The 72,089-nt window shown below is 41.5% G+C and overlaps 1 protein-coding gene across 2 annotated transcripts; it reads right to left on the reverse strand.

The window, feature by feature from the left end:
- Positions 1–20,150: 20,150 nt before the first annotated feature.
- On the reverse strand, positions 20,151–26,968 carry LOC131730533 (5,6-dihydroxyindole-2-carboxylic acid oxidase-like). 2 transcript variants are annotated; one of them, XM_059020628.1, is made up of 8 exons: positions 26,860–26,968; positions 26,193–26,630; positions 24,997–25,319; positions 24,316–24,520; positions 23,041–23,208; positions 22,456–22,635; positions 21,769–21,912; positions 20,151–21,472 (listed from the first exon to the last, which is right to left on the reverse strand). In XM_059020628.1, exons 2-8 carry the CDS (start codon positions 26,551–26,553, stop codon positions 21,258–21,260), a joined length of 1,596 nt encoding a protein of 531 aa, XP_058876611.1. In that variant the 5' UTR covers positions 26,554–26,630; positions 26,860–26,968; the 3' UTR covers positions 20,151–21,257. The 2 variants fall into 2 exon arrangements, with proteins under 2 accessions (XP_058876611.1, XP_058876612.1); XM_059020629.1 differs by lacking the exon at positions 26,860–26,968 and adding an exon at positions 26,821–26,840.
- Positions 26,969–72,089: the final 45,121 nt, after the last annotated feature.

Genomic DNA, 72,089 nt, shown 5'->3' on the forward strand with positions numbered 1-72,089 from the left:
TACTTACCATCTCTTGTTTTAAAACTTGCATCTTGATTTCCAGCCTTTTCAATGCACTCGACTCAGACACGTTAACTAAGTTAGTTGATAAAGCAGGTATTTCGTCCCTTGTCTCCTGACGCTCTTCTTTGAATGATCTGACAAGACTTTCAGGAACTTTGCGACCCAGCTTTGTCTCGATGTCCTTAAAATCTGGTAAAACGGTATCTTCCATTGTTGAAAAAAACACCAACTCTTTCAAAAATAATTTAAAAAATGTTGCGTTGTGCCTCCAATAAATGCAATTGTTGCAATACCATCCTTCAAAAATTGTACAGAGCAGCTTAAATTATAATAAGTACTTGTTCAAAATCAATACTTCATTCCAATAGTAAAAATAAAACATTTAACGATTACATAAAGGAAGATACCATGTTTTGTATCCAGCTGGATTTAAAATAGAAAAACAAAACAAAAACATACAATTTCAAATCTGGCTGCTACACCTTGCTGGAGACCCTGAGAGCTCCAGGTGTTTGTCCCTCGAATTAGCTCTTTCTTGTTGGTTTTACAGCTGTGACTGTTGCTGCTGGTGGTGGTAAGAAATCACCTTTGTTTGGGTACAGAGGTTAGTTGCTTCATTATGTAGCAGCAGACAATTCATTGCGCTTCCTGATCTGTTGAAACTTTAAACCCGACAGGCAGGTGGACCAGCAGGACACGCCCATTTACCGTAATTCAACTAAGAGTAAACCCAAAATTTCCATCATGTTTTCATGCTGCAAAAAAAGAGAACGAAAAAAAGAAAACAAACAGTTAATGTAATTTATAAAATCGTATTGTAATCAATATTCCAAACAACACTGATACAGTATAGTTTTATTTGTATTACCCAAAATATGTATGTATTTATATGTTACAATAGGGGGTCCTTAAACTATACTGTATAACTTAAACAAGGGGAGATTTTCAACACAACTTATTTAATATGGGAAAGTGAAAAATCCTGATGGTCAAAATGACTGTAAAGTATAGGCCAGTTGTCATTCAGTGAGCACAACAGGACAAGTGCAGTGCCACCTGTTGGAAAAGGAGATATTGCACGCAAAAGAAGAGAGAAAATGTACTAAAATTTAAGATACACATCCATTATTAATAAGGCTACAATTTTGGCAGTATAAAAAATATTTAAAAAATAATAGTGTGGAGTAGTGGTTAGGGCTCTGGACACTTGACTGGAGGGTTGTGGGTTCAATCCCAGTGGGGGACACTGCTGTTGTACCCTTGAGCAAGGTACTTTACCCCTGGATAAGGGCGTCTGATAATAAATAAATAAATAAATTATATAATATATATATATATATATATATATATATATATATACACACTACCGGTTTTAGAACACCTCCATTTTTCCAGTTTTTATTGAAATTTACGCAGTTTAATGTCTCAATGTACTCTGAAATTAAAGCATAGAACAAATAAACAATTGGAGATAAAAAAAAGAAATCATGGAATCGTTTTGTTTAACAAAATTTAATCTAAATTTTTGACTCATCAAAGTAGCCACCTTTTGCAGATATGACAGCCGAACACACTCGTGGCATTCTTTCTACAATGGAAATCAAATATTGTTCGGAAAGTTCTTCCCAACACTGTTGCAGAAGTTCCCACAAATGTGTTGCACTTGTAGGTTGCTTTGCTTTCACCCTTCTGTCCAGTTCATCCCAAACCATCTTGATGGGGTTTAAGTCAGGAGTGTGCTGGCCATTCCATGATTTGAAGCCTACCATCTTGTTCTTTTCTTCTAAAGTAGTTCTGACATAGCCTGGAGGTATGTTTTGGGTCATTATCTTGCTGTAGGATGAACCCCTGACCAACTAGGTGTATACCAGAGGGTATTGCATGGCGCTGCAAAATGCTGTGGTAGCAGTTTTGGTTCAGGGTGCCACTCACTCTGTGCAAGTCACCGACTCTGGATCCAGCAAAAGAGCCCAGACCATCACGCTTCCTCCTCCATGTTTGACAGTTGGTGTCACACACGAGGAACCATCCTTTCGCCTACTCAATGGCGTACAAAAACCCTGCGTGTGAACCGAAGATTTCAAATTTTGATTCATCGGTCCATAAGACCTTCTTCCAGTCTTCAGTAGTCCACTGGCGGTGCTTCATGGCCCAGGCAAGCCTCTTTTTCTTATTTTGCCATCTCAGCAATGGATTTCTTACTGCCACTCGACCTGTCAAACCTGCAGCTCGAAGTCTTCTCTTCAAAGTTGAAACTTGCTTACTTCGACCAGTGTTAAGCTGTGCTTGAAGCTGTTGTTCTGTGAGCCGCCTATCACGCAACCTGTTGACTCTCAGAAACTTGTCTTCTGATTCTTTTGTGGCTTTGGGTCTGCCAGACCTCTTCCTGTCAGAGTTTCCTCCAGTTTCCAAGTGCCTTTTGATGATGTAGGAAACTGTACTCACTGACACCTTGGCTTTCTTTGCAATTTCTCTAAAGGAAAGACCTACACTTTTAAGGGTTATAATGGTCTGTCTGTCTTCCTTTGTTAATTGCCTTTTTCTCAACATTATGAGAGCAATATACTACTTCCTGCAGTAACACAGTCTGTTCCAACACTGCTTTTATACAGACAGAGGGTTTGTAAGTAATCAGCAAAAGTTGGGACACCTGTAGGAATTGTTAGCATCAACTTTCAAGGCTCAATTTACTTCCATTGCTGCAGAACAGCTGTAAGTTGTTAACCCATTACTTGTTCCCTGAAAAAGGCCTTTTTGTATAACTCTGAAATGTACATTATTTTTCAGTTTTTGGTAACCTAAACTTTTTTTATAACCTCTGGCAGTTTACCACTTACCTTTGTACCATTTCAGGTTATTCACTGGACTTGAACTGCTTACATTTCAATAAAAACTGGAAAAATTGGGGTGTTCTAAAACTTTTGACCGGTAGTGTGTATATATATTGTGAACAATCTGTTCTGTATTTTTGTGTGGTAGCCAACTGGCAGCATGAGAGGTGACACCGAGGTAGGGTTGAAGAATAGGCATTTTTATTATTTTCTTAAACAAAAGTTCAAAGTCTCAACAGAACGTTTATGAAAATAAACAAAACAAAAGAAACCCTGCCCACTAATCTCACTTCTTCAACCCTCTCTACTGCTTGCACGAGCTGTCCTCGTTGCAAGGAAAAACATGTTGCTTTAGCATAGAGACCAGTCCAAGTTCCATCCAGACGCTGCTGGCAACAGTAGACCTGGTCTCGGAACAAAAGTCTTGCCAGGTAAGTGTCAATGGTTCACTTTCTTTATAATCCACAAGGGCTGTTGGGAAATGTAGTTTGTAATCCTTTTCCAGGGGAACAGGTAAGTCTTCCAAGTAATCGGACCCTTGGTCGCCCTCTGCTGGTGAACACTGACATTGACAGCCTGCTGCTTGGCCGGATCCTGACGAACTAAAACAAACAAATAAAACACAACTACCACCGTCCGTGTGGTTTGTTTCCTTCCTGGGATTAAGCAACCAGCCTCACTCAAATAAAACACAGTCCATGAAAAGAATGTAGTTGCTTAAAAGAACACGTAAACTAACAGTCCACAAAGCACAGGCTTTTATTAACTCAGCGCGTGCACACTATAGCGCTGGTATAAAACTTTGCCTGTTTAAACTTATCCAGTTTGGCAACAATTAATACAGCTGTAGAAAACGGTTTGAACGCTGCATACAGCAGGCAAGTAAGCAGGTGAGTAACAGTCCATTTCATACGGTGACTTTCTTTTAAAACAGGTACACACAGAACGCTGTCTTTCTTTTCAAAGAAACCAAGCACAAATGAATCCCGCAAGTCTGCGGTCTCGGTTACTCACTGGAGAGATCTGTCTGGCGAGTGCACCAGCTTCACTTCATTCCAGGCTGCAGACGCGTTGCAGCTTCCTCCGGCCAGACCAAAATATAAGCCCTACTCGCTTTTTTATTTTGCAGTCACTAAACACAGGTACCTTCGGTTCTGGAATAAAGTAATCCTTTCTGGTCACCAACACTGTCGCCCTTTTTAATCTCTGTTCCCGTACTTCTGCACAACGAAGCACGCTGCTCTTGTCTCTGTTCCACACCACTTAAACAGTTGCTGTACAATCTGTACCCAGCTAATGAAAAGGACCGACAACACCACTCGGTCTTTCAAAGTTGCTGCTATACAAAAAGTACCTTTCACAATTACCTTCCCCCTTTCTAATTGCTGACCTGCCTTTTAAACCCCCTGGATTCCCGCGGACATGTCACCTGACTACTGACCTTCGGAATCATGGGAGTTGAAGTTTCTTTATTTATTATTCCGTTCTGCCAACGTAACGCCGTCTTTCTAGTTTTGAGCTTTGGGGAAAGATATCAGCATCCCCACGTTTCTGATACCTTCCTCGTGCGCTCAACACTGACGGTCTGTTACAATATATATATATATATATATTAAGTTTTACTATTGATGCAAAAAACCCTACTCGCCCTACTACTTGCATCAGCCTATTGATACCATGAATTTACCTGTCTGGAGTCATGCCAGGGAAAAGGAGTCCTGGCAGGGTCAATTCACAGAAATAGGTATTACGAGGCTTATGGCACCTTCAGAGTTTGTTCACTGCCTGTGCAAGTTACCTATACACAATAGAATATATTTGCTATACATCACTACAATTTCCCCCGGAAACTGTTTTGGGGTCACTGTACTGCACTACCTGCGCACAGTAACTGAATAATCGTTAAAATGAAAAGAGGATTTATTTTTCGAAAGTTTCTCTAGGCTGCAAAGATTGTCATGATGCAAAGCATTTAAACGTACTGTTTAGTAAGGGTGTTACATTAGCCCCTCAGTGGGTGATTTGTAGTATAAGCCCGTTAGGAAACAACACAAGACTTCAACAGCAATCATGACCATAAATCAAGTTTAGCCCATCTGAAAGCTCAGAAAATTATGAAAGATGTTGTCACAAAGACGGCCAGAGTGGGTGGCGTCAGACCAGAAAAGGAATACACAGACCCGTTTATATCCCGTGTACCAATGACTATACACCAACATTAACATACGCACCCATACATACATACACAGAACACACAAATGCACACAGGGGCGGGGCACTTTGCCACATATACCCCCCCTTGTGCGCAGCACACATGGCCTCAACGGCCACCTCCCCCCTTAAATACCCAGCAGTCCAGGCCAAAGTCTCGGGCTGGGAAGGGAGGCTTCAGTGGGCCCATGGCTGGAAATGCTGTCAGCTCCCCTGCCGGTAGTGGCACGGCTGACAGCATGCTGGTCCCGTCCTGCAGCGAAAAAGCTGCGGGGGCAGGTGGTCCCCCGACCTCCCCCTTCTTCGTAGCCGGCAGCTCCCTCCTGTGGGGCTCCGGCCACAAGAACTCCTGCAGCGAAACTGCTGCTGGGGAAAGTGGTCTCCAGACCTCCTCCCCCTTCTTCGTGGCCGGCAGCTCCCCTTTCTGGGGCTCCGGCCACCGTACTCCCTGCGGAGGTACGGGCAGCAGAGGCAGCTCCTGCTCCTCTGCTCCGGGCGGTGGCGGAGGCAGAGGCAGCTCCAGCTCCTCTGCTCCTGGCGGTGGTGGAGGCAGAGGCAGCTCCAGCTCCTCTGCTCCTGGCGGTGGTGGAGGCAGAGGCAGCTCCAGCTCCTCTGCTCCTGGCGGTGGTGGAGGCAGAGGCAGCTCCAGCTCCTCTGCTCCTGGCGGTGGTGGAGGCAGAGGCAGCTCCAGCTCCTCTGCTCCTGGCGGTGGTGGAGGCAGAGGCAGCTCCAGCTCCTCTGCTCCTGGTGGTGGTGGAGGCAGAGGCAGCTCCAGCTCCTCTGCTCCTGGCGGTGCTGGCTCCCTCTGCTGTGGCGGCTGGGCATGTGTGCGCCGTGCTGCCTTCAGCAGCATAGCGAGAGGCTGCTGGGGGACACCAGCATCCTGCCCTTCTCCCCCCAAAAAATTTTCAGGGGGTTGAGCCTGTAACTCCTCCCCTTCTGGCTCTTGGGGCTGAACCAGCAGGCATTTTCCCTCTGCTGGTGGCTTGGGTCCCAGGGCTGTGGAAGCCCCGACTTGCCTCCCTTTGGGCTGTGGACGCACCGACTCCTCCCTTTTGGGCTGTGGACGCCCCGACTCCTCCCTGTTGGGCTGTGGACGCCCCGACTCCTCCCTGTTGGGCTGTGGACGCCCCGACTCCTCCCTGTTGGGCTGTGGACGCCCCGACTCCTCCCTGTTGGGCTGTGGACGCTCGGGCTCCCCCCACTCAGGCGTAGGACGTTCGGGCTCCTCCCACTCAGGCGTAGGACGTTCGGGCTCCTCCCACTCAGGCGTAGGACGTTCGGGCTCCTCCCACTTAGGCGTAGGACGTTCAGGCTCCTCCCACTCAGGCGTAGGACATTCGGGCTCCTCCCACTCAGGCGTAGGACATTCGGGCTCCTTCCGCTTGGGCTCCTCCCATTTGGGCTGTGGATGCTCAGGCTCCTCCCATTTGGGCTGTGGAGGCAAAACCAGCAGGCATTCACCCTCTGCTGGTGGAGATGGGGACAGCAGGTACTCACCCTCTGCTGGTGGAGATGGGGACAGCAGGTACTCACCCTCTGCTGGTGGAGATGGGGACAGCAGGTACTCCTCTGCTGGTGGTCCTGCTACCTGGGCTGCTGTTCCATTTATGGTTGCCTCCAGGTAGTTGAGGACAAACTCCACACCCTCCTCCAAGGTGTTTGGGGTGTGTTCCTGCTGATATGCCTCCCATCTCTCACTGTCCATCATCCACAGGACCCGGACGACTATGGGCAGAGACTGGGCCTCCAGCCCAGCATTCTCCAGGAACCAGTCCCGCCATTTTGTGGCGTCTTCTGCCATTATATATATATATATATATATATATATATTTTTTTTTTTTTTTTTAAACAAAACCCCTCCTGGTCTGACGCTTGGAGGCGCGGCTATCCCACGATGACAACACGTGTCACAAAGACGGCCAGAGTGGGTGGCGTCAGACCAGAAAAGGAATACACAGACCCGTTTATATCCCGTGTACCAATGACTATACACCAACATTAACATACGCACCCATACATACATACACAGAACACACAAATGCACACAGGGGCGGGGCACTTTGCCACAGATGTGCAATCAAAAACATTAGAAAATCTACTTTCTGATCAAAGTACCAACAATGTTGACGTCACCTCAAGAATTTTGCGTAAGGCATATTACATTGCAAAGAATGATCTGCCATTTTTAGATCATATAGATTTAGTAGACTTGCAGTCTGCAAATTGACTAAAAATGGGTAACGTCTTTCATAGTAATGTGACATGTGCTGACATTATTGAGCATGTTTCTCTGGAAATGAAATCCAAATTACTTGAACATCTGAAGAAATGTCAATCTAAATTATCTATATTGATTGACGAATCTACATCAGTAAGCAATGAGTCTGCATTGATAGTTTATCTATGTGTACATATACCAACCAATGACAACCAAGATGATGATGACCCCTTAGAGGAAATATTTACTTTCTTTCTTGAGCTTGTGGAATTAGCGGATCAAAAGTCTGAAACTATTTTCAATGCTTTAATTGCATGTATGGAAAGTAATGGCTATAGCAAAAATGATCTAAAATTGGTCCTAATTGGATTAGGATCGGACAGAGCATGTTGGGCAGGCACTCTGGCGTTGCTGCTCTTTTAAAAGAAGAATTTCCGAACATTACAATTTGGCACTGTTAAATCACTGGCTTGAGCTGTCTATCAACGATGTCCTTGCCAGTGTTGGTGGAGGAGTGAATCATTTTGAGTGCTTCATGACCACACTGCATGCTTTGTACAGCCAGTCACCAAAAAATGTGAATCAGCTGGAGCAATGTGCAAATTTGTTATCGACAGAGGTAAAGAAGATGGGCAGAATATTAGGGGTTCGTTAGGTCGCTTACCGATGTGTTTCTGCAGTTTGGACATCATATACTGCTCTCAATCACCACTTCACTACAGAAGCCAAAAACGCTGCAATGAAGTCTGTTGAGCGAAATAAATTCAAGGGACTTGCTGACAAGTTAACTAGCAAAATCGTTGTTCTTATGTTGGCTTTAATGTGTGATTTATTGTTTGAACTCAAGAATCTGTCAGAAGCTTTACAAGCACAAAAAGTGTCACGTAGCAAAAGGCCAAGAATACTTAAAAATGTTCATCAAGAGAGTAGAAAGTTACAAAACAAGTCCTGGGGAACACGAAGAAGAGGCGAAGACTGGACTGAACAAAGGCTTGTTTAAATGACTGGAGTTAAAGGAAGGTGGCAAATTTCAGTCTGTGATCAGGTGATTCAGTCAGTTGTCGTCAACATGAAACAACGACTAATGCCCAGGATGACTTAAACAAATGACTGCTGCAGGACATGGATTGTGTCATGGGAACCACTGGCAGTGAGCATGATATGCACCATGGTGAGAAAAACATAAAATATCTGGCAATACAATTCAATCTGGATTGAAATGAAACTCATCAAGTGTTTGTGGAATACAAATCAACTGGAAAAAGAAACATTTCTGCAAAACTGAAAAAACTTTTCAGGGTGGTTTACACGCTACCTGTAAGTAATGCAGACTGTGAGAGAGGATTCCGTAAAATGAACATTATAATGTCAGAATCGAGGAACAGACTACACATCAGAACAGTGTCTCATCTTATATTTTGTCACTGCTTGGCCCTCCTGCTCATAATTGGAATCCAGAACCACATGTGGAAACGTGGTTAAGAAAAGGCAGACGTAGTGCAACCTCCCACCATTGCATGAGCCGTAAAGAAAAAAAAAAAAGAACCGAAGCCTACGAACCCCTTTGGAGTTTATTCTGAGTCGTTAAGTCACACTTTTTTGTATAGATTTTACTTTGATCTTTTGTGTAAATTATTGGGTGTTATATAATTCAAAGTTTGCGATTGGTGTTCAAAAAAACAACTATTCACATTGGTGCATGTCCTGGAGAAAATATTGACACAATTCAGATTGAAGGGCATTGTGGGTGAGCAGGAGAGTTTTGAAAGTAATCCTGAAATTTACAAGTAGCCAGTTAAGCTGGGCAAGACGGGGGTGGTGTGTTCACATTTTGTACATCTGGTAAGGATCCTGGCAGTGACATTCTATGATCCGTTTCTCAGTCTAGCGTTTCAGGTTTCATTCTCTAAGGCAGTACTGTTACTGTGGAATGTGTAATGAAAGTTGGGGGAGTGTCAGGTGGCATTTGTATCCAATTGCGTGTCATGTAGCGACTCCAATCTACCTGTGGGCGTTTAGAAGACTGAGATATAGTGCAGGAAGCCATTCAACTTTTACAAGTATATATATAGTGTTTAAATTATTTTTTGTTTTATTATTAGTTTTACTTGTTTAGTTGTAGTTTATATAACTTTTTAGCGAAAGCTAAACCTGGCAACGTACATGGTCTTTCCATAATGAGCAACGGGAGTGAAGTTGGTTCGGAGGGTTTCGATACCAGCAACAGTGATGTTGACTTATACGTCAGCGAAGATGATGAAGAGGATGTGGAGCCAAGAACAGTACAAACTGTACCAACAAAAGAGCATGCAGCTATACAGGTAAGCCAGCTGCAAACAGGAAGCTGTTTGGTTTGAAATGGCAGTGCTGTGACGAAATACTATCAAAACACATTACTGGGTACAAGGCAATAAAGCAGGCGTCTGCGGCAGCCAGATCCATCACAGTGCCTGTGCAAAGTAGCCCTGTACACGCATTTGTGACTATCCCTCCAACACAAGGGAAGCAGAGACTGCAAAAAAGATGCAGGGTCTGCTACGAAAATGAAAATAAAAAGACACAAGAAAAATGTACAGTGGTTGCGAAGGCAACCCCAGGTTCTGTTGTATTGAACATTTCAATAAATGGCATAGAGCAAGTAGATAATGGCACACGTTTTGATGTTTGATTTTTATTTGATAATTACTGTTTACTGATTGTTATTGTTATTAGCATTATTAGCAGCATTTTTGTTTTCATTGTTAAAAAAAATGTGTTTATATCTCTATACTGAACATGGGTATGTAGTACACAGGAGCATAACGGGTTAATGAAAAACACAGTTTAGGTCATTTATTTGTGTTTTATTCATCATATGTTAACATTTTATAGCAATTACAGGTTTGAAAACATTATTATTATTTTTTTCAAAATCTGGTACCTGGAGTTGAAGTGGTTAATTATTAATAATATAACATTTAATAATATAACAATACGCTTCTTGCTGACTGTGACAGAAATATGATGAATCTTGGTTGTAAATCTCCCTCCTGACCTGTGAGGGCGCTAACCAGCGAGGACAGAGTTCTTTGGACGGGCTGGCCTGACAGTTCTTTCCCCGGGTTGGGAAGTCAGTCAGTCTGGAAAATGGCGAGACTCCGTTGCAAGAATGTATTGACCTGGAAGGGAAACAATGTAGCAGCCGCAGATTGTAAAGGCAGCTGCATTCGTTTACCAAGGGTCATGCGTGACAGCATATAAGGGGGATGGAGAATTGTAATCTGTTCCTTTGTTATGGTTTTGAAACTGAACCGAAGGGACAGGTATTTCTGTGTTTAAAGAGAATGTGAGTGTTTTGCTTGTTTTTTGTCAGTCTGTCTATATCGTCTTATTTGTCTTGTGTACTAATAGAATAGATGGCTAAACACGATCCGGACCTGTCGCCCACGGCCAGCACAAAACCCGGACAACAACACACGACTGTTCACTAAAATAACATTGTAAATTCACGACCAGCACTACAGCACTCACTGGGAGAGGTGACTATGTTTGTGTTTGGGTATTTGCATTGGGATTATTGTTCTTGTGGGATCATTGTTTATTGTAAACGGGACTGCAACCATTAACTGTGCGATACACATCGTTGTGTTTTGCCAGCTATCATTGTTTGTCTCTGTTTGGTCATCAGACCCCTGGATTAAAATAAACAGAAAACTTTTCACAACCTTTTTTTGTCTGTCGTTTCTTGTTGGATTACTGCACTGCTCCTGTACGTTCCACTTACCACTTTGCCACACTGACATATACTGATGAGTTCACCTGTTTACTGTTGTTAGTCGTTACATTTTGTAGCAAAAATCCATATCTTGTAATACCAGCAGAACTCCCGAATCTGTCAGGTCCTAATGCACCTTAATGGAGAAAAGTCTGGGTTTGAAAACTTTTGCCACTTTGCTAGTGACCAGGATAAAAAGAGCTTGAATTTTCTCACTGGTTACCGTCCTGATTTATAAAGTGTATTTATTTATATAGTGCCTTTCACACAGTGTCCCAAAGTGCTTTACAATACAATAAAATCAACAACAAGAATACAGTCAAATTAAACATGCAGAGTACAAAAAAAATTGTAAGATTGAGAGTAAAATGAGTTATTAAGGAACAATTCAATACGGTAATTAAAAGCAACAAAAATACAGTGAAAGAAAAACATACAATTAATAAAGAGAGGAGTAAAATTAGAATATTAATAGACTGACACATAAAATCAGGATCAAAAATTATAAAAAGCTGTCATTCAAAACGTCCACATACAAAATGTTCAACAAATGTTTTTTTGATCATACCTTTTAATAAGGATCAGCTGAATATATGTATATGTGTAAAGTTCTGTATTTGTGTTTTTTTATTTTTATTTTATTGTCCTTCAGTTTCCATTGTGTATTTTACATTTTCAACTAACAGTTATCACCAAAAAAAACAACGTTTTGTTCAAAATAAAAATGAGTAAAATTGTTTGACAATTTGTACAAAATGATATAGCTTTAAGTATTACTTTTACTCTAGGTTTGGGATTCAGATGGGCAATGTAAGTTTAGGGTGGCATTTGTACAATTATCAGATCAACACACATAACAAAGTTGCAGCCGGTACCACTAATGTGCATAACTTTTGGAAGCACTTAAGATACTTGTTGAAAGATGACATTTAATTTCATGCCAAAATTCTGTCACTGTACAAAAGATGTGTAAATTCACTAAGAATGTGGTCTGTGTTAGTGCATGTGCTCAAATTGTTGAGACCAGGTTGTAGCTCCTAATTATTTGATAGATTTGTTAATATTTGCAATGTATTGTACAGTACACTATGCATTCTGAACGGTTGTACTATATTTGCCATGACTGTTGTACTATATTTGCATTAAAAATGCAGGAAAATGCGATTATAACTGTATTTGTATTGTAACCATTGGGTGTTGTTCGGGGAGCAGGTGCAGGGGCTTCTCCCTAGTTAATCAAGCCAATCTATCAATTGAGCCAATCCATCCATCAATTGAGCCAAGCCCCGGGTCGACCACTCATTCTCTGTCTGATTTTTTCCCGTTTGCGTACGCCACACAGCTCTGCAGACTCATACTTAATTGCTAAATATAAATTTAAGCATAAAATGAATACTCACCCATCGCAGTTTTCTCTCTCTTTGGATTCTAGCAGCGACTGCATTTATGCACTGCTGGTCATTCCTCACATAAAATTCCTTTCAGAGGAAAAAACATTGGTCCAGTCCACCCCCTTGAATTCCTTGGAAAACCTTGGACACTCAATTTCGAAGCCTGTCTTCCTCCCAGCAGACTGGAACGTATCCATGCACTCATTCAATCATTCCAAATCAACCACACTATTTCAAAATGGGACCTTCTTTCACTCTTGGGTCAATTCGCATCATTCTTCAAGGCAGGATTTTCATATCCCCTCTCCATGCTCTCTCCACGACAGTTCAAAATCTCAACGCCCACATCAATATATTATCTGAAGCTCAGAAAGGCATCAGGATGTGGTCCTCCCTCCTGCAGCACTGGAACGGCCTTTCCCTCTTTTACGATGATTTCATTTCTGCCCACCATGACCTCTCACTTCATATGGACGCTTCCTCCATCGGCTTTGGGAGCATTGCTCTCCAGTGCATGGCTGGAAATCTAGTCTCTATCCCCTGAGAAGAAATCCACAGCCCTCCTCAAAACTATGCCCTATAGTCATTCAGCCTATCTATGGGGAAAAAATCCATCTTTTTCTTCTGTGATAATCAAACTACCGTACATATTATTAATAAAGGCCATTTTTCTTCCCCCCCCTCATTATGCAACTCCTGCGCCGCCTCATCTGCATTTCAGTTACCAATAATTTCATCTTGCAAGCCCGCCAGCTTCCAGGAATAACTAATAATGCTGCCGATGCTCTTTTTCGCCTACAGATTCCCTGGTTCAGATGTCTGGTTCCCTCGGCTCATCCTTTCGCCCTGACTGTTCCTCCATTCAGTGATCGGATACCAAACTAAAGTTTTCTTTGTAATCTCCTCGCTTCCGCACAAAACTATATGGCCGCCACCCTCGCTCCATCAACCCACTCCTCCAACGTAACTGGCTGGTCTGCCTTCACGGCATTCTGCAAGCAAAATCGAATATCCCCTTCACCCTTCAACCAACTGTAGCTAGTCATGAAAAGAAAATACTGTCTGCTTTTGCTCCTTTTGTGGAGAAAATAAAATAAATAAAACAAAGAAATAGTCTGGGTACACCACACCCTAAACTGTTAATGTTTATATGTGATCTGGTTTAATATGTAAATCATTCAAAAAGAATACATCTACACATATTTCTTTGTAAATACTGAGAAAATTAGTTTAATATATATTTTTTATTGATTTTCAGTTTTAATACGATCTTCAGTTAGTGTGTGAATGTGATTATTATTATTATTGGTCAACATTGTTAAAACAAAGAAGTGTCATTTTACAGAAATACAAAACCAGTGTGTGGTGCTCCCCATCACTTTGACCAAAATTAAGGTGAAATAAAGAGATAGACATACCATCAATTTCCAATTATACTGTTATTTCTTACCATATGGCGTATTTCTTTGTATTGTCTTTATAACCACTGACACTGGCATCACAAAGAACATTTTATTTTTCAACTTTAATAATTACATTCCCATTGATGTCCATTTCTCTTTTATTTATATGGTCATTTTTGCATGAACGAGACAGAGGCAGTCTGACAGCCTCTCATTTGACTCTGACCGAGTAATGACGTGTTGTATACAGAAACATAGAAGGCTTGCGCAGACAAACCGTCAGTTTGCGACAACAAGGCAATTCTATCTTTGGAGTAAGGGGGGAGTTTGCGTAGCAGCTACAGGAATATACAATGGCAATGTACACCTCTTCATGGTGACCCCCCCCCCCCCCCCCCCAAATAAAAGAAATAATATGCTTGGACAGTTGTATTGGATTTACCGCTGTGACAAGGAATGACCGAGGTTGAGGCTCAGAGACAGTTTAAAGTTCAAAATAAAGTTTTTAATAAACAAAAATACAAAATAAATCGGCACAAGGGCCAGACAAAAAGGTTTTAAACACAAAATAATAAACACAAAACAAAACTTAAGGCTTCCAGGCTGGGCGTTGCCTTCACTGGTTTACAAACACTAACAACACAGCACACACAAAAACACTCTACTCCTTCTAGAACTCTCTCTCTAGAACTGGGAGGCTGAGGCCTCCTTTTATGCCAGGTGGCTGAGTAATAATTGAATAATTAATTGGTGGATTGCTCCCACCTGAAGCAATCAACCTGGGCAGGGAGGAGAATTTAACTCCTTCCCTGCCAGTATTTCTAAGGGCAGAGCCCTGCTCTGCCACAACCGCTGTACCATGTATAAAGGGTTTTGCAACCTCGCAAACAATAACAAACTTATGCACAAACGTGAGAATCCATTGCATGGCCGTGAGACTCAAAATTGTGAAAAAAACATTTCATTGGTAAACCTTGAGACTTGACATCCATGCTTCTTGATATTTATTCGGCCCAACAGAATATTGCTAGTATGCCCGGAGTGGGGGCTATCGCTCTGCTGAACCACCAGAGGTTTCCTCCCAATCAAAGGGGAGGTCCTATCCATTGAACGGGTGAGATTAGTCATTAATATTTTTTTGGCAAATTGCCACTAATTATCCTATGTTTCTTTACTAACCCTTATTTTTATTTTTATATTTTGCATTGTTGGTGCAGATGCAGGGAGCTGGGGATCCTCTTTTGGGGGCAAGTGACGATCACTTCCCAACCTTAGGCCCAGCCGAGCTGGCCTCGACCTCCGAGAGCCAGGGGTAACCCTGCATTTTCTCAAATCTCCATTTTCTGTCACTTGTTCCCCTTGGGGCCAGCATACTTGCTCTCCCTGAGACAGGGGGAACCCTGCATTCTTTACTAATAACTTACTTTCACTTATGCCAGTGTTCCTCTCTGGCCCCTTTGCAGGAGGCTGTGTGGTCCAGCGGTTAAAGAAAAGCGCTTGTAACTAGAGAGTCCTCAAATCCCAGCTCTGCCACTGACTCATTGTGTGACCCTGAGTAAGTCACTTAACCTCCTTTTGGGTGAGACGTTGTTGTAAGTGACTCTGCAACTGATGCATAGTTCACACACCCTAGTCTCTGTACGTCGCCTTGGATAAAGGCGTCTGCTAAATAAACTAAGAATAATAATATCACATTATTTTTACATGCAATTACCCATTTATACAGTTGGGTTTTTACTAGAGCAATCTAGGTAAAGTACCTTGCTCAAGGGTACAGCAGCAGTGTCCCCCACCTGGGATCGAACCCACGACCCTCCGGTCAAGAGTCCAGAGCCCTAACCACTACTCCATACTGCTGCCCTATGTTAATTTCATTCTCTCTTTTAGAATTCTTAGTCGACTTCTAGTCCTCTCAAATGTATCCTCTATCCTCCTCTTTATTTTTCTCTTGTGGGACGTAACGCTTGCTTTCCCAGCCTTGGAGGCTGATCATTTTGTTCTCGCATCCATAAGGGCGGCTCTCCCCGAGCCAAGGGGAAAGCATGTAGTCTTCTTAAAATCACAAGCACATAATTCCTATTTCAAGTCCCAGGGCTTACTCCTCGCAGATCTTGCTCCAGTTTGGTGAATTAGCAATTATTACCTCAGAGTTATTAATGTTTAAACATGCCTTCACATAGTTTTAAATGTTACTCAGACTTTGTTAGACCGTCTTACTTCATATTTGTTGAAATACTCCAAACCTGTATCAAGCCTATTTGGTAGTGTGTGATGCCCAAACTGTAAATTGTAAATGATTGTTTATGCAATGTGAAGATGTTTTAATTGCAAGTACATGCTTGCATAGTCTGACATACTAATTAGAGGTTATACTTGTGAAATGTACAACAACCTGTGCAAATGGACCTCTGAATATTGTTATGTCTAGGAAATACCTGCTGGTTAACTGGTTTTGTAAAATCATGTAAAAAAAATATTTTGATCTCTAATATATTGCTTTTAATTGCAGAATGATTCAGATGTTTTGTCTCAAAATCAAAATCAAAATCAACAAACTTAAACCTGTTCTTTGTCGAAATAAAAGGGGTAATTATTTTCCAAATTATTTAATATTCTAATATTTTCTTTCATGGCATTGCTTGTTTTAAAGTATTTTCTTAAGCAATTTAAATACACAAATTTACATGAAGTAACACATATTAAAAATGTTCATTCAACAAAAATGGGTTTTCCTAGCGATAAATGTGCTTAACTAAATTAAAGTTGTTGGCCCTTCTATCTCACCTTTATTCCAACCTGGCCTGGATAAAAACAAAATTATGTCGGTATAAACTTTGATTTAAGTCAAGCCCCTGTTCTAAATTGTTAATGAAACCAATTAGAATACCATCCAGACTCTTCTTTTATTTTACCGATTAAACCTGAAGTGGAATTGTACTGTTTTATTAGGGATACATCTGCCACTTCTGAAAAGCATGTTTATGGTGCGATTTGTGGCTGCAAAACACCAATATTTTTTTGCATGCACAAACCGTGTTTTGGTGCCGTAAAGTGGAATTTTAGCAGCCACTAAAAGTGTAGCATATGTAAAGAATGTTTTTCACCTGCCGTTCTGCACCCGCTATCAAATTAGCACTTTGCCATCATTAATCCATTTCAATTATATTTAAATGTATTCAAAAGAAGAAAAGATCATGGAATTGGGCAGGGATTATAATGAGATTTTGCCTTACACTTGAGCAATTGTTGACCCTCCAAAAACTTTGTACCTCCTCTTACAAAGTGCAAACCATTGTAGAAGCGAGTAATGAAGAGCTGTATAAAACCACACACCTTTAGAGACCTGTCATTGGCCTCAGGATGGCTGCTGTGGTACACTTTCTGATGCAGCGATGCTTGGCTCTTGTTGAGGACAGGCAGTAAAACATTCGGAGAAGAAGGGAGAGACAGAGAAGACCCCGCATATTCAAACCCAGGGTCACTTTGTTTGGGAAGGTAAGGTGTTATCATCTCACTTTGCAGGTCATGCTAGACCTAATAGCTGAATTTCACCTTTTTATCACCAGGTTCACTGTCCTCCTGGTAACACAGACAGCATTGCATTTCTCCACTATAGAGGACCATATGGCCTCTTTGGTAGCATAACTTTTGCTGGCTGAGTCTTTTCCAAATAAATGTCATGCTGAGTGACCTCAGCCGTAAGTCCTCAGACTACTTTTATTTTATTTTCTGTGCACCAAGAGGACTTTGCTGCCATTCCTCTGACATATTTTTTTGTTTGGTTTGATTTCTGTGCTCCACGAATCTCATACAGCTCCTACTGCTCTCTGTACTCCTAACTCACCTCACCTCTGGGCTGTGGTCACTAAATAGCCTGATGCACAGGTGGCGCTCAATGTGACCCTCATTAACATGATTGCAGATCATTATTTGTGTGTGTGTTGAGTAATTTGCATTGCTATTAAGCTTACATTGGTCGCAGTGCAAAATAATTGCCTGGTCGCTAGGCAATTTGGATTTTGCAGCCGCAATTATTTGCACTTTGCCTATCCTTACGTCAGCCCCCATATGTTCTAATTCCATAAATACGGGACCAGAAATGCAATTATATTTTTTCCTGTTGGCAGTTTGCATAATATAATTTTGACCCAAATTGGTTATTGGTTAAACTTAAAATATGTGATTGGAAGAGCTTTCAGTTCCAGCTTTAATTAGGTGACTGATTCTGAAACATTATTTTTAATACTTACAGTCCCCTGCCATATTAAAATGAGCAGTCTTGAAACAGAGGTGACATTTATCAAACTGCAACACAACATAAGTACAAAACTGAGCAGAAACAAACACATCAGTATTTGATAGCTTGGCCTGTTTCATCATGCAGGGCCTGAAACCCTGCAGGCATGGAATCAATGAGATTCTGTATTACACTCTGGTCCAGATTTTGCCATAGTTTGATGAGTTTGGACTGCAGTTCATTTACATTGGCAGGTAGTGGTCGAGTTTCCCGATGTATGGCATGTGGTGCCATCGTCCTGCAGAAGGTGCAATGTAAGCTGCAAAGCCCCTTGATGGAACAATGGCTTGAGATGGTTCTGAAGAATAACATGCTGAATTGAGACGTCCTTCAATTGAACACCAACTCGGTCTTTCCACTGAACCAAATCAGACTCCAGAACATGAAGCTGCAGCCATCATGCTTTACCGTTGCCTTTAACCCCAAATGCATCTGTTCGAATTGAATTGTTGGAAGTGGGACTGATCTGAGATCAGAATGGTCTGTCTAACATCTGCCAGGCCCAGTGCTTCCCATGTTATACATTTACATGGGTGAGCAGGGCTTTCCGTGGGGTCACTCGCCTGTTGTAGCCCAGCCTTTGCAGAGCATGTGCTGTATGTTGGCTCATGTTTGCAGAGCTGCCAATGTCCACAAGACTTTGTCATGGGTTGGTGTGACAGAAATACAATGATTCTTGGTAGTAAATCTCCCTCCTGACCTGTGAGGGTGCGAAGCAGCGAGAACAGAGTTACCTGGACGAGCTGGCCTGACAGTTCTTACCCAGGGTTCAAGGGAAGTCACCAGCTAGAAAGGGGGCGGGACTCTGTTGCATTAACGCATTGAAACGACATGGCAGTCGCAGATTGGAGGGGCGGTTGCACTCATTTGCCAAGCGGTCATGTGTGATGGCATAAAAGGGGGCGGAAAAACGCAATCTGTTCCTTCGCTTTGGTTTGAGTTTTGAACCTGTAAGGACTCCATGTGAGAGACCCCATGAGAAATAACGTATTGTGAGTGTTTTGTTTGTTTCTCTGTAATTGTCGTTTTGTAAATTACTAGACGGCTAACATGATTCCAGAGCTGTCGCCAAGGGCCAGCACAAAGCCGGAACAGCACTGCACTACTGTCACTAATAAACTGTATCATCCACCATGAGCACTACTGCACGCACCCAGGACTGGTGACAGTGTTGGTATTATTGTGGGGTGGATATTTGTGTTTATTGTTTGAGACTGCAACCTGTTGTTATTTACTCCATGCAATATACATTGTTATGTATTGCCAGGGTCTTATTATTTGGTCACCAGACCTGGATACAATAAAACCCCTTTCCAACTGGATTCTAACTCTCTCTGTCTGTTTAATCACGCACTGCATCACTCCTGCACCTGTATCCACTTAACCACTTTGCCACAGTTGGATATGTCACAATAATGTTATGCACACACCCATTAGAAAGTCCAAGATCTCTGACAATCTGCCTCGCACTTAATTAACAGTCAGAATGCCCATTTACACAATGTTGTATAAAATGTGTAATATCACATGCTCCATAATGCAGATGGTTGATATCTGTATTGTGGGTATTTCAGATGATACCACTATTTTTGTGGGTGCTTATTTGAATATGACAGGGTACTGTCACAGCCAAGAGCTGGATTGAGCTGGATTGAGCATAAAGAGATCCATCTTTATGGGGAGATACCACTGAAATAATTGCTTATGGCCAGCTCAAATATGAACTAAAGGTTATTCACAATCACAGAGAAACATTCCTATGAGAAACAAGTGACAAATTAACATAGTTTAATGATTACAGCACTTGGCCCGTACTAGAAGACACACACCACAATAAAGAAACTTTGCTTGGACTTGAAGGTTGAGTCTGTTATTACTGATAGCCTTGAATCAAACATAATAAACTCAGCTGTGGAACTGAGGAAACTGGAATATGAATAGACACATTGCCACCATACAGATAAAGGTGAATGGTGTTGTGCTGTCATTCTTTTCCTAAAGCTGGAAAGGAGAAAAGGCAAAATGTAATACTCAGAATACATTATTGTCATCATTCAGTTTTATTAAGACACTTATTTTGTTTCTTTCACAGTATATTAATTTTGCTATACCAATATCAGGTTGCTTTATTTGTCAATATTATATTTCTGCAGAGACTACAGCATTTTGTGAGCGCATTTGGGCACAGGTATTAATTATTCCAAACTATTAATGAGTTATCATTAATCATATTGCTTATTACATGAGCGCACATATGCTGTTTGCTGGGAAACATTCCATATTTAAAGTATTTTGGATGGAGTGTAGTTATTTGTGTTTTGCCCAAAACAGGAGACTATTTAGAAGAAAAAGGAGGTTCTAACATGATTCTCTTGCAGGCAGTATGGGCTTCACATGCTCAGCTATGACACTACTGACATTTTGATACCTGTGTTTATAAATAGTGGTTTAAAACCACATGAATTTAACTTGTGTATGTATGTTTTACCATTCATTAGATATGCTTTACTATTGTAATACACTGTACCACATTAAAGGTAAAGGATTACATGTTTCAAAAACAGATGACCATTTGTAAGATATGTAGCAAACTTCAGGACTACCTGGTTCTAGAATGCGATTTAGATGGGCTTCACACACTACTGTAATTCAGAAACTTCAGAGAGGAAGGCTACTTACAGGAGTTCCACTTAAAGATTACATTTGTTTTTAATTTACAAGTTTAGCCAACACACTTGCTTATCTGAGTAATTGATACATTATGTTCTTCTCTCAGTTAATTGCATAATGTGCATGAAAAGGTAAACACCTTCTGGCTGATCATTTGTTTTTAAGGAAATAGCTCTCTTTCACACATAGGCACTCCTTTAGGAGCAAAAACCAATGTTAGAAGTACTTAAGAAGCCACCCAAATCCATTTAAAAGTGAAAAGAACTATTGTGACTATACTGTGTAAATGCACCTGAAACAAAAACACATTGGAAATGTGAAAAAAACAGCAAGTTAGTTATCAAAAGTGCCCAGCCATTTAAAGTATATTATATATATATATATATATATTATATATATATATATATATATATATATATATATATAATATTTAGAAGTGAAAAACAACTATCCTTTCACAGTGTTTTGCCCCTCATTTACACAACAGACTGTGTTTTTTCTTGAATTCTTTCATGATCCTCAGAGTAGCGTCGATAGTGTTCTGCCAGTAGGGGTTGTCGAGCTTCATTTTTACCATGGCTGTACGATCTTGCACGCACAGCACATGTGGTAGCAGCAAAAATGATTGCAACCAAAATCAGCGCTGCTACAATTGCGATGGTTATTATCTCAGTCATGGTATAAGGACGACCTGTAGACAAAGGGTTAAAGAAGTCAACCAGTAGCCTCTCAAAACTGTTACATGGAGAATGTATACTTATTCAGACAGTTTGGGTTAAGGACAATGTTTCTAACTATGGGCTAAAATGGGAGGGGCAGCATACAATGTAAAAAGGATGAAAGATAATAAAAATATATAATAATAATAATAAAATTATTGTTGAAAATGGGTATCATTTAAATTTGCACATATTAATAACATACTTCACACACTTTTAAAGTAATTCAATTGAAGTAAGTTATTGCCAGTCTCTCCAAAAGACTTACCTGGCCACTGAACCTCATACGAGTACCCGAGGTTATCAGAAGTTACAAACATCTCAACATTGGTTACTGGAGGCCAAAACGGAACCATGTTATACTGCCTGTTGTGACCAATTGGAGCATTTTCCAAAGGGTAAGCAGTCACATCTGAAACCAAGCCAGCATTTAGTTACTGAAATATTTGGGTTAGTGCGACAGAAGACAAATTATCTTTAAGACTGAGCATATTCCTGGCTAACACAAAAGAGTGGGGGCTCAGTTTCAAAAAAGTTCCAAGAAAAGAAAAGACATCAATATTGGGCCCCCCATCTCTCTTTTGCGTGTGAAAATCCATGCAAATCTAATTAGCACCAAAACTGCATATGATAATTCACTTTTTCAAATGCTGTGCTCATCTGATTTAATATAGTAGTATAGTATTGTAGTAACCAGCTACAATGCTTCACCCTAGCACATCTTTTCTTGAGAGCTGGTTGTGTAGGCAGGGGTAGAAAAGGAAATGGCATCCAAACTGAGCTCTGCATCACTTATTACAGGAAATTGTATTGTGAGATTAATACAAGGAAAGACTGCAGCGAATGCAGTTAAACACCACAACATGTTTCAGATAAACTGCTTGCTGATTATTTTAATTAAAGTGTTTCACAAGATAATTTGCTTAATATAGATTTTAAAAGGAGATTACAATACCGGGATTATGCCTTCTCAACCACTCATCGAAAATTGCATCAGTAAAAGTATGCAACAAGACAAAGATGGGATCATTGGGTGACACATGGGTTTGTCCTCCAGTTCCATTCAGAAACAGGTGAGCCAGGTTATGCAAGCTGCGGACCAGTGGATCATAATTCCCTGAAGGTGTACTGTATCCTAAAAAAAAAAAAAAAAAAAAAAAAAAGAATATCACACAAAGATTCATCCATCAAAAAGCATTCTCTATATGATAGGTTGGTATTAAAGCTGAATATATCAATACTACAGCACAGAATGGCAGTAAAAGCCTTTTAAGATTATTTTTATATACACTAAAAGATGTAGGTGTTTCACAATCCTGTTTGCACAAAAAACATACCATTTAATATTGTGCTATAAACACAAATATTCCTGACCACATACTTAACATGGACACTAGGCAGTGTACAGATCAGGTGTTGTTAAAATAGTTTTTTAACTGCATGCAGAAAGAAAATTGCGTTCACAGTAACTTGTGTAGGAAACATAAAAAGACAAACAAAATAAAAGTCTCAATTGTGTGGTATTGCACAATTCACTCACCCTCTACAGTATTTCGGAAGCTCTCTGATGAAGTGGAATAGAAAGGCGATGTGTCAAACAGGCCCACTTCTAAAGATGCAGAGACATCTTGTGGTTCAGGGAGGCGCTGCACCATGGGCCTGGCAACATTCCCACCTGGATTTCTTTGAATAGGTCCTCCCTCTGTGTCTGTTGGAGCAAAAATGTGTTATTGTACTCCCAGACAACTGCCTTAAAAGAAACAAAAACTAAAAACAAACATGTGCCATTATAGTTACATGCTTAAAATAGATAACATAGGCGGTCAAAATGTACACTTGACAGTTCTGTTCAATGTGTATTTAATGACACTAGCAGTATTGGATATGGATCCATGGAAAGCGGGTTTAAATTGACTACACTGTGGACTAAAAGCAGAATATGCCGTTATAAAGTGTAATCATATATTCTACAGAATTAGTGTCAGTATAATTTTGCACAAACAGAAATTCTTCCTATAGAATATATATTAAAAGGAAACATTCCTAGTGATTTTTTTTGTGAAAAATGGGTATTCATAATTACTTAGGCAATTTTAATATATATATATATATATATATATATATATATATATATATATATATATATATATATATTATAAAGGATGGGACGAATACAGTGGTTCTGAATATATTTCCTTCAGCAGATAGGTAATAATGGAGTATCATTCTTTTCTCTGCACTAATGCGAGTGTGATTCCACTGTCCAACAATAATTTCAATTCCAATTGATCAATGTACCCAGCAGGATTACAGCTGCGGCAAACGCTTGTACCAATAGGACTGCACATGAATATTTCTACCAGAAACACTTATTATAGCATACCATAAGAGGATTAACTGGGTAAAAAAACAAAAAAACAAGAGGATTAGTCAAATCTTGTGTGCAACGTGTTTAAATATCCAAAAGGTCACACTGACTTGACCAAGAAAGAGAGGAATGAGTTAAAGTAACCATCCCGATTCCTAAGCTATAACCAGAGCTTGAATAGATCATTTATAAAAACAGGTTTCAAAAAGGGGTGAAACTTAGACAATCTTTGTAGAATCTTTCAAGAGAAAAGGCAGCTTAGCTATGGAAGTACACAATCATTCATGTTTTATTACAAGACACTAATACATTAAAAAAAACTTGAAAACCGACAGTACCAATGTAGACCAGACATCATATCAAGTGACAGTCCACTCCTAATAGGGCTTTTCACATACAATTTAGTCTTCCAACATTCAAGGCAAAGACATCACTAAAAGTACTCACTGTTACATATAGTCCCAAGAGTATCATAGTCTTCAACACTTTCACAAAGATTTCGCCACTGAGAGAAGACAGAGTTTGAACTGATTGTGTTAGCCACAAAGTTGCTTCTGGCCCCAAGCAAGTCATCGGTGCAGATATCACAGTTGTTCCCGCCAATGGCAAAGTTCCAGTAGGGGAGTCCAAAGGATGGGTCCTGCAGCATGTCCTGTATGGTTCAAACATTGAATAGGATTAATAAGAGTGCAGATGTACATACACAAGCCAGTCTGTATCAAGCGCTGTCTCAGCTATTCAGCCATCTGTGATTTGCTCTGTGACGTTACATTGTTTTCATTATCAAAAGTAACCAACAACACTAGAAATGCATGCTAAAATATTGTGGGACAAGCAGAATTCCTCCCCAACACTTTCAGCAACAACATTTATTATGATTTTACTGGGAAAAAAATAAAACAAATCCTAACCCCAGGCAAACATTTTAAATTGTTGAATTCTATAAGCACCTATAGAATTCTACACAAAGGACCATATGTACAGTACATTGATGTTATACTATTGCAATTGTGGGTTTTTTTGTTTGTTTTAAATTGGATGCATGTGTTTTTAATGGAAATATGATATTTGTTTTATAGTGTGTCTTGATTTAAATAATCTAAAGAAGAATGAATGCCTTCACCTTACCTGCATATCCCTTTCAAGCTGCAGAAGGTGATATCTGTGCCAGGTGAGAAAGCCTGGTCCCTCATGTGAAAAATCCACACCTCCAAAACTCTGCTGCCCTGCTCCAAGGAATGTTTTGCTGACAGAGTAATAATGAGACCACACAAAGAAATTGTAAATTGAAATATTTTCAAACTGTGGAGTGTTGCCATCTGGTCCGAAGATCTCAGGATAACGTCTACTCGCAATGACAAAGTCGGGTTGCACAGTGCGCTTGGCCCGGTCTAATGCACTCACAAAACGCTTTTTCTCGTCCACGCTCAGTTCCATAACATTCCTCCTCACTGCAATAAAGAGGAAGAGACGGATGTGAGCATGCAGTTACCCTGTCAACTTGCTTGTTTGAGGATACAGCATCATTATACTTGGCACACACAAGTAACCATTGTTTGTGAATGTATTATTTTTAGTGAATGGATTGTACGACATGTTGAAATTAAATCAATTATTTGAACATGAAGCAAAGGTGGACATTTTCTAAAAATGTAGGGCTAGTTTATTACTGTAACAAATGTATTTATAGACCCAAACTACAACAAATGTTTTCCATGGTAGTAGTAACACCATGAACTAACTTTGGCCTCAGCTTTCTACACAGTGAAACAAACCAAAACACAACAGAAATATAAAACATAATAATGCTTTTAAATAAAAAAAAACACAGTATGATACTAAATGTATATTAAATCAAATCAGTAGACTGTGTATTCTATACTTTACTACTTTGGGGAGAAGAACACAGTACTGTATGTATTCCAAACTGCCCTTTGAAAATGTAGGACTGTCTGATGAAGTCAAATTAACAATTTGGACAGGTGTCTGAAGGGTAAATTATCTGGTGCATGCTTAGCTAGCCTACACCCTAAAAAGACAGAAGTTACTAATGACAAACAAATTAACCACTGTGTGATGCAGGCATAGCAAAAAATATATAAGGAAATCCATGTTGCTTTTTTCATTTAAAAACAAAGTTAATATACCTTAAATATGCGCCAGTACCATACAAAAAAAGCCAAGATTACGATCATACACAAAACAAAAGTGTAAGATTGCAAGTCTAGTTTACCTCCAGTTTAATAATAATAATAATTAGTCCCCTCCCGTGTATTTATTTTTGTATGTTGATAGTCCTACTCCCATCAGAAACATTTCCTTACCTGCAACAAGAAGTTGGTCACAGTTTTCACCGTCATACCCGTGCTTACACCGACCACAGTTATACCCGGAGAAGTTCCCATTGCATTGACAGGTGCGGTTGAAGAAAGCAAGTGGCCATCGCTCACGGTCATCCCGTCCGTCCTGCGTGTACTGCGGTCCATGGGGCCGCCCGTCAGCGTTCACCTGCACACACTGGCCCCGTCCAGCGCTGGAGCCGCAGAGATCTCCTGGGTCTCCACTCAGTGATGGACAGCACTCCCTGCTTTGGAGACCCTGTACAGAGATGCATTCTCTTGGAAACTGCGAGTGCACCACCGTGGCACATAAAGTAATCAACAATACACACCTCCGCAGTGACATTGTTCTAAAAAAAATGCCCAATTTCAAAGTAGCAGGGGGAGAGATGAAAGGTAGGGTACTTTCCAGAGGACCTAAATCTAGGATGAGAAAACAGACGATATGGATTTTGTTAGTTAACACATACATTGTTTTTTGTGGTCAATTCTATACATACTTTTAAGGACTACTGCGGATAAAATAGTATCAGGAGCTCTGTGCATTCCCTTTTCATAACTCGAAAACATTGTTCATTTCGGTGTATAATTAAACTAATGTATAAAATAATACCTGTTTTTATATATTAAACAGAAACAAACGTTGTCTCACCCAGCTGTATGAACTGCGTCTATCCTCTGAGCTAAATGCCGACTCACTAGTAATAATCCCTTCTTTTTACTTTGTTCAGATTAATGAATTCCTGACTTTAAATACCCAATTGGCGCATGACTGCCTTGATTGCTGATCTCCTCGTGATCACATCACATTTTCTGCAGAGGGTGAAACAAGGTAACAATTGATACTGTAATACACAAGATTACAAGTAAAAAAATAAATAAATAATAATAATAAAAAAGGATACTGCCCTGGCTTCAGTCATGATTGTTGATAGCTGGACATATGCATTAACCTTCCGCTTGATGACACGTGGACGTTTGTTGTGTTCCTATCTTAATTTAATTTAATTTTGTTTTATTATTTTGTTTATTTGTTTTTTAAAATTGGGTATTCATGTCTGTGTTTTTAGTATTTTTAGTAATTTTATGACTATTACAATATATATATATATATATATATATATATATATATATATATATATATATATATATATATATACACTACCGGTCAAAAGTTTTAGAACACCTCCATTTTTCCAGTTTTTATTGAAATTTACGCAGTTTAATGTCTCAATGTACTCTGAAATTAAAGCATAGAACAAATAAACAATTGGAGATAAAAAAAGAAATCATGGAATCGTTTTGTTTAACAAAATTTAATCTAAATTTTTGACTCATCAAAGTAGCCACCTTTTGCAGATATAACAGCCGAACACACTCGTGGCATTCTTTCTACAATGGAAATCAAATATTGTTCGGAAAGTTCTTCCCAACACTGTTGTAGAAGTTCCCACAAATGTGTTGCACTTGTAGGTTGCTTTGCTTTCACCCTTCTGTCCAGTTCATCCCAAACTAGCTCGATGGGGTTTAATTCTGGAGACTGTGCTGGCCATTCCAGATTTGAAGCCTACCGTCTTGTTCTTTTCTTCTAAGGTAGTTCTGATATAGCCTGGAGGTATGTTTTGGGTCATTATCTTGCTGTAGGATGAACTCCTGACCAACTAGGCGTATACCAGAGGGTATTGCATGGCGCTGCAAAATGTTGTGGTAGCAGTTTTGGTTCAGGGTGCCACTCACTCTGTGCAAGTCGCCGACTCTGGATCCAGCAAAAGAGCCCCAGACCATCACGCTTCCTCTTCCATGTTTGACAGTTGGTGTCACACACCAAGGAACCATCCTTTCGCCTACTCGACGGCTTTCAAAAATCCTGCGTGATGAACCGAAGATTTCAAATTTTGATTTATCGGTCCATAAGACCTTCTTCCAGTCTTCAGTAGTCCACTGGCGGTGCTTCATGGCCCAGGCAAGCCTCTTTTTCTTATTTTGCCATCTCAGCAATGGCTTTCTTACTGCCACTCGACCTGTCAAACCTGCAGCTCGAAGTCTTCTCTTCACAGTTGAAACTGAGACTTGCTTACTTCGACCAGTGTTAAGCTGTGCTTGAAGTTGTTGTCCTGTGAGCCGCCTATCACGCAAGCTGTTGACTCTCAAAAACTTGTCTTCTGATTCTTTTGTGGCTTTGGGTCTGCCAGACCTCTTCCTGTCAGAGTTTCCTCCAGTTTCCAAGTGCCTTTTGATGGTGTAGGAAACTGTACTCACAGACACCTTGGCTTTCTTTGCAATTTCTCTAAAGGAAAGACCTACACTTTTAAGGGTTATAATGGTCTGTCTGTCTTCCTTTGTTAATTGCCTTTTTCTCGCCATTATGAGAGCAATATACTACTTCCTGCAGTACAATACTGTCCAAATAATGCTTAAGATGGTGTAGTAACACAGTCTGTTCCAACACTGCTTTTATACAGACAGAGGGTTTGTAAGTAATCAACAAAAGTTGGGACACCTGTAGGAATTGTTAGCATCAACTTTCAGAACAGCTGTAAGTTGTTAACCCATTACTTGTTCCCTGAAAAAGGCCTTTTTGTATAACTCTGAAATGTACATTATTTTTCAGTTTTTCGTAACCTAAACAGGTTATTCACTGGATTTGAACTGCTTAAATTTCAATAAAAACTGGAAAAATGGTGATGTTCTAAAACTTTTGACCGGTACTGTACATATATCTATCTATCTATCTATCTATCTATCTATCTATCTATATATATATATATATATATATATATATATATATATATATATATATATACACACTGAGTGTACAAAACATTAGGAACACCTGCTCTTTCCATGAAATAGACTGACGAGGTGAATCCAGGTGAAAGCTATGATCCCTTATTGATCTAACCTGTTAAATCCACTTCAATCAGTGTAGATGAGACAGGTTAAAGAAGGATTTTTAAGCATTGACACAATTGAGACATGGATTGTGTATGTGTGCCATTCAGAGGGTAAATGGGCAAGACAAAAGATTTACAGTAAGTGCCTAGTATGGTAGAACTGGGTATGGTAGTAGGTGCCAGGCGCACCGGTTTGAGTGTGTCAAGAACTGCAACGCTGCTGGGTTTTTCACGCTCAACAGTTTCCCATGTGTATCAAGGATGGTCCACCACCCAAAGGACATCCAGCCAACGGCAGGCCAGTGGTCGAAAATGGCTCATTGATGAAAGAGGCCAAAGTAGGCTGACACGAATTGTACAGAGCAACAGACGGGCTACAGTTAGTCAACTGACAGTCCAGTACAACATTGGTGCCGAAAGACCCATAAAAGAATGCACAACTCGTCGTACCTTGACACGAATGGGGTATGGCAGCCGACGACCTAACAGAGTTCCAATTCTTTCAGCACAACACAAGAAACTGTGGTTGCAGTGGGCTAAGGAATGAAAACACTGGAGGACTGGAAAAACATTGCCTGGTTTGATGAATCCCAGTTCCTGCTGTTTCACGCTGATGGGAGGACTAGGGTATGGAGAAAACCACATGAGTACATGCATCCATCATGCCATGTGTCAACATTGCAGGCTGGTGGTGGTGGTGTGATGGTGTGGGGTGTGTTTTCATGGCACACATTGGGCCCCTTGATAAAAGTGGAGCAACGTTTGAATGCCACAGGATATCTGAACATCATTGCCAATCAGGTGCATCCCTTCATGGCAGCAGTGTATCCATCTGCTAATGGATTTTTTCAGCAGGATAATGCCCCATGCCACAAGGCTAAGATTGTCCAGGAATGGTTCCACAAACATGACAGTGAATTCAGCTTACTGCAGTGGCCTGCCCAATCACCAGATCTCAATCCAATTGAGCATCTGTGGGATGAGATGGAACGAGCTATTCGGAGTAGAGATCCACTACCAGCCAACTTGAAACAACTGTGGGAAGCATTGGAGCCAACATGGGCCAGCATCCCTGTGGAACTCTTTCGACACCTTGTAGAGTCCATGCCCCGATGAATTGAGGCTGTTCTGAGGACAAAATGGGATGCAACTCAATATTAGGAAGGTGTTCCTACTGTTTTGTAAACTCAGTATATATATTGACTTGCAATGATACTTTATGCATTGATTTACAATTGTGATTAACAAAGAGGAACTGTGTTGCCTCATATATAAAAATATGCTATAGTACTTTCCAAAACACACTAGTGTCCTATTATATACAGTAGTAGCCTAGCTATTGTTTTTGTGTTTTGGACAGTACCATAGTATTTTTAAGTGGGATTAAAGGGTGTCTGTAATACTATTTAATGCAGGTAATTACCAAACTGGTATCTAGTTAGGGAAACTATATGGAGGCTGAATATCGAAGTAATTCTGAGGGACTACCTAATATACAAGTGAATACAAAATGTGTACTTCTTAAATTCTAAAATAAACAAAAACAACACACATCACTGTGAACCTGTTACATACCTAAGGTAAAAAGGTTTGCCCTTTTTATTATAGCTGTTTGTCTCATTTTAACATTGAAACATCATCAGTTGGTTTCACGGGGTATGTGTAACCAGCTGATTGTTCATCAAAAGGACAGGTAAAATTAATTGAGCCATGCTTTTATGATTTATTATCCCCCACTGAGTTTCATTCACAATGCGAACTTGGAAGTTTTCATTTTTATGTTTGTAGGCTTGTCTAATATTCTGAAAAGATTCTTAACTATCTGAGACAACATAGCCTCCCACAACTCAAAATACCTGTAGGCTACACCTATCAGGGCCAATCACATAATTTGATATTATACAATTTTGTTTTACATAAGTTTAAATGCCAAGCAATGTGTTGTTTGTTTTCTCAAAGAACGCTTTGTTTGGAAATACCAAACATGAAGTGATTTGTCTTTTGCATTCAGATGACATTTTGAGCTGTAAGGCCATTACTCTAACTCATGACTGTTTAATTACAAAGTCCCTTTCAGTCAACCTTCTATTAAGATGTCTGCATTCATATTGCTGAACACATTTAGTATATTATACATTTATTAAAATTAAGAAAAACAAAATTGAATTGGTTTCCATTTATTTCATTCAGTTATCCTCCCATTTTTCTCTGAATTACTACACATTGTAATACAAATGATCATTTGAGAGATGTCTTGCCTTTCTTACTTGTCCTAATTATACAAAAGATCTGTAAAATGATAAACATGAGAGATCCACACACCCTGGATTTTCCAAATATGCTTTTTAAAAAAAAAAAATCTGAATCAGAAATTTGATGACAGACAACATCTCATGACGTCTTTATTTAGGTATAAACCAAGAAATAATACATTATCTCATTGATCATAGTGTTGACCTTTTTTTTTTAATACATCTTTACAATCATTAAAATTGTAAAATTTGAATGACCTATTACAAACCTATTAAAAAGGGCTGTACACATGATCCTCCCTCGTTTATCATTGAAACCTTTAGCAATACAAAAAAACAGCAATGGAAAAGTTGCTCAGCTTTAAGATACGATTTTAAAAAACAGCCTCTGTTTTTTTTAAACAACCATATAGTTTTCTTTCAATTTGAAACCAGAGGTAACGGTGAAAAGCAGAATCATTGACCCCGGGAACACTTGCGTAGATCCGCTTGTAAACATCATAACTTAATATATAAAATCATACAGTCTAAAAAGCAATATGATTCTTTGAATTTCGTTGGGTAATCAAGGGGATTTGATTGTTTTTCTTAATTCTTTTCAATGCGAAGACAGCTTTTTTTTAAAAAAGTCCTCACAAATGTTAAACCCTTATTGGTCAATAAAAATGTAATACCATTTAAAAAAAAAACGTCACAAACAGTCAGATGCCTGGAGGCGTCCACTGGGAGGAATGTCACTGATCATAGTCCAGGGCCCAAGGCCATATTTCAGCTTTTTTCTGCCCTATATATGCCCTGGGCCATATATAGATGCAAGTTTCACTCACTCGTGGTTTTGTGTTCGGGAGTGGAGAATGGGTATGGAGAGGAGAGTAAAAACTAAAAATAATTCAAATAACAATTGCTAGGGGGGCTCCCTAGTGGCGCATCCGGTAAAGGCGTTCCGTGTGGAGTGCAGGATGCGCTCTATAGCCTGGACGTCGCCGGTTCGAGTCCAGGCTATTCCACAGCCGACCATGGACGGGAGCTCCAAGGGGGCGGTACACAGGGTGTCCTTGGCTCACCGCGCACCAGCGACCCCTGTAGTCTGGCCGGGCACCTGCAGGCTCCCGAGTCAGCGCAGGGGTGGTAGCGGTGAGCTGAGCCTAAAAATAATTGCCCATTCCAAATTGGGAGAAAATAATAAAAATAATTGGCAACGACTAAATTTAATAAATAAATAAATAAATAAATAAATAAATAAATAAATAATAAACAAAATAACAATTGTTATGTATGCTGGTTTTGTAACCAGCATACTACTTTTTATCTATCTGTTTTGGCCACCATGCCGTTTTGTTTTTGTCTTAAATCTTTTTATTTTACAATAAAATGGCGCATCCAGTAAAAGCACTTGCATAGAGTGCAGGATGCACCCTATAGTCTGGACGTCGCAAGTTCGAGTTCAGGCTATTCCACAGCCGACCAAGGACGGGAGCTCCCAGGGGGCGGCACTCAATTGGCCGAGCGCCGCCCGGGGGGAGGGAGGGTTAGGTCGGCCAGGGTGTCCTCGGCTCACCGCGCACCAGCGACCCCGGTAGTCTGGCCGGGCGCCTGCGGGCTTGCCTGTAAGCTGCCTGAGAGCTGCGTTGTCCTCCGACGCTGTAGCTCTTCAGTGGCTGCATGGTGAGTCCGCAGTGTGAAAAAAAGCAGTCGGCTGACGGCACACACTTCGGAGGACAGTCTGTGTTCGTCTTCACCCTCCCGAGTCAGTGCAGGGGTGGTAGAGGTGAGCTGAGTATAATAAAATAATTGGCCATTCCAAATTGGGAGAAAATAATAAAAAAAATAATTGGCAGGTGATCAAAGAACAGACAGACAATTGTAATCCAGGTGCAAAGGTTTGTTTTTATTTCTTTTATGTCAAGTGCCTGACGGCAATACAAACAGGAAATAATAATGTTGGTAAGTAATACAGCAGCGTGTTTTACTTACGTTATAATCATCTGGTTAGTCCCAAAATAATAGTCCAGTTATTGTATCCCCCACATTAAACACAAAACACATACACAAGTCCGGTCAGTGCATGAATTAGTGATTGTGGTACAGATACAGTTTATACTGATACAAGTGAAGTGCTGCTCCGGGTTTGTGCTGGCCTCTGGCGACAGCTCCGGAACGTGTTAGCTGTCTACTGATTACAAGCAAACAAATAGACAGAACAAAACAAACACTCACGATTATTCACAATGATACAGGTCCTTCCGGGTCACTTAAACGAAGGAACAGATAACATTGCTCCGACCCCTATTTATACCGTCACTCATGACCCCTTGGTAAACGAGTGCAGCCGCCCAATCCACGGCTGCCGGATCAATGAGTTACTTTACCGAAGCTCTGCCCCTTTTCTACATGATCGACTTCCTTTTAACCCTCGGAATGAAGTGTCAGGCCAAGTAGTCCAGGGTATTCTGTTCCCATTACTTAATGCCCTCACAGGTCGGGAGGGAGATTTACCACCAAGAATCATTGTCTTTCTGTCACAGTTAGGTACCAAGGTTTTAGAATTCACTACTCAACTGGGAAAGAACAAGCAAAAACACTTTTTTATGAAACTGTGTTAATTTATTTGTAGAGAATTCAGAGTTGTAACGAGTCACCAAAATTGGGACTCGAGTCGAGTCATTGGGGAGTAAAGACTCAAGTCGAGTCTTTGACACGCCAAGCCAAAAACATTTTACTTGCCTGTAATTACTGAAGCAGAAATACGACATAGCTAGACCTGCCGCTTCATCATCTGCTGATCCCGCTGTGTCCCCGCAGCCCTGCAGACTGACTCAATCATTTAAATCTAAGAGTATCAATTTAGATATAAAAATGGCTACTCACCCACAACACTTTCTTTTCGGAATATGAATTCTTGAATGCTAAATCTGAATTACTGAATGGTGACCGCATCTCCTTCTGGATGACATTCAACTCCAAAAATCCCGCCACCCCATGACCCATCTATTCTTGCCACCGCCGGCCCCATCGCCTCAATCTCCGCGGATCCTGCCATGCCCACCGCCATGCTGCTCTAAATGCCTTTACCCCCCAGGATGCTTCCCCAGCCAGGCTTTTCTTTAAAGACTGGCCCACTGCCAAGCTTCTGAAAGTTCCAAACTGGAGTGATCAGGTTTCTTTATTTGCTATGCACTGCCAATCCATCTCAGTTGTTCAGCAAATCCAATCCTGCTCTTTCTACTTAGATCTCCAGTCTGCCATATAACCCGATCCTTTGTTTCTCCTGATTGCTTCTCCAACCTGTCAACTCTGCTGTTTCTTCAGTCTCTGACTGCCCAGATGCGCTCAATAGCAGGATTCTCAGTTGGATCCAGCTGCCTCCCCCCCCCCGCCACATCTACCACTCCAGCTGCACTTGTCACTTCCACCTCCACAGCACCCACCCTGCTGTTAAGCTGTCAATCTTCACTCTTGTTACTACTTCCAGATCTGCCTCCTCCTCTGATTCTCTGGTCCACCGCATATCTCTCTATGATATTCAGCTAAATCCATCCTTTTCTTACCTACTCGCTTCAGCTCAAGATTATATGGCTTCTGCCATCGCTCCATCCACTTGCTCCTCCTATGCAACAAGCTAGTCTTCCTTCACAACCTTCTGCAAGCAAAATCGGATCTCCCCTTCACCTTTCAACCAGGATACCTCTCCCTGGGTACCTTCAAAGCTTTTCTTGAAGGCAGTCAATACCACTATCGCCTATTATATATTTCTTCCTCTCCTCACTCGTACCCGCTGTTGCCGTCTCCTCAGGGGGATGGCAGAGTTCCCCTCCTCCTTCTCCCTATCACTACTGATATTATCTTTCATCTTACCTCAATCCTCCACCAAGGTAGTTTTTGACCTTTCAACGATCTAGTCGTGGTATCCCTTTGTCTTTCTGCCTTCTTTGGTTTTCTCTGCTGTTCTGAGTTTGCCGTCCCTTCTCCCTCCAGTTTTATATATATATATATATATATATATATATATATATATATATATATATATATATATATATATATATATATATATATAGTAAATGTGTGTTGAAGGCAGGCCAGGATGTCCTTAGCAGAGATGACTGTATACCTTTACTTTTTTGAGGATACAATTATTCAGACCGGTTATGATATCATGTTAAATAGAAGTGTTTATTTAAACAGATGCTTTAAAAATAAGGGAATATTCTCCTCTGCACACCCTTAATATTTATACAAATTAAATTTTACAAGGTAAACGAAGATTACCAAGTATTTTTGATTAAGACATCAGAGGCTGGGATTAATACAGAGTTGTTGACAGCTTTATAAACATTTTTTCAAATGTAAAACAAATGTTGTGTCCAAAAATTGTCCAATTTTAGTCTGTACTTTATTGTTGTGCTTACTTCAAAATCAGGCCATTTGACTAACATTAATAAAATATATAGCAACATCACTTTTGGAACCAAACCCATTGCTCTCAATTTATTGCATTACTGGTGCAATATGAGAATACACATCAGTCATCAGTTAATGCAAAAATACCAAACAGCACGTGGCAGTGTGACCCGCCCATGTGTGGATTTTGTGTTATGTGTTGCGTGTGGTGTGTTAATGTTGGTGTATAGGTATTGGTGCACAGGATATAAATGGGTCTGTATAGCACGAGTGATTTAAAATACATAGTTGTATTTAGGTACGGGGATTGCATAATCACTTCACGTGCAGATAAAGTATGTGAGCACGGGATTGCACAAATTAGTTCACGTGCTGGGATTCAAGTGAATAATTAATTGGTAATTGAATCCCGGCACAACAGTATATATAGATGCACATTTTACTCACTCGGGGTTGGGTGTTCAGTGTGGAGAGAACTTAAATTTAGTCGTTGCCAATCAGTTTTTATTATTTTCTCCCCAATTTGAAATGCCCAATTATTTTTAGGCTCAGCTCACCGCTACCACCCCTGCGCTGACTCGGGAGGGGCGAAGATGAACACACGCTGTCCTCCGAAGCGTGTGCCATCAGCCGCCCGCTTCTTTACACTCTGCAAACTCACCGTGCAGCCGCCTCAGAGCTACAGCGTCGGAGGACAACGCAGCTCTGGGCAGCTTACAGGCAAGCCCGCAGGCGCCCGGCCAGACTACGGTGGTCGCTGGTGCGTGGTGAGCCGAGGACACCCTAGCCGACCTAACCCTCCCTCCTCCCGGATGACGCTCGGCCAATTGAGCACCGCCCCCTCGGAGCTCCCGTCCACGGTCGGCTGTGGAATAGCCTGGACTCGAACCGGCGACGTCCAGGCTATAGAGTGCATCCTGCACTCTAGCGAGTGCTTTTACTGGGTGCGCCACTCGAGAGCCCCCGGGAGTAAGCTTTAAAAGAATAATAATTACTATAATTGCTAGACATGCTGAGTTAGATCAGCACGATACTTGCTTGTTTAGCCTTCGTCCACCCTGTTTGTTGGTGTTAGTCCGTTTTGTTTGCCTGTTTATTTTGGCCTAAAGTGCCATGTGCTGTTTTTGTTTAAACCTTTTATTTTTACAATTAAATGCACTGAGCGCCGCAGCGTCTCAGTTTCACCTGCCAGTACTGTCTGTGTTTCTTTCTGGCCTGATGTCACCCCTACAGCCAGCCTGTTCACAAGCATTATAACAAGATTTATTTACCTGTGACAGTTGGATTTTCCAAATAAACAGTGTTGTTTGCATCCCCATGTAAAAGGGGTAGAACAGAGGCAGTAGCTTGGACTTCATCCACAAAGTTGTCGGTAGGAGCTGCCATTTCATGGTCGGGGTTCAAAAGTTTGTGTTCAAGTGTAATAATCTCATTGAAGTCATTTGACTCCTCACTGATTACTCTACCCATGATGTTGCTTTCTTCATTTGAACTTAGGATAACAGGAGCTTGTGACTGAGATGGCAAGTAGATATCAAGTAGGGCTGGAGTAAAATCTGTGAGATAGGGCAGACATTTACTTGCACTGCTGTGAAAATTAGAGGCATTCAAATGTTCTTCAATGACATGCAAATCAAAGAGATTCTTTGTTTAAGAATATAGAGTAAAAAAAATAACTCAAATACCATACTACTTTATTCCTTTTAAAACACTCAAACAGGTTGCTTAAAATGACGAGCAGCAGGAGGAAGAGGCACTTCCTGCCAAATTGCTTTAAACATTACACGTCAAATAAAGGGTGCAAAAATAAGCTACATTATAAAAGTAAGGAGTTAACATAGAGATTTATTAGAGGCGTTGTATAAACAATGCTTTTAAATCTATGTTTCTGTTTCCCTTCTCATTTATTAGACAGTGGCAGAATTTAGAAGAATAAACAAAAGAATTATGTTGTCGTACCATACAACCATTTTAAATGCATCACTAACACAACTTGAGAATAACCTTGTAGGGTTTGTGTCACATGGTTGTGGAGTTTCAGTTTCTCCAACCCTCAAACTAAATGGCTTTGTGTTGTCAGAGAGATGGACTATGCTGTTTGACCTCTCCAATGTCGGAACCAGTGTTGGCAGATTTGATTCCATAGATAAAGGTACCTTAGCAGAAACATTTTCTGTACATATCGAATATAGAATAAAGATATTTTCATTAAAGGCCTGTTTTGTTGGTTAAAAAGTTGGAAGATTCTTGAGGTTTTTAGGAATTATTCTGCCTGTTTCTAAACACTCTCTTACCTTTCATGAATAGAACCCACAAGTGCCATTGTGACAAAGAGAGAGTGAACTCTTGTTTTAGATCTCCCTTCCGACCGGTGAGGACGCTGGGGAGGAGGAGCAGACAGAGCCGCGGTGCGCAACGTCACAGACCCGGTCGGGAAGCGCGGTGGCAATCGCGCATTGGCTGACGGCGGTTGCCCTCGCTGACCAATGGGGACGAGACGGGGCGTACAAAAGGGGGCGTGGCCCAGGGTTCTGTTCCTTCTGGCAAGGTACAGTGTGTGTGAGAGAGAGAGAGAGAGAGAGGCGAGCGAGAGCGCATTTTTACTGCAGTGTATACGAGCAGGGGAATAACTAAACGGAATCAGGAGAGTTCTTATTGTGTTTGAATATACCTGCTAACCCCTTCACCCTTTGTCTGTCCATAGAGCACTGACGGGACGCTCCGGGAATACTTTGGAGGAGCGCGGACCCGGAAGTGCCGGACTGTGTGCAGTACTTCATCTCGGGGGGAGTGAGGAAGGACGGACTGTGTTTTTGTTTGATTGTCCTTGCGTTTTGGTTTCATTTTCATTTGGGACTGCAACCCCTTTCTTTCCCTTTGTTTGTCGGGTTACACATTGTTGTGTATCCCGGCGCTGTTATTATTATTATTATTATTATTATTATTATTATTATTGTTGTTTGACCGGGTTACACATTGCTGTGTATCCCGGCGTTATTATTGGTGGATTTTTCCCGTGTTGTGGATTAAAACCCGGAGTTTACCAACAAACCTGGACTGGTCTAGCGATCTTTTACACCACACCCTCAGCCAACCTGTCACACGTGGTGTCAGAAGTGGGATGGATCCAGCCAGTTTTGCGGCGGTGTTGGAGGCTTTGGACAGCCGAAGGGAGGTTGAGGAACGGAGGAGGGAGGAGCGATACACGGCCCTTATCGAGAGGGTCGGGATGGGGATGACGTCAGCAGCAACAACGGGCCCCGTGATGGTTGCCCCGAAGGCCCGGGCCCAGAAAATGACGGTGGAGGATGACCCCGAAGCCTACCTTGTGGCATTCGAGCGGCTGGCCACCACCGCAGCCTGGCCCCGGGAGTACTGGGCGAGCCAACTGGGCCCTTGCTTGATTGGGGAGGCGCAAGCCGCATATCGGGCTATGACTGATGAAGACGCGGCCCAGTACGACTTGGTGAAGCAGACTATCCTCCGCCGTCTGAACATCACGGGGGAGACCCACCGGGTCAGATTCAGGGAGTTCCGGCGGCCACCAAACACACGACCCAGGGTGGTGGCCCAACGGCTATGCGACCACATGGCGCAATGGCTAAACCCCAGCCAGAAAACTGGGGTTCAGATGGGGGAAGCCATTGTCATGGAACAGTTTTGCCATGTGGTCGGAGGCGAAACGCAGGCCTGGATACGCCGGCACAACCCCACCACCCTGGACCAGGCCGTAGCACTGGCCGAGAACTTCGAGGACTCCCTCATGTCCGCCCAGACCACCTTGCTGAACTACCCCTCCTCCTCCGTTACTAAGGGACCACCACCAAACCCCCCCCGGACCAAGACCTGCCAGACCACCGGCCCCGTTGGGCCATCCAAGCTCCTTACCATGGAGGCAGAGGTTGGCTCCCAGCTGGGGTAGAATGGTTTCCCCCGCCCCGCTGTCATACCAGCAGCGGGACAAGTATGTACCGCCCTTGCCCTCTGCCCCACCAGTCTGTTTTAGGTGCCAGCAGCCGGGACACATCGCCAGATACTGCCCGGCCGCCATGGAGTGCGACGTGGCTGCGTGTCATCTGGCATCAGAGACAGGTAAGGAATGGGGAAATGGTCGGGAGGGCCCGTGTGTTGTTGATGTTGTGCTGGGGAAGGTGAAAACCCACGCGTTAGTGGACACCGGGTGTGAGCAGACTTTGATTCGGACAGCTCTCCTTGGCGGTATGTCGTGGCAGCCACGAGGTCAGGTGGCGATCTCCTGTATCCATGGAGATACGGCGACATACCCCACCCTAAAAGTATATCTGTCGGTAGGACCGATAAAGCGCCACCTAGTAGTGGGGGTGGCCGAAAAGTTGCCACACCCAATCAGCGATACAAGGATTTAGTAAAAATATCGGCAGCCTCGACCACACGTGTAGGCACGGCAGACCCCCGGGAAAAGGAAGTAATTGGCACCATGTTCCCTTTCCATGCAGAACTGTTTTCTCCACTTTTTCGTCCTAGGAAAACGCACAAGGAGAGACGGAGGGAAAAGTGGGAGGGCGCATCGATCCGACACGGTTGGGGCCTGGCGGGGGAAGGTTGTGATGGTCCCAAACGCCAATCGAAGGGGGTGGGCACCCAGTGTGACCGGACGGGCGAGGTTACTGGACCCTTGAGGGTAGAGACTGCTCCAGCCCCTGTCAATATCCCGGACGTGTGGGCCTCAAGCGCGGACCTAGTGTGGGAGCAGAACAACGATCCCACACTGGTGCACGCTTGGGAACAGGTTCGGTCTATTGAGGGTAAGGATGTTGACGGCATCGGGACGCTGGTATATCCCCATTTTGTGGTGGAGGGGCACTTACTGTATAGGGTAAACCCAGCCCCGGGCACAGGACAGCCTGTCAAACAGTTGATGGTTCCCCCGTCTTGTCGACCAGAGGTCATGAGGCTGGCGCATGACGTCCCCTTTGCAGGACACCTTGGTGTTGACAAGACGAGGGACCGGATACTGGCTCGATTTTATTGGGCCGGACTCTACACCGAAGTGGCGAAATATGTAGCTACCTGCCCGGAATGCCAGAGAGTAGCACCGGGTCGAGTGCGCCCCGCCCCTTTGGTCCCACTGCCTATTGTCTCCACTCCCTTCGAACGCGTTGCAATGGACATAGTTGGGCCAGTGCTGCCTTCTGATTCCGGGTACACGCACATATTAGTGATGGTGGATTATGCGACGCGGTACCCGGAAGCAGTTCCTTTGCGGTCCACTAGTGCCACTGCAATTGCGAAAGAATTAAGTCAGATTATGGCTAGAGTAGGGATCCCAAAAGAAATATTAACTGATCACGGAACAAACTTTTTGTCCAAAACGCTACAGCAGGTGTATAAAATTCTAAAAATACGTCCCATCAGGACGTCCGTTTATCATCCCCAAACGGATGGTCTGGTGGAACGTTTTAACCAAACATTGAAGCACATGTTGAGACGGTTTGTGAGTCAGGAGCAAAAACATTGGGCTACTCTTCTTCCTTACCTACTCTTCGCAGTGAGAGAGGTGCCTCAGAGCTCAACGGGATTTTCCCCCTTTGAGCTGTTATATGGCCGGCAGCCACGGGGCATCCTCGATCTGTTGAGAGAAGGGTGGGAAGAACATAAAAGCTCCTCTAAAAATGTAGTGCAGCATGTGCTCCTACTGCGGGATCGCCTTGATTTAATCGGTCGGTTGGCTCAAGACAACCTTAGATCGGCTCAACATCGGCAACAGCAGCATTACAATACTAATGCACGAATTCGAACTTTTCGGCCAGGAGATAAGGTAATGCTGCTTCTTCCGTCGTTGGAGTCAAAGCTGTGTGCTAAATGGCAGGGGCCATATGAAGTGATACGGGCAGTAGGATTAGTGAATTACGAAATTAGACAGCCTGATCGCCGAAATAAAACGGAAATTTACCATGTCAACTTATTAAAGCCCTGGAAGGCAAGGGAGGTCTTATTCATAGCCCCAGGCGAGATGGAGGATGACTTAGGACCCTGCATAGAGGGCCCTAGCCCCAGCCAGATTTCAATGGGGGAACAGTTACTTCCGGATCAGCAGGTGGAATTGCGTAAGTTGATTGGGAAATTTGGGGATGTGTTTTCTGACGTGCCCGGCAGAACTAACCTTACTGAATATGCTGTTATTACTCCGCCAGGGGTCACTGTTCGGGAGAGGCCCTACCGGATCCCAGAAAGCCGGCGGAGTGGCGTCCAGAACGAGGTGAGGGCGATGCTTGAACTTGGGGTCATTGAGCCTTCCAGAAGCGAGTGGTGCAGTCCCATTGTTATAGTGGCTAAGAAGGACGGCACTAATCGCTTCTGTGTGGACTTTCGAAAGGTCAATGCTATCGCCAAGTTCGATGCCTACCCCATGCCTCGGATCGACGAACTCCTCGACCGACTGGGAACGGCCAGGTTTATCTCAACTCTGGACCTGACGAAGGGATATTGGCAGATCCCTTTGACCCGCAATTCCTGTGAAAAAACAGCATTTTCAACTCCGGATGGGCTGTTCCATTTTAAAACCATGCCGTTTGGGCTACATGGTGCGCCCGCCGCCTTTCAGAGACTGATGGACGAGGTGTTACATCCCCATCGTGAGTATGCAGCAGCGTATATTGACGATGTGGTTATATATAGCTCCACCTGGAGAGAGCATGTAATTCCAGCCGTCCTTCAGTCTCTAAGGGCGGCCCGGCTGACAGCCAACCTAAGGAAATGTGCGTTTGCTAAATTAGAGACCCAGTACCTAGGATTTATCATGGGAAATGGACGGGTGAAACCCGTGGCCACCAAAGTCCAGGCTTTGGTGGACGCGGCAGTCCCCAAAACCAAGTCCCAGGTGAGGTCACTATTGGGATTGGCTGGTTATTACCGCCGCTTTATCCCCGAGTATGCCACCGTGGTCAATCCCCTGGTAGACCTCACTAAAAAGTGTGCACCAAATTTAGTTAAGTGGTCAGCAGAGTGTCAGGGAGCGTTTGAGACCATTAAACAAAAACTGTGTCAGGCTCCTGCGCTAATATCACCAGATTTTAGCAAGAGATTCTTCCTCCATACCGACGCGTCAGAGGTTGGTTTGGGGGCGGTCTTGTCTCAGCGAGTTAACGGGGTGGAGCACCCGATTCTTTACATTAGTAAGAAAATGCTTCCTCGGGAGCGCAATTACTCGGTGGTAGAGAAAGAGTGCCTAGCCATTAAATGGGCCACCCACTCCCTCAGATATTACTTGCTGGGACATTCATTTGATCTGGTCACGGACCACGCCCCACTCAGATGGTTAAGCACTATGAAGGATAGCAATGCCCGAATAACTCGGTGGTATTTGGCATTGCAGCCTTATATGTATCATATGGTACATCGTGCAGGGAAAGATCACCAAAATGCGGATTATTTTTCCCGGGAGGGGGGAGTAATGGGAATGGTAGATTTGGCCGAGTGTTCCTTCGGCTCCACTCTGAGCGGTGGGATATGTGACAAAGAGAGAGTGAACTCTTGTTTTAGATCTCCCTTCCGACCGGTGAGGACGCTGGGGAGGAGGAGCAGACAGAGCCGCGGTGCGCAACGTCACAGACCCGGTCGGGAAGCGCGGTGGCAATCGCGCATTGGCTGACGGCGGTTGCCCTCGCTGACCAATGGGGACGAGACGGGGCGTACAAAAGGGGGCGTGGCCCAGGGTTCTGTTCCTTCTGGCAAGGTACAGTGTGTGTGAGAGAGAGAGAGAGAGAGGCGAGCGAGAGCGCATTTTTACTGCAGTGTATACGAGCAGGGGAATAACTAAACAGAATCAGGAGAGTTCTTATTGTGTTTGAATATACCTGCTAACCCCTTCACCCTTTGTCTGTCCATAGAGCACTGACGGGACGCTCCGGGAATACTTTGGAGGAGCGCGGACCCGGAAGTGCCGGACTGTGTGCAGTACTTCATCTCGGGGGGAGTGAGGAAGGACGGACTGTGTTTTTGTTTGATTGTCCTTGCGTTTTGGTTTCATTTTCATTTGGGACTGCAACCCCTTTCTTTCCCTTTGTTTGTCGGGTTACACATTGTTGTGTATCCCGGCGCTGTTATTATTATTATTATTATTATTATTATTATTATTATTGTTGTTTGACCGGGTTACACATTGCTGTGTATCCCGGCGTTATTATTGGTGGATTTTTCCCGTGTTGTGGATTAAAACCCGGAGTTTACCAACAAACCTGGACTGGTCTAGCGATCTTTTACACCACACCCTCAGCCAACCTGTCACAGCCATACACAATATTCAGATTCAAGAAATGTTAATTAGTAAACTAAATTGTCATATTCTAGCAAATGTGCAAACCTACAACACTCATACAGTTTAATGGGGTAGGTAAATATAGATACTAAGTAAATAATAACCTGAATACTCAGAATCCCAATATGCACTTAGTATAGTATACAATCTTCAATCACGTGAATGTCTCCAGTCCCTGAATACTGAAACACCCCTATATCATGATTGAACCACCTCCAGGTTTAACTGTAGGTACAAGGTTTTCTTCATTGAAGGCTTTCCCTTTTTTTCTCCAAATATACTGTGGTCCATTTTTGGGGAATAGTAATATTTCAGTCTCATTGAACCAATTAATTTTGTTGAAGAATGCTTCAGATTCTTGTTCATATTCCTTGGCAAATTTTAGACAGTTTGTTTTATGAATTTTCTTTAAAAGTGGTTTGCAGCGACATCTATGTGAATACAACTCTTCTTTGTTCAAGTGCCTTTGTACAGTTCTTTCATGCACTAGTATGCCTACTACGTCTTAATTTTTCTTTAAGTCACTGACAGTTACTCTTGTTTTTTTATTATAGCTGCTCAGATTATTCTCCTATCTGCTGTACTCGTAATTTTCTTTACTTATCATCTTCTTTCAAGCATTTCAGTTGAGTTTATTCTGTGGTACTACTTGATTATTGCTGTGATAGTGGATTTTGGTATTCCACATTTCTTTGATATTGTTCTGTAGCCATTTTCTTTGTTGTAGTTTGCTATGAGTGCTTTTTTTAAAAACGTGAATCCAACTTCTTTTGTCTTGACCATCATCTTGTGTTGCCAAAACGTTCTTCAATGGATGTTGGAAATAATTACAAATTTTTTCTGGCTGTTGACTTTATAATACAGCTTAATTACTGTGTAATGTTTTTCAATCAATGAATATATATTTTTTAATTAGTTCTAGAAAACGTTTCCAGACTTCTAATGTAAAGATACCAATACTTGTATCGAACAAAAACTTGTGATGAACAAATATTTGATTTAAAATAAGTGTTTTTTATGTATTTATTTTTAATAAAGATTGTTTGTTAAACTGCCAAAAATTGCATACTGTGGTCTTTGTCATATTAATTAGTGCCTAATGTTCATTAAATAGTTGTATTTAACATGTTTTCTTGAATACTTTTGTCCCCAACTGTATTTCTCCTCATATAAGTTTATAGTCTGTTTTTTGTAGGTTTTGTAAGGGTAAAACAAATTTATTAAAAAAAAAACAAAAAAAACAAAGTATATGTAGATGAAATATAAATCTGTAACTTCTGTTATAAAATATGAGATCTGTTATAGATTATGCATTAATAGGAACAAACATGTTTATGCCTAGAGGACATTCATGTTAATTATTTTGGGGCTTGTGATAACAATGTTACTGATTAGGCAATTAACAACAATGAACAACAGTGATAAATACATGTTCCCATCTCCTGTAGCAACAATTATTTGCTTGTTTGTTTTTTTAACAGCTTTGAGAATGAAGGTTTGTGGAGAGAGGAAACCTGCACTCCACAGTAAAACTAGTAAAAAGCTTCACGTAGAAGCTCTTTTTTTGTTTGTTTTTAGGAGCAAATATTAACATAATTTGAAATGGAACTACAGTTGCAATGAAAGAGGTGGGGTGGTGGAGGAGACTTTTTAAAAATGTTTTGAGAAAAATGGGTCAGCTTGTATCATCTTCTGTTTCAGTCATCACATCCCAGAAGTGCCAAGGTTGGATGATCTCAAAGAGTGAGATTTTTCCCAAAGGGTGTCAATGCTGAAGGTGCACAGTGAGATGACAAAACCAAGAAGACAGTTTTAAACCTATTTAGTATCATTATAACAAATACATATACGGTATCAATATTCAAAAGTACTGAACCAACAACACAAAAAAGTGCTGAATTGTCTATTGATGGATCTTGCAATGCCCTCCATCTATGTAATTACACCAATCACTGTAATTACAGTGTGTACTTGCTTAAAAAATATCAAAGTAAGTTAAACTAAAACAGCATATTAATACTTATGACATTCAATGCCTTTGTCACTTTTCTCACACATACAATATATAATTTTAAATATAATTTCTATAGTATTTGAGAGAATAGTTGAGGCCAATAAAAATGTACTAGTACTACGATTACTAATACGACTAATACGACTAGGAGAGAAAGGCTTTCGCTGAAGGTAGAAACAAGGTAAGTTAGCAGGCACTTTAGAGTGGTATTTAATGAGATTGTATAGGTAGTTCAGACTCCATGCTCCGTTCATTCCTTAAGCAATGTCCGGATTATAAATAGGCTAACTATAACAAATTAATAAGCAATGAAAATCGATTTACTAAATAAAAACTAATTGTTTTTCTCTTTATTGTATGTCATCCTTATTTTTTTATTTTAAAAAATATTCAGGACTATTTTCTTTGAACGGCTTCACTCAGCAGAAAGATACCTAATGAATCAGTACAAGTTCAAGGTACATCTAGGTTTTAAGTTTTTTTTTTAAAGAAAACAGTGGTAAAAAAAATAATATTCTAATAGCGATAGTGCCGTCTTGATGATGGCTCTACTGTGTGATAGTTGACCTTGACTTTCGAAAACATCCGTATTTATTTATAAAACAGAATAAATCTGCCCCTCTACCAGTGGGGTACACGACGGGTTACAGTCCTAAACAGATTATACACAATTCACGTTTATTATTCTGATGCACGAAACTGCTCTCCCAGTCCCAAGGTGCTGGTGCTTATCTGTGCAGTGCTGTGAGAGTAGTGCTCCAGGGTGTTTGCTGGCTCTGCGGCTGCAGCTCCCCCTTACTCGTCCTCTGCAAAAACACACTGCTCCGGCGCGTTAGTCACTCTAGCGTAAGGGGCTGTACTCACGTATCTGCGTCCCCTTTGTCCTACGAGAACTTCTCCTCAGGATCAGCCCGGTGCCATAGTTTATCCAATCGCTGCCTGCCCCGCAGCTGATCGCAAATGCAGTGCTAGTCTGTGAGTGGAGCACAGTGAGAGCATTACATTTCATTCCTCCAGTCATGTGACAGTGATTTAAAGCTGTTGAATTCTTACAGGTACTTGGCAGTTAAGGGTTACCAGCTATGCTTTAATTTGTTAATTCAACAATGTCACATGAGTGTAAAATCTGCTGCTTCTGTAGACGTTCAGTTGGAAGCATCTTAAGCCAGTCTGGGCTAGTACCGTATACATAGAACAGTAAATGTGTTGCTTTTTGTTTCAATACATGTCTGTTAGTTTGCCAGGTAAAGGTAGTGCTAGGGGCAAAATGCCAACATCTAGAAAATTCCAAAAGTAAACCCACAGTCATGGGGTTCCTTCTGATGCAGAAAGATTGAACTACATCAACCTTTTTCTGAGTTCAGAGAATACATGCATTTGGAGTAAGCATTGAAGATGCTTACCTAAATTGACTGAAATAGTTACAATAATATGCTGCACAAAATAAGTTATTTGGATCTTATCTTGATAGTATGGTTAAATTAGGTAATTGTTTTTGGCAAATTAGCAGTACCTTTGTCTAAAAAAATATAAAAATATGAAAAAAATGTGTTACTTTTCCCATAGAGATTTTGTAACAGTAATGGGTTCTACAAAAACATATATGTCAATATATGTAGATTCCACCTCCTTGCTCCATTAAAATTCCTAAAACCTGCCTTGGAGAAGTTCCTCCATGTCCAACCAGATACCCCCTGTGTACATTTACTGTATGCATGTTTTGAAAACCAAAAAATGAAATACTGTTGACAAGAGTTACAGTACAGTACCTGCAGTAAACCTAAAGACTCTGCAGCAGCAGTTGTTGATGCATATTTCACCCCCTAGTTTCTGTAAGTCACTTTGGATAAAAGCGCCTGCTAAATGACTAAATAATAATAATAATAATAATAATAATAATAATAATAATAATAATAATAATAGTTAACAGTGTGCTGGTGCAGGAATACAGCAGTGATCAATGAACAGACAGAAAATGATAATCCAGGTGCAATGATATTTTATTTGTAAATCCAATGGTCTGATGACACAAATACAGCAAACAATAACAATGCTAACAGGCAATACAGCGGTGTGTATTGCTCTGTTTTAATCCACGGGTTAGTTCTGAAACAGTCCCGTTCCTAAACACCCACACGTAACACAAAACACAAACACAAGTCCACAGTGAGTGCTATAGTGCTTGTGGTGTAAATACAGTTATTCTTGAATAAGGTGCAGTGTTGTCCGGGTTTAGTGCTGGCCTTTAGTGACAGCTCCGGATCGTGTTAGCCATCTAATAACAACAAGCAAACAGTTTTTAGACACGACAAAAACAAACAAAACACTCACAATTACAATACAGATCTCCTTCCGGTTTAGCATTTCACCATAACAAGGAACAGATCACTTCGCTATGCCCCCTTTTGTACTGTCAGTCATGATCCCTTGGTTAACTAGTGCAACCACTCCTCCAATCCGCGGCTGCCATTTCGTTTCCCTTCTGGGTCGATGATTTAGTGTATCGTAGCTCTGCCCCCTTTCTAGATGACCTACTTCTGTATAACTCTGGGAATTAATTGTCAGGCCATCCAGTCCAGGGGACTCTGTTCCCTTTACACAGCGCCCTCACAGGTCGGGATGGAGATTTATCACCAAGAATCATTCTGTCTCTGTCACACTCATTCATAAAATGTGAGATTTATTACTTGAATTGCTTGAATGTGATTCCCTAGCTCCTGTTTTTTTTTCTTTTTAAAAAAGAAGCAGTGTAACTGAGCACATCATATGTTAATCCTTGCCTTTAAAAAGCCTGAGGGATCCATTAGCACAAACTGTGAACTGTTCACATGACTAACTTTTGTTGTCTGACTGCATTCCCATGTCAGCTCCTCTTATTCATATGATGACTAATTACTTCTACAAATCCTCTGCAACCAGCCAGTCCATGCAAAGCTTTCAAGATGTGCTCCAAGGCCATTTGCCAAAAGATACGCTAGTTGCTAAATGCTTTACTGTTTACTGTATTTTTTTTTTAAGTGAAATGTATGTACTCTTAGTTCACATTCATTTTTTCCCCCCTGTATGGTATGTCTATATTGTTAGATATGCACAATACTTGGACTACTGTTCACTGACTACTGTGAGGTATAGAATGCATCTCAAAGTCTGCAGTGAAATTCCTCACATGTGCAATAATCAGAATGACTTGTGGTATTGTTCAGGCTGAGTCTGTAGAGAAGCAACCCGCCTTTTGCCCCTTACTTGATGTTTAGTGGTGTTCTTGCTATAAAATAGGGCCCATAGATGTAACTAACATCTAGTGTAGGGCTTCCCAAACCCGGTTCTTGGGACACCAGTGTCTTCTGGTTTTCATTCTAACTGAGCTCTCAATTACTTATTGCTTAATTAGACACAACCATAGACAATACAAGTGTAGTCAGCACAAAGCGTTTAAGAAAATACATTGATATCTGTACTTTTTATTGCATTTTAGTTATTTAAAGACAGTAAAAAAAACTTGCCTAATCCTGTCCCTCTACATATCTGCATTCTGTATCAACATAATTGTGAGGTCCCAACCAAATCTCTATTGAGATGAATAGTGTGATACTCTTTACAAACCTACATGTTATGGAAATCTTGTCTGTCTAAAACCAAAGTCTGGCATTAATTCATGTGGTTTTTCTTTACTAAGTTTCCAATCAACTATATTGTGTAAATATGCATATCTCCCTTGGGTATGGTACATTTGCAGTAAAATACTTACATAATGGAGAGTAAAATTAAAATGAATACAATCCTTGAACTACAGGGTATACTGTACCTGGATCGTACTCCAAGTGTATGTACTGTAATACAGTTTTTTTAAAATGTTCAAATATGTCATGTAAACCTTTTTTTTAGGTACAGTATTTGATTTTACAGTAGCTACCTCTATAAACTAGCACACTGTATTATCTGGGACATGTATCTGGTCCCATTCTGGTCCCTGAGGTTAGTCAAGTTTTACAGTAGGCTACACTATTAGATGCTCAAATTCTGTAATAGGTTTTGCAAATGCTCCATTGATTTTTGTCTGTTCTTTTTTCACACACAACTTAACATACTATAGGAAAACAAACATTCAATATAAACTGTGCTTGTTTAACTGTTACCTTTATTGTTGGCCCCTAAATGCATTATATATATATATATATATATATATATATATATATATATATATATATATATATATATATATATATATATATAAATAAATAACAGCCTGCAGTAGGCCTATAAGGTAACGTCTTTGTAAATATGCATATATACATATACATATTTTTATTGAAATCACTATCACATTTTCGCCAGAACCTCCAAAAAATCCTTCCAAAAAAGAAAAAGAAAACAAAAGATCAAACAGCATTTCTTATTCCTATTTTTTACATTCTTGAGATCAATTATTATAAAATGTTAAATCAATGTAGCCCATAGCTTACCCATGCTTCTAAATATGTAAATGATGCTTCAATTAATAAATTACAAAATACATGTTTTCTTCCATTCTGTTGTTTTAATACTCTTAATGCAAGTGTTTGTGTGGCTTCAGACACTTCTTTTATTTCAGTAAAAGTTGGTCTGATACATGTAAATTGAAATTTCAGTTTCCTCCCAAAAGGTAAATCCTCGCTGCGTTATATCTCTCCTCCCATTGGGCGGCTAATTAAATTTTGAAAATTGTTTGTTTGTGTAGGAGAAACCACAAACGGCAAAATTTTCATTGCTTCTCTGAATGGACATCTGCCTTAGCTTAAGAAAATTATTGTACTACTTTTATGGAAGATGAGCAACTTTTTATGACTTTAATCTAATTAAAGTTCATGTTAGTCTGAATAGCCATTTGTTTCTACAACATGAAGTCCGATCCTAAAGGATCCCATTAATTCTATATCAACAAAGTGGCTTGGTTTCCCAACCTTGGTAACCTATTCCATACCCATACTGTCTGGGTACTGACATCAGTGAGTCTATAACATCAAGGTATTTCTTGTGGTGAGCCTGTTCTAGTTCTGTAGACAAATTAGTAAAGTTGTATACAATTTTGTCTTTTTTTTGTGCACTAAATCCAATTAAATTTTATGTTAGTCTGAACAGCCCTTTATTTATACAACATTACGTTTGAAAGATTTCAGTTCTTGCTTAAAGTCAGTTTTAATGACCAAACGAGCAAGATGGGCCGAATGGCCTCCTCTCGTTTATAAACGTTCTTATGTGTTCTTATGTTCTTCTATAAAGTTTGACTTGACTAGTCCAGTTCTCCATTACAATAGTACATAAACAAGGCAGAAAGCAAAGGGACTTTGAATGCTTGTTTCCAGTTAATTAACTTCATTACCCAAGACTAGAAATATGACTAGGCCTGTCCTGGAGTCAAAGGAGTCACACAAAAACACTATTGTTAGGTCACCACATTACCATAGTCCAATCAAGTCTATTCAAACTCCCATTGGATGCATATTTCAGGGCCAACATTAATAACAGCATGCTTTGAACTTACACATTAGTATTTCTTTCAAGAAAATAAAAAATGAGTTGTTTTAGAGACTCTAACTTACATTATTTAAAAATAAATAAATAAATTGGGGTCTATGCTAATAGAGAAAAATAATTACGGCATATTGGTTCAACAGAACATAGAACCACTTGAAAACAAACATAAATAACAAAATTACATTTGATGCTACTTTCTTTTTAGTCTTTAGGTGTTTAAATTAACCTTCTGTTTTGGTTGCTACTAGTTTGTTACATTAACAGTTTAATTTTTTCACATAAAAAATAGTGCATCTGCCCTTTGGTGCAATGACCTTAATAAATCTGCCGTGCAGCTGAATATCATTTGTTCTTGTTTTTCTTTGTATGATTCATTAATCCCTGCCAGCTAGGAGTGCAGTATCATGTGCCTTAGCTCTCTTCCTCAGCTGATTCTGGCTAATGAATTGGTTGTTCAGCCCTGTGTACATTAATTGTGTCCTATCTGCAGTGCTCCAGGATAAAGTTTTTTAATGTCCTGGAAAAAGTATCAAGATTAACTGGCTGGTACACAAATAATAATCTATAGTCTCTATAAATCCTGTTTTTGCAAACTGGTTTCCCAACCTGTGTGGAAAACATAAATGTAGCAATCACTGTATGAAAATAATTCAGTCTAAGAAATAAAGCAACATTTTTGTTGCAATTTATTCACCTTGAAATATTTACTAGACATTGAACTTTAGGCTGTTTTTAAGAATAAGGATCACTCAAGCTTATCTCTTAACTTTAACACCCTCTTCCCTCAACACTGATCTACGTTTTGTTCATTGTGTTTAACCCCTGTAGCAAAACCTTGCTTTTTTGAAATCAAATCAATTCCTATGGAAAGTTACCTCATGTGAAGCATACTGTAGGAAGTGTGGCAATGGCAGTAAATGCAGGCTAAATATATTAAATTGAAATAAATTATGAAGCAACCCATTAACTGTGATGTGTTAGAAACATCACAAGAACTCAAAGGGGTTGGACAAGAATAACCCTGACCTGCCAGAACACTGTCAATAAGGTGTGGGAGCATGTGGCAACCAGGATTCTACTGATTTTGACAGAAACTGTCTAAAAGGTGACTAAACTGGAGGTAGATGTCAACAATTGTTTCCAAAGGATTGGGGGGTTTATTTAATTCAATTCACTAATTAGTAGATTGAGACAATAATTGGTTTTGATTTATGACATGCATATTGCTTGATTTGTTTGTGTATTATGATTTATTGTGCACCACTAATTTCTTTTCTTTTGATTGTTTCATTTGTGTTAGTAACTGGTGCTTTTGTATTTTGACACTGGGTTAAAAGAGGGATAGCTGGAACACAGATTGGCTTCTAAAGAACTCGCCACCATCAATCACCTCCAGGTGCAGCATTCCAGCACACATGTAGGAGATCAATTGTATTAGACCTGCCTATATAAACCTGATAGAAACAGAGGAAAAAAAGGCAGAGGGGAGCACAGAGAACACTGAGAGGAGCGAGGAGCGAGGAGCGCGGGGGGGCGGAGGGCGGAGGGCGGAGGGCGGAGAACGGAGAACGGAGAACGGAGAACGGAGAACGGAGAACGGAGAACGCTGAGAGGAGCACGCACACACACACACAGAGTCAGGTCACGCAACGCACCCTGTGGGATTTCTGTGATCCTGGATACGTGCAGACTGAAACTGAGTGAGACTTTGGTTAAAGTCGTAAGGACCTGGACATCGAGACTTTATTGTTATAGATACTTTTTATTGGTTTTATATTGTTCGTACTGTTTTAAACATCACATTTTAGGATTTGCTTGTGGTGTTATGGTTTTTTATGAATAGTATTCACAGTTGAAACCTTGGTAGCAATGGGAAGTGTTAACTGTATAGAATATGCTCCTGTATAAAAATAAACTTTGTATTATTGCACTTAACTGGTCTGCTTGCCTTTGTTTTTCCATGTGTGGTCCTTGGTGGTACCCTGGAATCCAAAATGACCTGTGTAAAACAAAAAAAAAAAGGTTAATCAATTAAATAATTAGTTTATTATACTTACCATTTCAAAGGTCGACATAGATTTACCCATCAATGACAACCACCTTAATTTACTTTTTTGTCCAACCCTATCAAATAACAATCAAGTTAAACTGTTTGAAAAAAAAAAAAAAATCGTAAATTAACAAGTAATAAATGCTATTGGAGGGTCTTAAAATATAATGGATGCCTTTCTTCTTTCTAAAAACAAAAGGATCTCCTACAGTATTGCCTGAAGGCACCAATAATAATTTGCACAGTACGCTAACACTGCATGTTTCTTTATTGAGACTAAATCACGATGAAGCTGTGGCAAATACTGACCCACAAAAACCATAGTAATTTGCTTTTATCAATTCCTTTTCACCACAGAACTTCAACATGTGACTCATGGATTACTTTTGAAAAATGACTCAATTTAAAACAACTCATGATGTAACAAACGGTTCACCACCAGATGTCTTTGTTAGTGTCAGTAATGGTCTCGCAACCTTAATTCCCAATTAACTGTATGAGTCCTGGTCTTTTCATGTGGTTAAACACACAATAAAAAATCTAAAGCTTAGTGGTTGTAGACATAGGGATAACTCAAAAATACATTTTGTGCATAAGAAGAAGAAATATAAGGGTGGGAAATTATATGTGAGAGATATTGTCGCAGTAAAAAAGTACTTATTGTACTGCTGGAATAAAAACTAGATTATTGCATCACGTCAAGCTTGCTAGTTTATGATGCTGGGGCGATGGGATTTTTGTTGGAAAGATGATTGTCTGGGGGTGGTGTCAGACCTCCTAAATGGTTTATTAACATTATTACGACTGCCTCTTCTATTGCACCGATTTTGTTCTTCCCTTTTTCATTTATTCAGGATATTCAAATATTTCAATATTTTTTGAAAATCTTTTGTATCCTGGTTCCTTTGCTGTAGGCATAAGCGCCGACTTTTGTTTCTGCCAGTGGGTGCTGTAGCGGACTGTGCAGTCTAATCAGGTTATTGCTGGATATTAATATACACTGTTTAAACTTGTTTGAGAAAGTTTCATGTTAATGTTTTTTCTCTTCCCTAGCTGACTGTAAAAGAAATGTGCTTCTGAAAGTGTATAAAATCTGTTCTGAAATCTGCTCTGAAGTGGGAATAGAATCAGATATGAAAATGACTAAAAGAAAGAAAAGCAAAGCAACTTTAGCTAGGGGCTTGTAGTTGTCCTCAGATACACATTACTCCAGAACTCCTGTACTGTCACACTGGGCTGTCTGAAGTATGTTTTCATTTTTGAATCATTACTTCAGATTGCTCAAATCCAAAGAGTCAAAGGAAGCTAATCTGTCTTGCAAGACCATTAGTTTGTTTGCAGCCGAATAACCTGAACCAAAATTGCTAAATGGGTCGGTCAGAAAGGTATACTGTCGAAAAAAGTTTCTTTCACTTAAACGATTTTCAAGATCCAACTTGTGCACTTTGGATAGCCGCTACCCCATCTGCTGTCACACCAGACAGATTGTCAAATCTAATGCAGCACTCCTGCAATTTCGCTTGAACACATTCACAAATGTGTTTCCCAGTTGGCCTGTCACTAAGGCTCACCTGACACAAAACACCTTCAGGAAAACAATGACGATCACAGTAAAAAAAGTGAACGCATATTACCTTGGGTTTCTTTGTGACATCAAGGCTCTCATCCAAACACAGGCTGAAGAAAGGGCTCGCTGTGACTTTTCCTGATATTTTGTTTTGTGCTCATCTGTAACGTGTCGTTACTCAGTGGTATATCTCTGAAAAGTGTATTTTCTGGTTGTATGGCCAGAACAATGTTCTTCACAAGTTCTCCATCGCTGAATGGTTTCCTTGCTTTCCCCAAAAGTAGTGCAACTTTAAAAGTAGCCACCCACATCTGATCCACTTTATTCACAAAATCTCTGAGCCAACGCTGTTGACTTTCAAGCCTGGGTTTTGCATCATTTATCAGCTTGCGCCTCTGAAACTCACTGTGGTATTTTTTTTCAACTTCACCTGCATGAGTGCTATAGTGACGTTGCATTGCATACATTTTAATTTGATTAATTTCTTTCTTGCAAACAGCGCACTCTGCAACTTGCTCTGAAACTGAATCGGATGGCTTCAGTTATACAAGAAACTGCGTTTTCCCATTTGTCTTGAAATGCTCGTTTTCCTTCCCTCCATGTTCTGCTTTTCTTAGCAGTAGGAGGCTCTTCTGGGACTGTGTGTGTATGACATTCAGGGTTATTTTCTACCACTGATTTTTTGAAAAACTTTCTGATATCCATACTTTTAATTTGAACTCTCACATTCTGCCACGAAAAATCTCAACCTACCCGGTCCCGAACACCATGCAGCGATCTTGCCGACGATGACGCTGGCCAAAGCCACTTGCAGAGCTACAGTTGCGCATGATGTAAACACTGGTTAGTCAATGAATAAGAAGCTGTGTGATTTGAAACAAAACCACACTTATGTAGTTAGCTCTGCCTGTACTGTACCGTAATATTTATAGAAGGGAATGAGTGCGCACTCTAGCATTTACAAAGCAACTTTAGTACTTAACATCTTAGTGTTTACACGGCAACTTTAATACTTAACATCTCAGCGATTGTCGTGGCCTCAAAAAAATCTGCTGGTGGCCACATGCCCCTGTTATTATGCCCTTTGAATTTTTGTCCATTATTCTGACCCATATTGATTCTGCGTTGTTTTTTTCTTCCATATTTAACACCTGGGCTTCAAGACTATTTTTGATTTCTAGCGCTACCCCCCTGCCTCTTCTGTCCTGTCTGTGTTTCCTATAGAGTGTATACCCAGCAATGTTATATTTGTCTCTATCACTCTCGGGTGACCAAGTTTCTATAACACCTATCACATTGTAGTTACTTGTTAGTGCAGTAGCTTCAAGTTCTAACATTTAGTTTTTGAGACTTCTAGCATTTAGATAAATACATTTAATGGCTATCTTACCTGAGTTGTTGCCCTTGTTTTGATGTAGTCTCCCTTCTTTTTTTTTTGTTGATTTCTTCCCCCTTCCTTTCTAGTTTAAGTGCTTCTTAACCTCCTCGAGGATCCTTTCTCCAAGTAGATTGGTTTAAGTGCAGTCCGTCCCGCCTATACAGATAGTCCTTGTTGTAGAATGTGGTACAATGTTCAAGTACGGTGAAGCTTTCCTGTGTGCACCACGATTTCAGCCATGCGTTTAGATTATTTATTTCCAGCTGTCCGTATGGTCCTTTGCAAGGTGCCAATAATATCCCAGAAAATACCACAGTTTTCGTCTTGTCTTTTAATTTAATTCCTAGCTCTCTGAATTTGTTTTTTCAGAAATTTGGTCTGTCTCTTCCAATATTGTTTGTACTGATGTGGACAACTACTACTGGGTTGTCTCCTGTTCGTTCTAGGAGCCTGTCCACGTTCTCAGTGATGTGCATGACAAAGGCTCCTGGAAGGCAGCACACTGTTGTAGTAAGGAGGTCCAGACTGCGCACTGAACTTGCTGTGTTTCTCAATGTGGAGTCCCCAACAGTCATGACCTCCTTTCTTTTTGCTGCCTGGCCAGCACTGTTTATGGGGTCCTGGAGGTTGTTCCTTTCATTCTCTTGATGTTGGGGAGGGGTAACGAGGGCTTAGGTCTGCAGGGGAATCCACGGTTCACTGCGAATCAGCATCCCCTGTGGGCGATAGGGCGTCTGTGGTTCTGCAGTGGAGCCGCCAGATCTGTGCTGTCCTCCAGCACTATAGGTCTGGTGGCCTCGCTGTGGATCCGCAGTGTGGAAAATGACGGCTTGGCAGGAGCACGTTTCGGAGGACACGTGTTCCAGCCACCGTTTCCCGAGTCGGCGGGGGGGGTTGCAAGCGGTGAGCCGAGGATACAGATAATAATTGGGCATATGAAATTGGGGAGAAAGACCTGGTAAAAAATTGGCAACGACTAAATAAAAAAAAAAAAAGAAATTAATTGTACTCTTCCGTTTTCTTTTTTTTATGTTTTTTTTTTTAAACTGTTCACATTTATTACCAGTAATTTGTATTATATTGTAGTAAGTGTGGGATCTTTAGACACTGACAATTGCAAACTATGTATACCAATTAACCCTGAAGCCAGACTATGCCACTTAAGGTATTACGCCTTCAGAATTTAGTTTTAATTCACCAGATCAATTCACAGGTTCGTTATATAGGGCAATTAAAACATTATACTGGGCAAAGGCAAGGAGCGACTACCAAGAGATAAAAGTATAACACTTTATTTATGAAACACGGCTTCTGTTAAAAGATCACATGCATGATTAAAATACAGAACTCACAATAGCAGTATATTACAATTAACATCAATGAAATAATCCAAAATCAGGTTTCAAAACAGGTAGGCTACAATTAACAGCAGTGGGATAATTAGAAATTGAATTCACTGCAAGTACAATTACCGTCAATGAAGTAGTTAAAGATTGAATTTCATACAGATAATTGTACAGTTAAACAGGCAGCTCATAGAATCAGGACAATTGTGGTAAAACAAGTAATTAGTACACTAAACAATTAAACATAATACTACAACCAAGTAACTGGTACACTCCAAACCAAATGAATATCATAAAATAATAATCCACTAAAACAAAAATAACCCAAAATACAGCAAATCACTCTCCAATAACATCGTTACCAGTATTACTCTCATTCAATGAGAATACGTCTTAACATGGGGTAATATAGTAAGCACTGAATTACGAGTTCACTTTAACCCAATATTACACCAATCATTCCCCTTTAAGTAATCTGAGCTAAGAAAGTGCACGTTTTCCTTCCTAACGGGCAGTGTACTCTTGACTAGAAGGTCATGGGTTCAATCCCTGGTAGGGGACACTGCTGTTGTACCCTTGAGCAAGATACTTTACCTAGATTGCTCCAGTAAAAACCCAACTGTATAAATGGGTAATTGTATGTAAAAATAATGTGATATCTTGTAACAATTGTAAGTCGCCCTGGATAAGGGCGTCTGCTAAGAAATAAATAATAATAATAATAATAAGTGTGCAAGGCTCTGGGAATACAGACGCACACAACTGAACTCAAAACGTTTATAAGCTTAACTCCCATAAGGACTGGCAAATACCACATCAGCTCAAACTTTTCACACAGCAGGTACGGGTTGATTACAACCACAGACTGCTTAACAGCCATATACACTGCTTTAACTGCACGAAACATTTTAGCTCAAAACAATTATACTACCTGCCACATTCTCTCAGTGATGACTCACTTAACAGGTAGCACCCGCTACAATATATATTTTTTTCCAGTTCATGTAATAAAATAAAACCACATCAGGCTTTACTTATAATCATTACAGAATTACCAGTAAACTTATTAACAGAATTTAATCTATTTAATTTATTCTCTAGAGTTAAATAGTGTAATTTATACTTTCCATAATATCATTTTCGCCAAATTAATAACATGTCTTTGATTTTTCATGCAATCTATAATCCAAATATTTATTTAAAACATACAACTCACACACAAACATACACTTCATTCACAACATCAACTTTCAATCACAAAACTATTTTTAATAAAATATTTCCGAGTACATATCTTAATTTGTTCCATTTGCACAGTCACCTTATCAAACAGAGGTCTCTCTCAATCACCTCTGCCTGCCTCAATGTAACGGTTCAGTAAAGTGCGGGCAGAGTAGACATCCTCTGCAGATCTCTGTGGTTTCAGCATGCAGCTCTGGGCACCAGTATTCTCTTAGCTGATGTAGGGTCCCCTTAAGTGCACTATGTAGTGCTCCTATTCCTTGGTGAGCTGCCACCAGTAGGACCTGTCCACTTGCTTTATAAGGTATTACTTTTTTACTGGTTTTAAACAGTCTGTACAGCATTCCCTGCTCCAATTGGTATCTGTCTTCATCTGGCAGAAATTCAAATAACAATTGGCTGTCAGCAAGCAAATTAGCCCTTAGCGGTCCATTTATTCAGCGCGTCTCAGGTGCGTCAGGTCCAATTTATTTTCACACACGCTGTTTATTTTACACTCGCTGTTTAAAAGTATTTTTTTCACAGTAAAACAGGTTTAAAAGGCACTGCATATGAACAGGACATCTCCAGCCCTGCCCCACCCTTGTGTGCTGTATTTTTCACATACCTCTTCATAGTCGTGCATACTGATAAATCATCTCCTGATCACTCGTTCTATCACTAAACTCCTGAATAATGTGATCCAAGTCATTATTTTATTTCTATAACATCTCAAAAAGCTCTGCAGATGTCAGTGATATTCTTTGAGCGCTGGATGCGGAAGCAGCTATCTTGTTTGTTTATGGACGTGTTATCTCTGTGGTGCCGGGGCTATGTGTATTGCTCAGATCCGCCCCCTTTTTTTTGGGCTTCTCTCAGCTCCTATCGGTCTCACTCGGCCATTGAATGGTTTTCTCAGCTTTTTCCGGAGAAAAAATGACTAGAGACCTGTGCTTTACGTCTTTTTGATGACATCGGACCAGAAAGGGAAAACTGTAATGTCGGATCTGGTCCGACATAGGACCGCAAACGGTTAAACACTCTGGCAAGGTTAAATTTTGGTGGCCCTGTACTGCTCCTTGTGCTAATTCATCAGCACGATTGTTACCTATAATCATAACCTCCTTTCCCCTCTTTGGTGGCCAGCTGCATGCTTGACACTGGTTCAGTTCTCCCTCAACTTTTTCAATGTCTCTCCATATATTGGCACGAGCTATAGGTTTGCCCATATGGTCTGAGTAACCATTCCCTTTCCAGGCTAGAGAGTGAATATCATAAGCTTGACGCCAAAAGCTGGGGTCTGTCATTATTAACACGTTTTCCTCTAGGTGTCCCTAGAGATTGAGTCAGCTGAAGTCCCTTCAAGAGGGCCTTAGTTTTCTGCTATTTGAGCAGATCAAACTGACACCATTTCAGAGTGGTGTTGAGTTTCTCATAAATTCCATTATCATTTTTTTCAACGGATACTCCTATATCGCATGTTGGGTTGCCTCATAGGAAGGTGCGAGGCCATGCAAAGCCTTATAAGTAAGCAGAATTACCTTACTCTATTCTTTGAGTTACAGGGAGCCAATGGAGGCCTAACAAGAACGGGGGGTTATGTGATGTTGCACCCTAGTAGGTGTCAAGATTCTAGCCGCAGAGTTTTGAATCAATTGAAGCTTGGCTATAGTAGTTTTTGGAAGCCTGGCAAAAAGAGCATTGCAGGAACCCAACCTTGATGTAACAAAAACATGGATTAAGGATTATGCTGCAGCTGTGTCCACGTATGTGTCAGCTAGCAAAGTGAACCATCTATCCCATCTTAGTTGCAGTGCTTTCATGTTCACCAGTGATCCCTTTGTTAGGGTAGCAAGCCCTGGGATGTAATTGAAAACTTCAATGGGGTCATCCTGGACTAGGTTGAACAGAGACAGGACTACTTTAGTTAAGGCAGTAACCATCTTCTCCAAATAACAAAATTGCTTCTCCATACTTGAGAAATTAAAACCTAAATTTTTAATAGGCATTTCATCACCTTTATGCTTCACTACCACAACTGCAGTTTGTTTTATCACGGCTTTTATAGAACATTTTTTCCACTTCATGTGTCAAAAGTCTTAATTCAATCCAAACATTAATCTGCCCTGACAGCTCATTTTTCATTTTTCAGTGAACAATATATTCAAAAAGTACCAGTAACTCCGTCTCTAAAATTAATTGGTTAGGATATTTCACCCCTTTCTCATTTCCAAAACATGTAAGTTGAACTTTTGAACCGAAGTTATTTTCTCAATACCATGGAGTTCCTTAATACAGGATAAAAGTGAATAAAATACAAGTATACATATATATATATATATATATATATATATATATATATATATATATATATATATATATATATATATATATGTATAGATAGATAGATAGATAGATAGATAGATAGATAGATATAGAATCATTGGCGACTCATGGCTTGAAAAACTGGTGGGGCACAGCCCTCCCCCCCCCCCCCCCCCCCAAAAAAAAAAAAAAAAAAAAAACGTGCTCAAACCCGATGCCCGATTTTAACCATTTTTATGTAAACATTAAGCTAGCTTTCTAACATTACCACATTATCATCACAAACAGTTCTACGCCAGATTGTCACAAGAGAGCTGCAAACAACACTTAACAGGCAAGAGTCTCTTATCGACAGACAGCTACACCTGCACTAACCTCAGCGTTTGAAATGGAAGTATCGTCACACTCTTGTGCTGTTCGTAACATTCTGAACTACAGAAGAGTCAGGTTCGGTTTCTGTTGATGTCTCTGGCGTTGGAGGTTTAGCTTTTTTGTTGTAGAAAAACTCCAAACGTAGCTGTCTTTTTGCCATTTTAACAGGGCTCAAATTCACTCCGTTTTAGCACATATTTTCGCTGACTGAAAAAGTGAGTGTCTCACACGAGAACAAATATAACGGTGAAGGGTCTTAGACACTCTTTGTTATGTTATTATGTTTTGAAAGTTTGAAATAAACTGCGCATTTTTAAATAATAAACCCTGACAACAGTGGCGTAGCCAGGATTTTTTTTCGGGAGAGGGTGGCAATGGTAACTTTTTTAAGGTGAATAGTCACAGTGGTGAAATTGGCAACCTGATTTCTTATTAGTGCATTGACGTTTTATTTTCGAAAAATAAAGAACTTTTTTTTTTTTTTTAACAGAAGATCCAATAACCAAATACACTGTTGTGCAAAAAAAAAAAAAGGTTCAGTTTAGAACACTTCCGATTAAAAACAAAAAAAGGAAATACAAAGCAAAGGACTTGAACTTTTAACATGCGCATCAGATTTCAATTTCACATTATGATAATAAATAAAAATAATTATATATAATTTCATTCGTACTTATGGTTGTTCGTTTCACATTTGGTGTTCAAAGCAAAGCAAACCATTTTATTTAATTTCACAAATCCTGACTAATGTAATTACTCTTTGACTGACGCAGGACTGCCGATGCTACCTAATCTTCTGGAGGTTCGGGGGAGGAGGGACTTGTGCACACAGTTGCATTAACTACATTGTATAACTACAGCGCCTTTATTAAAAACAAAAAAAAAATGTACAAACAGCTGATCCAACAAAAAACTTGGGTTGATTGACAGCAAATACAACCACTCATTTATCACACTGCACTGACATTCGCTAGTTGAGCTGACGGACACGCTGTAGCCTAAACAAATAATCAGAATGAAAACAAGTAGGTAACCGAACTCAGGAATTGAAACAGTTTTGCCGGTTTTCTCTCAGCAGCGTCCAGAACTGTTTTCATTCTAATTTATTTCTTTAGCTATTCAATTAATAATAGGTTGTGCATTTACCACTCCATCTCCAAGACCTGGATGGACTTGGTTACCGTCCCTTGATGAAGCTGGCTGCACAATCCGTGAAAAATGATAATCTTATTAGTAGGCTGGCTGCTGGAGAGGTCAGCTGGCAATAAGATATGTCATGAGGCGAGTGCATTCTATGTAAATACATAGGCTACTCATTACATAGTAGATGTCCTCTACCACATCTATGTGTGTAGTAGCTAGGCTACATAGCATATACAGTAATCATAGCCTATATGTTTCATGCATCTGTGTTTGGGGTTGAGCGAGTGCAGCTTGCTTATGTATTCTCATTGGTTGATAGCAACGCGGTAAATAAAAAGTTCGCTCCGTGAACGAAAAGAAAAATCAGCGCTGCCCGTGCTGCGTCCGCTCTGCGTCCTGTGTGTACACACAGGTAGACTATAATGGGAAGCGAAAAATATAACAATATTTCAATTTCTTACACATGTTTAAGTGTGAACGATCCTAACACAGTGGTTAAGCCACTGCCCGCAGAAATCTGGGGGGGCACGTGACCAGGCGTGCCCCCCCTATGCGTCGCCACTGTATAGAATACATATAGTGAGATGTTTTTTTAACATACAACCTGGGTTTAAAATATACTTCCCTCTTAACATTCAAACATTCATTTCAGTAGGCTGGATTTGTTTGTTTCAAAATAATGTAGAATGAAGACTGTTAGAAGGTTCTTGACAAACTTCTAAGTCTGTAGTTGCAGATCCAGTTATTTCCACTTAAATCCAGGCTATAGAACACATAGTTAAATGTAACAGTCTTATATTGGATTTTTCAGTTCTTAAACTAAGTTTGCCCTCTCTCTCTTCCGCTTCTGGATGCCAAAATTCATTTTTCATTATTTGTTAGTGTCCAGTTGCCTCGCTCATGCAATACTTTTTGTTAGTAAAATATAACAGTGTATACATAGTCAAGGATTGATAGGAGACACAACTGTGACCAGCAAACCAACTTTGAATGTCTAATACGGTTTTACCCTGCAGTAAATCTACTTACAAAAAGCTTGTAGCTTTATGCATGTTCCCAAGTTAATAAACTAGATTACAGCTTTGTATTAAATTGTTTCACTTTTAAACTTAACAGTTTCCCTGTTGAATACTTGTTGGTGATGTAACTACATTACCTGCTTATATATTATCTGTGATATTCTCTGTGCGCTGATTCAGTAACAGGAGGCTGTGTGGTCCAGTGGTTAAAGAAAAGGGCTTGTAACCTGGAGGTCCCCGGTTCAAATCCCACCTCAGCCACTGACTCATTGTGTGACCCTGAGCAAATCACTTAACCTCCTTGTGCTCCGTCTTTCAGGTGAGACGTAGTTGTAAGTGACTCTGCAGCTGATGCATAGTTCACACACCCTAGTCTCTGTAAGTCGCCTTGGATAAAGGCGTCTGCTAAATAAACATAATAATCTGCTAAATAAACAAATAATAACAGCCAGCTTGTTTCCTTATAACCGCTCCTATCTGATGCCAGGGGCAAGTATGACAAATCATGAGATACGCCCTTTTTTATTTTTTCGACTTGTCTCGGCTCCTGTCTCTCCCACTCGGCCATTGAATGGTTTTCTCGGCTTTTTCCGGAGAAAAAACGACTAGAAACTTGTTTTTTGCGTTTTTTTGATGATGTCGGACAGGGTCCGACATTGGACTGGATAGGAATAATTGCAATGTCGGACCAGGTCCGACATAGGACCGCAAAGGGTTAGTATAATAGACAGCTAGTCTATTTGTGTACCAGTATGAAGCAGCAGCCAACCGAACAGCCTCTCTACCAAAGAGCCGGGAGTCTAGCTGTGGGAGTCCAGCGAGGACAGACCTGCGAAGAGAGGCTGTTGGAGAAAATCCGAACCTAGCAGCACTCTGGAAGATGCTAACTACTAGACAGGTCTGTACACTCCCCCCACCACTCCTGCTCCCACTACTACTGTACCTATCTGTCTCACCTGTCCTGCTATGACTGCCTCTCACATCCCTGTTATTCTGTCCTCTCACTCCTATCCTCTGTCCTCTCTCCGCCGCTGCTCCCCTAACCCCTCTACCTCATCCCTCTGCTCCTCCCCCCCTCTCGCACTCTCTGGTGCCCTCTGGAACTGTGACTCTTCTATTAACAAAGCTGATTTCATCTCTGCCTTTACCTCGCTCTCGATTTCCTTGCTCTCACTGAAACCTGGCTCTCTTCTGATAACACTGTAACTCCTGCTGCCTTGTCCTCTCTCTATGTCCTGTCCCATACTCCTATTCTCACTGGACGGGGAGGTGAGACTGGTCTTCTCCTCTCTCCCTCCTTACTGTTTTCTGTCCCCTCTGATCTCTCCTCACTCTCTGTTAACACCTTTGAATTTCATGCTGTCCAACTAACCTCTCCCTGTCAACTCCTGCTAATTGTACTGTACTGTCCCCCTGGACCTCTCACTCACTTTCTCGATGAACTTGACTATCTCCTATGCTCCCTCCCCTCTGTTTATCCCAACTGTCCTGTTAGGTGATTTCAATATCCATCTCTCCAACCCCACCCACTCTGCCGGATTCCTTCCTCTCCTTCACTCCTTCAACTAATTTCTCTCTCCATCCCCTCCTACCCACAAAGCTGGCTGACAACTGGACCTCACCTTCTCATAAGAACATAAGAACATAGGAAAGTTTACAAACGAGAGGAGGCCATTCAGCCCATCTTGCTCGCTTGGTTGTTAGTAGCTTACTGATCCCAGAATCTCATCAGCAGCTTCTTGAAGGATCCCAGGGTGTCAGCTTCAACAACATTACTAGAGAGTTGGTTCCAGACCCTCACAATTCTCTGTGTAAAAAAGTGCCTCCTATTTTCTGTTTTGAATGCCCCTTTATCTAATCTCCATTTGTGACCCCTGGTCCTTATTTCTTTTTTCAGGTCAAAAAAGTACCCAGGGCCTGCCGCCCATCCACCCTCTCTGTCACCCCTCTGGACCTCTCTGATCACTATTTCATCTCTTTTTCTCTGTCCCTCCCCTCTCTACCTACTCCACCTACCCCCACTGTCACCTCCCGCCGTAACCTCTGCTCTCTCTCCCCCTCTGTCCTTGCATCCACCGCCCTTTCTCACCTCCCTCTCCCAACTCTCTGTAGACTCTGCTACCTCCACCCTCTTCTCCTCCCTCGACTGCATCTGTCCCCTCACCTCCCGACCTGCCCGCCCCTCACCTCCCCTACCCTGGCTCTCCTCTGTGGACCTCCTCCCCACTCACCTCTTTCAAGCTGCTGCTCCTGCTCTACTCTCCTTCATCTCCTCCCTTCTCAATACCTCTTTCCCTCTGCCTTCAAACAAGCTTCTATCACCCCTCTCCTCAAAAAACCTACCTTCGACCCCACCTCCCTCCAGAACTACCATCCTGTCTCCTTCTTACCCTTCCTCTCTAAAACCCTAGAGTGAGCAGTACACCACGAGCTCTCTGCTTTCCTGTCCAACCACTCTCTGCTAGACCCTCTCCAATCTGGTTTCTGCTCTGCTCAAGATTCCAGAGCCCTAACCACTACTCCACACAGCTGCTAGTCATGAAACTACTCCCCTGCTAGTCATTAACTTGCTAAACTCAGTCTTGGGTCCTCTCCTGTTCTCTCTCTACACCCACTCCCTGGGCCCCCTCATCTCATCCTATGGTTTCTCATACCATTTATATGCAAATGATGCTCAGATCTTCCTCTCCTTCCCCCCTCTGACACCACCATCCCCTCCTGTATCTCTACCTGTCTGTCTGCTATCTCCTTGCATCACCTCTAAATCTGACCTCCTTTTCTTCCCCTCCACATCTTCCCCCTCCTCTGATCTCTCTATATCCATTCCTCTAGAATCTACCACAATCTCTCCCTCCTCCTCAGCCAAGAACCTCGGATTAACCCTGGACCCCTGCCTCTCCTACTCCCAGCACATATCCACTCTAGCATGCATCTGTTGTTTCTTCCAGAGCAACATACGAAGAATCCAACCCTTCCTCACCAACTACTCCATGCAACTCCTCGTCCAGGCCCTGGTACTCTCCTGCCTAGACTACTGCAACTCCATCCTGGCCGGCCTCCCTGCGTCCACTCCCGCTCACCCAGAACTCTGCTGCTCGCCTGGTGTTCTCTCTGCCTTGCTTCTCCCACGCTACTCCACTGCACCGCTCACTCCACTGGCTCCCGATCACCGCTCGCATCCAGTTCAAGACTCTTGTACTCGCCTACCAATGCCTTGACCAGACTATACCCAGACCCTCATCTCTCCCTACACCCCCACCCGACCTCTCCACTCCGCCTGCACAAGAAGACTGGCTCTACGCTCCCCTGCCTCCATAGCCCGCTCCTTCTCCACCCTCGCAATGCAGTGGTGGAACGAGCTTCTTACTGATGTCAGGACTGCCCAGTCCCTGACCACCTTCTGGCACCTCCTCAAGACACACCTCTTCAGACAACACCTGTAAAACTCAACTCTTCCCTTCTGGACAATATATCACTCTGCCTTTAATGCACTTTAACTTGCACTTATCTGCTCCCTATTTTACTGTATTTAATCCTGCACTTAACCCAATCTGTAGTATTTTGTATTTCACTTGCACTCGTATCTAACCCTGATGTAACTATCAGCACTGTTATCGGCTCTTGAACTGCCCCAATATCAAATCTTACTCAAATCGTGTTTTGTATTTGCTCTTATTAGGACTGAAGTCAGTGTATTTTGTATCTTGCTCTTAATTGTACCGTAATTCTTGATATGTATTTTTTGTATACAACTCTAAGTCGCCCTGGGTAAGGGTGTCTACTAATAAATAATAATAATAATAATAATAATAATAATAATAATAATAATAATAATAATAATAAATACTTCTGTTTTCTATCACAATAAAACTTAAATAAATGCACCACTTCTTTTTAGTTTCAAATGTAATTCTGTCTAAAGGTTGCTTTGTATTTGCAACGCCTAAAAGGCTCTGTGTTTTTGACTTACAAACTTCTTTCCAATTAAAGTTAGTTGCTTTTCTGATAAGAATTTACACTGCAGACAACTTTTCTAATTTAATTAATGAAATGCTCGCGTCTGCCTTTTCTCTCAAGGCTATAACCCTTTTGGCACCGGTAGTTCTCAGTTAATGAGAGTTTAGCTCATTTCACAGGTATTTATTTCTGGTCAGCACGACCCCAACCAAGCTCCTTCTTTACTCAGACTTACAATGATTTCTATAATAATAATTTCTACTGTTATACTAGAATAAATAGGAATATAGAATCCTACGATATAATAACAGACTAATACAGAGTACATTATAAAAAAAATTCTGAACAGTGTGTTTTAATAATTTGTTTAGTATTTCTGCTAGCTTCATATTCTTTAAAACACAGTACGGTTATTACAATATACTAACATTGTTGCAGTTTCACAAATGTTCAATTTGTATCCCAAAGATCAGCCTGCTTCCAGTAGCGGTGACAGTCGTGGGTCAGTTTCTGCTCTCAGTGAGTCTGTCAAAGCCATTACAAGAGCCGCTTTCCATTTCTGGACATCAAAGGTGTGGCTGACAGTCTTTAAAAGCCTGATACCTGCAAAAAAACTTAAACCTTGTTTGCCGGTCTCCCATCTTTATATTCTCAATGTGGTGGGGTGCCCTGCCCCTGTGTATATTTTGTGTTATATGTTGTATGTGACGTGTTATTGCTGGTGAAGGTATTGGTAAACAGAGTGTGGGTTATGTAGCACAGGTGATGTAAAGTGTATAATTGTATATAGGCACGGAGATTGCACAATCACTCCACATGCAGATTAAAGTGGGAATTAGTATGGAAGCACGCAGAGAACAATTAGTTCACATGCAGATGTACCGAGATTCCAATTGAATGATTGATTAGCAATCGAGTCTCACATAAAAGGGTGAGTGCTTCACACACACACGGGTGTGTATTCGAGAGTGGAGAATGGGTGGAGAAAGAGGAGAGTTAAAAACTAGAAATAACAATTGCTAAGCATGCTGGCTTTTAAACCAGAACAATACTTGTTTGTTCATCTACTGTTTGTTTAGTGTTAGTCCGTTTTATTTGTCTGTTTATTTTGTCTCAAAGTGATGTGCACTGTTTTGTTCAACTTTTTTTTTTTCTGTGTATAATTAAAACGTGCAAGCAAGCGCATTCACATTTCACTCACAATGCTGTGTGTGTTTGTTCTGGGTCTGAGGTCATCTCTACAAGCCATCCTGTGAAACAGCATCAGTGGGGAAACCTCAAATAAATCAAGCAGGTTCTATCAAAGAGCCATGCATCTTTGCCACATACACCTTTCACTCAAAAAAGGTGCTCGCACTTTGTACAAGGGAAGAAAGGTTTTAGGGTCACTCGTGACACAGTAATGGAATATTCCACTGCTACACATTCTCCTGTTGATATATATTTTTTTTACTCCATCAGCCTATATACAGATGAACCCCCTTTTTATCATGATTGCTGTGCAGGCATAATTTGTGATATAAAGCAGGTAATGATATAAACAGAGTTTCAAGTTTGCCTATGACAACACATTACAAGTGCAAGAAAAAAAGAAAGAAAACTAACAGTGAATTAAAGAGCAGTGTTTTAATACTATACATTTAGTCGTTCTTTACATTTAAACAAATGCATATAGTTTACTACAATACTTTTTGTATCATTAACTGGAATTAAACAGTTCCCTTTCAAGTCGAAAATAACCATCAACATGAGATATTGCCGTCAGGCAGCACCGGTAGGCTGAGCTTTTATAGCAAAGCTGCCGATAGGCCCCCACACCAGCTGCAGTGTAAGCCCGCCCCCCTGGGAGCTTACTTAACTGCGCGCGTGGGGATGCACTTCCTCTTTTGTCTTCAGCCTTGGTACGGTAGGTAATAGATAACAGAGCGAGCTTGTTAACTGATTGTACTCGATAAGCTTTACGCTTGAGAAGCTGGTTAATTACCCCTTCTCTGAGTTTATTTCAGTTACTGTGTTTTAGGATTTATATATTCTTGTTAATATATATATATTTTTCCTTTCGCTTTGCTTCGGCATCGCGTCTTCGTGGTCTCCCGTCTTCCTTTTCTTTGTTATTATTATAATATATAATTATATTATATTTATTATTTGGGTTTTTTGTGTGTATATATATTGTTATATATATTCTTTTTTGTATATTGTTTGGGGACGCGTGTTGCGTTGGCCTTAGGCCACGCGCATTTTTGCAGCCTCGGTCTTGCTTAGGCTAGACCGCGTGTGTGTGTGTGTGTGCGTGCAGACCTGCATTGCAGTCTCCCCCCCCCACCGCGGCGCGTTCTACCGCCACGTGGCTGCTATTGAGTATAGCCCCACTGTTCTACACTATAAGTAGTGTCTGCTGCAGCGTCCAAACAAAACAAAAAACAAAAAACAAAAAAAAAAAAAAAAAAAAAAAAAAAAAAGTTTTTTTCCCATACAGTACTAAGGAAGACGACCACCAAGTGCATTAACTGTTGCCCTTATAAGCAGCACAACACCTTGTCTTTCGAGACTCAGACACAGTACTAGAGCACATAGCGTCTCCGCTTTGCGGGTCAGCTGACGTGGATCGTCTGGTGCAGTACACGCGCTCCGGCGCTTTCGGTGTCAGCGCTTAGGCGCCTGGTGTAGCGCTTCGGCGCGTAGTGCTTGGGCTCAGTGCACGCAACGCACCTGTGCACGCACCTCGACGCTCGGTGCTCGGTGCCTCGGTGCACGCACCTCGACGCTCGGTGCTCGGTGCACGCACCTCGACGCTCGGTGCTCGGTGCCTCGGTGCACGCACCTCGACGCTCGGTGCTCGGTGCCTCGGTGCACGCACCTCGACGCTCGGTGCTCGGTGCCTCGGTGCACGCACCTCGACGCTCGGTGCTCGGTGCCTCGGTGCACGCACCTCGACGCTCGGTGCTCGGTGCCTCGGTGCACGCACCTCGACGCTCGGTGCTCGGTGCACGCACCTCGGTGCACGCACCTCGGTGCTCGGTGCACGCACCTCGGTGCTCGGTGCACGCACCTCGACGCTCGGTGCTCGGTGCCTCGGTGCACGCACCTCGACGCTCGGTGCTCGGTGCCTCGGTGCACGCACCTCGACGCTCGGTGCTCGGTGCACGCACCTTGACGCTCGGTGCTCGGTGCCTCGGTGTACGCACCTCGACGCTCGGTGCTCGGTGCCTTGGTGCACGCACCTCGACGCTCGGTGCCTTGGTGCACGTACCTCGACGCTCGGTGCTCGGTGCCTCGGTGCACGCACCTCGACGCTCGGTGCTCGGTGCACGCACCTTTGGTGCACGCACCTCGACGCTCAGTGCCTTAGTGCACGCACTCGACGTTTGTCTTCAGTGCTTGGTGCACGCGCCTCAACGCACCTTAAAGCTGTTGGCAGACAAAGCCTTTTGCACGTTATGTGCAAGTTTTCAGACGCGCACTCTGCGTCGTAGGGCGAGGAGAGCAGTCGGGGATCGCTCCCCTTCATCTGGGTCGTCACACACCCTTTCCGCCCCGCAGCCTTCTTTGGCTTCCCCGCCAGCGAAGCTGCCTTTTTCCAGGAGTTCGCCTTCCCAGGTTACCCCTGGTCAACGATCTCCTGACGTTAGGCGTAAGAGAGACCGCTCCCACAGCCTTTCTGTAAGGCGAGGCCCTTCTCCTCACGGCGAACGCCCCCGTCAGATCTCGAGATCCCGCTCTAGATCGCCCCGAAGGAGAGGACGTTCCCGTTCTCCTCGTCGCGACAGGCGAGGTGGTGTAACTGAGCTTACTAGTAAGATGTCTCAGTTTATGGACCTTATGATGGGGCAGCAATCGTTGCTCATGTCCCTGGCCACAGCTCGGGCCGCAGAGGAGCCAGTCAGACCGGCTGTCAACCAGCCGATCATCCTACCACAACCCCTGTCCGTTCCAGTTGCGCAACAGGACGCATGGGACGTGGATGCTATCTCTCGAGATGCATCAGAGGGTGAGCCTCTCCACGGAGAGGATAGTGTGGAGGCAGAGCTCACGTCCCACCACTCAGAGTCTGAGATGGAGGTAGGCGTGGATGACTCTTTATGGTCCCTAGTAGAGCGGGCGACTCGCCACCTGGGCTTAGAATGGCCTGCCAC

Source organism: Acipenser ruthenus, unplaced genomic scaffold (assembly GCF_902713425.1).
Source record: "Acipenser ruthenus unplaced genomic scaffold, fAciRut3.2 maternal haplotype, whole genome shotgun sequence".
Classification (NCBI taxonomy): domain Eukaryota; kingdom Metazoa; phylum Chordata; class Actinopteri; order Acipenseriformes; family Acipenseridae; genus Acipenser; species Acipenser ruthenus.

Excerpts from the sequence above, each read along its gene's own strand:
- LOC131730533 (XM_059020628.1), bottom strand. The coding sequence starts at position 26,553 with ATGTCACTGCGGAGGTGTGTATTGTTGATTACTTTATGTGCCACGGTG. Across the intron at positions 25,320-26,192 it reads TGACCAACTTCTTGTTGCAG|TGAGGAGGAATGTTATGGAA; the intron begins GTAAGGAAATGT and ends TCTTTATTGCAG. Across the intron at positions 23,209-24,315 it reads TCTTGGGACTATATGTAACA|ACACAGAGGGAGGACCTATT; the intron begins GTGAGTACTTTT and ends TTGCTCCAACAG.